Source organism: Haliotis asinina, chromosome 16, assembly GCF_037392515.1.
Source record: "Haliotis asinina isolate JCU_RB_2024 chromosome 16, JCU_Hal_asi_v2, whole genome shotgun sequence".
Classification (NCBI taxonomy): Eukaryota; Metazoa; Mollusca; class Gastropoda; order Lepetellida; family Haliotidae; genus Haliotis; species Haliotis asinina.
The window spans coordinates 8,732,696-8,784,106 of NC_090295.1; the positions used below are offsets into that span (position 1 = coordinate 8,732,696).

At 37.3% G+C, this 51,411-nt stretch overlaps 1 protein-coding gene across 1 annotated transcript; it reads left to right on the forward strand.

Annotated features, from left to right (window-relative positions):
• The first annotated feature begins 8,103 nt into the window (after nt 1-8,103).
• Nucleotides 8,104-43,072, forward strand: LOC137268158 (lysophospholipid acyltransferase 5-like). The gene is made up of 13 exons (XM_067802686.1): nt 8,104-8,302; nt 25,953-26,060; nt 26,984-27,090; nt 28,042-28,179; nt 28,878-28,985; nt 30,281-30,351; nt 31,542-31,650; nt 32,851-32,937; nt 33,824-33,990; nt 37,793-37,940; nt 38,132-38,290; nt 38,973-39,097; nt 39,823-43,072. Exons 1-13 carry the CDS (start codon nt 8,215-8,217, stop codon nt 39,845-39,847), a joined length of 1,440 nt encoding a protein of 479 aa, XP_067658787.1. The 5' UTR covers nt 8,104-8,214; the 3' UTR covers nt 39,848-43,072.
• Nucleotides 43,073-51,411: the final 8,339 nt, after the last annotated feature.

Consider the following 51,411-nt stretch of genomic DNA (forward strand, 5'->3'; position numbering starts at 1 on the left):
CTCAGCCAGAGACCATGCACCGATTTATGGTCTCTGCCTCAGCTTGCTCTGCTGGAAGTACTGGTGATCAGCGCATATGTTCGTCTTAAGCAGAGCTGCTTCCCTTAGAGTACGGTTCGAATCACGAGTGGAAACGATTTCTTGGTGTATTAGTACTGCACTAGTACCCGAACTGGTGGATTTGATAAAAGTGGTAAAAGTCTGAGCATAATTTCGTGTTTTCCCGACACATTCAGCTGTACGTCGTACCCTGCCTTACTCGTGAATGACGGTTAATAGTATTTGTCAGATCTTGATCAGTGATTCATTAAGCCCTTTAAGTTTTTCCATGTGTGTTGTTTAACCCAGCACTCGGCATGTTTTACTGCTGTCATTTACGAACAGGCTTGACTTAAGGAGTTTAGGCCATGGCCACCAATGATGACACATGCATCGATCCTTGCACCTAAAATGGATAATCAAGCCAACAAGCCACATCCATTTGTCGCCCCATGTATGTTTAGTGTCAGTTATGTGACGTTGGTCTGTAAATAGTCGAATATGGGTGAATGTTGTCTTATGAGTCACCAGTAATGTTGCAGCTATTCGCGCCAAGAATGTAATATGGACCAGACAATTCAGTGACTGACATCGATCTCCGCAACTGGGCTACGATGTATTAGTCTGTCGTTCAGACCTTGAACCAAATATGTCCAAGACAGCCCATGCAAAAGTGGCATATAGATTCCCTTAGCTTGGAAATGAAGAAAGTCTCAGGGCTCCATTTTATTATATTTTTTTACTGTGAACTATTTTCAGTAAAGTATATTCATTTCAGAGACTAGTTGTTAGTCTAGCGATGAATTAACCCAGCGAAACTTATCAACCAATCTCAACAGTCGCCTTTCACAAGTACAGGCAGTTCAAACAACTACTAACGGGGCTTTTAGCCAATTATTAAAGGCATAGCTCGCTAAGAGACGGAGTATTACCGAAATTCCGAACAGGAGCATTTGTGAATGATTTGTGCTTGTGGACGACAATTTGATATTTTTGAAGGGTGAGGTGTCCTTGGATCTGTTTTACGAATATATTTGTTCCAGAAAAAGTGGATAAGGCTTTTAATTAAGAAACAGACACCCCCAAGGACACCAGCCGAGTTCCCATTCTTTCTGACCAATTTCTCAAGCATATGATTAAGGTTTCTGCTCGTCTTGACAAAGTCGAAACAATATCGTTTGGATAAGATGTAAAGCCTCGGGTAAATCCATCAATCTGATATCAGAAATGACCATCACATAGCCATTTCCTCTCAAGTGATACACTTAGTTTAACTTGACATAAAGATGATCAGCGATAGTGCTTCATACTGAGATTGTTGCATGAAGATTTATAGTGAAAGAAGCGCATCCCACAAGACTGTTACCCGAGCGATGACTTTTCAGTCTTCAACTTTCACTGTATGTCTAGCAATATTCCATTAACTCTAGTGTGTCTCACAGTGCGTAAACCACATTATTTCCCCCATTGCTTAGCCCTCTGTGCAATGATATTTAAACCCTGAATGAAGTAAGTCTAAAATACACACATGGGTAAATGGTTTATGCTTGAAGCTGACCCAGAAAGGCTCTTGCAACGTTGTGTGGGTGGAGGAGACCTTGGTTCATTACTTCTGATGTCTGATTGGCTAACGTAATATTACATGACAATGTGACTTTGCAAGGAAAACAGGTTCTTATATTGCTCGTAAATGCTAGTTTGGCATGCTTCGTCACTTGTGTGTGGAAGGCAAAATTGGGCGATAGCCTTCTGGAAATCGGAGCAAAAGGGAAAAGATTCCTCTATCTATCACCAACATGAGGCATTCACCGGCCATATTTTACGATGGAATGCATTCACCCCATCCTCCAACTGCCCTTTTCACCATCTTTATGCATACGCCGCCCATGTTTCACTAACATAATGCATTCACTACCCCATGTTTCACTAACATAATGCATTCACCGCCCATGTTTAACTAACATAATGCATTCACTACTCCATGTTTCACTAACATAATGCATTCATTACCCCATGTTTCACTAACATAATGCATTCACTACTCCATGTTTCACTAACATAATGCATTCACTACTCCATGTTTCACTAACATAATCCATTCACTACCCCATGTTTCACTAACATAATGCATTCATTACCCCATGTTTCACTAACATATGCATTCACTACCCCATGTTTCACTAACATAATGCATTCATTACTCCATGTTTCACTAACATAATGCATTCACTACCCCAAGTTTCACTAACATAATGCATTCACTACTTCATGTTTCACTAACATAATGCATTCACTACTCCATGTTTCACTAACATATGCATTCACTACCCCATGTTTCACTAACATAATGCATTCGCCACCCCATGAACCACTAACATAATGCATTCACTACCCCATGTTTCACTAACATAATGCATTCACTACTCCTTGTTTCACTAACATAATGCATTCGCCACCCCATGTTTCACTAATATAATGCATTCGCTACCCCATGTTTCACTAACATAATGCATTCACTACCCCATGTTTCACTAACATATGCATTCACTACTCCATGTTTCACTAACATAATGCATTCACTACCCCATGTTTCACCAACATAATGCATTCACTACTCCATGTTTCACTAACATAATGCATTCACTACTCCATGTTTCACTAGCACAATGCATTCACTACTCCATGTTTCACTAACATAATGCATTCACTACTCCATGTTTCACTAACATATGCATTCGCCACCCCATGAACCACTAACATAATGCATTCGCCACCCCATGTTTCACTAATATAATGCATTCGCTACCCCATGTTTCACTAACATAATGCATTCACTACTCCATGTTTCACTAACATATGCATTCACTACCCCATGTTTCACTAACATAATGCATTCACTACTCCATGTCTCACTAACATAATGCATTCACTACCCCATGTTTCACTAACATAATGCATTCACTACTCCATGTTTCACTAACATAATGCATTCACTACCCCATGTTTCACCAACATAATGCATTCACTACTCCATGTTTCACTAACATAATGCATTCACTACTCCATGTTTCACTAGCATAATGCATTCACTACTCCATGTTTCACTAACATAATGCATTCACTACTCCATGTTTCACTAACATATGCATTCGCCACCCCATGAACCACTAACATAATGCATTCGCCACCCCATGTTTCACTAACATAATGCATTCACTACTCCATGTTTCACTAACATAATGCATTCACTACCCCAAGTTTCACTAACATAATGCATTCACTACTCCATGTTTCACTAACATAATGCATTCACTACTCCATGTTTCACTAACATATGCATTCACTACCCCATGTTTCACTAACATAATGCATTCGCCACCCCATGAACCACTAACATAATCCATTCACTACCCCAAGTTTCACTAACATAATGCATTCACTACTCCATGTTTCACTAACATAATGCATTCGCCACCCCATGTTTCACTAATATAATGCATTCGCTACCCCATGTTTCACTAACATAATGCATTCACTACCCCATGTTTCACTAACATATGCATTCACTACTCCATGTTTCACCAACATAATGCATTCACTACCCCATGTTTCACCAACATAATGCATTCACTACTCCATGTTTCACTAACATAATGCATTCACTACTCCATGTTTCACTAGCATAATGCATTCACTACTCCATGTTTCACTAACATAATGCATTCACTACTCCATGTTTCACTAACATATGCATTCGCCACCCCATGAACCACTAACATAATGCATTCGCCACCCCATGTTTCACTAATATAATGCATTCGCTACCCCATGTTTCACTAACATAATGCATTCACTACTCCATGTTTCACTAACATATGCATTCACTACCCCATGTTTCACTAACATAATGCATTCACTACTCCATGTCTCACTAACATAATGCATTCACTACCCCATGTTTCACTAACATAATGCATTCACTACTCCATGTTTCACTAACATAATGCATTCACTACTCCATGTTTCACTAACATAATGCATTCGCCACCCCATGAACCACTAACATAATGCATTCGCCACCCCATGTTTCACTAATATAATGCATTCGCTACCCCATGTTTCACTAACATAATGCATTCACTACCCCATGTTTCACTAACATAATGCATTCACTACTCCATGTTTCACTAACATAATGCATTCACTACTCCATGTTTCACTAACATATGCATTCACTACCCCATGTTTCACTAACATAATGCATTCGCCACCCCATGAACCACTAACATAATGCATTCACTACCCCATGTTTCACTAACATAATGCATTCACTACTCCATGTTTCACTAACATAATGCATTCGCCACCCCATGAACCACTAACATAATGCATTCACTACCCCTTGTGTCACTAACATAATGCATTCACTACCCCATGTTTCACTAACATAATGCATTCACCGCCCATGTTTAACTAACATAATGCATTCACTACTCCATGTTTCACTAACATATGCATTCACTACCCCATGTTTCACTAACATAATGCATTCACTACCCCATGTTTCACTAACATAATGCATTCACTACTCCATGTTTCACCAACATAATGCATTCGCCACCCCATGAACCACTAACATAATGCATTCGCCACCCCATGTTTCACTAATATAATGCATTCGCTACCCCATGTTTCACTAACATAATGCATTCACTACCCCATGTTTCACTAACATAATGCATTCACTACTCCATGTTTCACTAACATAATGCATTCACTACTCCATGTTTCACTAAAATATGCATTCACTACCCCATGTTTCACTAACATAATGCATTCGCCACCCCATGAACCACTAACATAATGCATTCACTACTCCATGTTTCACTAACATAATGCATTCACTACTCCATGTTTCACTAACATAATGCATTCGCCACCCCATGAACCACTAACATAATGCATTCACTACCCCTTGTGTCACTAATATAATGCATTCGCTACCCCATGTTTCACTAACATAATGCATTCACTACCCCATGTTTCACTAACATATGCATTCACTACCCCATGTTTCACTAACATAATGCATTCGCCACCCCATGTTTCACTAACATAACACATTAGCCGCTCCATATCCGTCTATACATTATCGTCCATCCAGTCTCCATTTTCCATTTAGACATTTCATATCTACCCCCGCTTTTCTTCAAATCGACACTCATGCACATAACGTGTTAAGTTTTCATTTCGGTTTCGGTTTTTATGGTGTCTCAAGGTTTATAATTATATACAAAAAGATGCATATATACTTCTATGTTCCCCGACAATCGGTCGCATACGTACCAAAGCTTTGCATACCGGTTCCTTTATTCGAAAAGTCGATCTCTTTGTGAATGTACTTTTATATAGACACCATTGAAAAGGCATGCAGGCGAGTCAAGATAACATCGACATACCTTTCGGATAAATGTGTCCTTCGCCCCTACTCTATAAATAGACATGTATTTACCTCGTACATGGTTGGTAAAGCTCAGTGTGCATTGTTATCGCCTAGCAATGACCTAAATCAACCTAGGAGCGTTTGGACATTGTCAAGTCATGCATTTCCTGCAAGTGAGGCAAAGTCCGTTTATTAATTTAACTTATATCCTTACTAAAGAAGCCCATTGTACTGACTTTGGGTCGAACACATGTGTCACACAACATGTAACACATGCGCGGTCGCATGTTGCCTTCACAGGTTGCAACGGACTTGGCGAAGACAGATGTATATATTGCAAAGGATTACGTATAATAAACGATTTGAGAGCCAGTATGAAATAGCAGATGAGATAATATTTTTGAATGCGCATCGTAATTTGAGAGGTAAATTATAATTTTATGCGAAACGGGTTGGTAGCATCTTAAAATCGGAGTGATAAAGGCAATTCTACGACCAATACAGGTTCTTGGGAACCGTACACAGGCTGTACTACGACTACACGTCTAAAATCAGGGCATGGGGTGGATGCAAAATGACGATTGATCTTGCTACGCGTTGTCGACGATAAACCTGAAAACATCAATAGTGATAGACTGAACTATTACGTTTACAGGTTATGCTTATGACTCTTGCATAAGACCATAATTGATGAACGGCTCTCACATATATACATTCGACTTCGTGACCTGCTCAAAGTTCACACCAAGTTCATCACTGATAAAAGCACGGAAATAAACTATCAGTCTTCATGTGTTACGTGACGGCAGTGAAACAGTTCACTGAAAATAAGTAAATAACATTCGCGTCTTTATCTTTGCAACATAAAGAGAATATTCTTGCATGAAAGATGATATAATTGTCTGTCTGGACTTATCTGTCTATTTCTACCTTCTCAAAACAGTGTTGAACATTGGACAAATGGTGTAACGCTGTGGGTGCGTATGGGGTTGGGGGTGAGGGGGTGAGGGGGTGGGGGGCTAGATTGAGTTGTAGGAACCATTATACATATGTTGTGCAGAAAATAAGACGTAAATATAAACGCAATATTATATAAATAATAGTAATAGTAAATACAAGATATATTGAACTCGCGTCCATTCTTAAGGGGCGACAATTTCGTCGTGACATCCCATGTTAACAGGAGTCACAATCGCATTAAAAAAAAACCGTGACGCATGGATCCAGGGTATTTAATACAGCAGGATGCAGAATTCACTGGACAAGACGGTATAAAACAGCGGGGGCGGCGGGGTGACGTAGTGGTTAAAGCGTTCACTCATCACGCCTAAACCCCGGGTTCGATCCCCTGCACAGGCTCAATGTGTGAAGCCCATTCTGGTGTTCCCCGCCATGATATTGCTCAAATATAGCTAAATGCGGCGTAAAACTACACCCACAATATCTACATTGTATAGTTTCTACAAGGTTGAAATACACTAATGAAAAGAACCCATGTTGTTTGATTTAAGGACGGGGCAAGGAATAAGATAATCACCGTTTTATTAGCCGGTCAGGTGAAAAGCATGGTTAAATGTCATCAAGCACTGACATGTTCGGGATTGCTCATTATCTCAACCACTTGTTTTCAAGGTTCCTGATAATGTTATTGGAGCGACCCCTCCATAGTCGGTACATTATGCGCCGTTAAACAGTGAGTGAGTGAGTATGGCTTTAAGTTGTTTTGAGTAAAATTCCAGCAAAATCACAGCGGGGGCACGAGAAATGGGCTTCACACATTGTACCCATGTGGGGGATTCGAACCCTGGTCGTCGGCGTGACGAGCCGAGGCTTTAACCATTAGGCAAGCTGTTCTCCCCACTTCACTTCTCCTCACTAATAATAAGTTAAACATGTATAACAGCGATTTGTTATCAGACTCAGTTAAAAATGAAAAACTAAAATTAAATAATTTTTGCTTTTGTTCCGTATTTGTAATATCTGTAAGTAATCTTAACGTCTTGGCACCATGTTGGTATTTTATACATATTCCCTGCGATAATACAGCACGAAAATGCTAAGTTGCTAAGACAACATCACTGACACATATTGACAGGGGACATATTTGCACATAAATTATTAATTGTCTATCTGAGCCAGACGACTTTTCATGAGTACATTTTTCAACATGACGACAATATGCAGCGTCACGGGCGGAAATAATACGCTATGTCATCTGCATGTCAGGTTTCGCAATAAGAGTTTGTTTTGTATTTGTTTTACTTGAAGCCGATTGTAAAAGAAAACTTCACATACTGAAGGCAACAAAATTAATAATATCTGAACGCCAGATTTGATAACTTTGATCAAAATTAATTTGGGGACCGCATGTGGTATAAACAAAATTAATATTACGATTTATGTATTACGTTTATCTTTGAGTGTTATGATTATAAAATATGACAGAATAATTTATTTCCCTTTATATATTGATAAATTTGAAGCATTAAGAGTCTAATCTGTAACAGGATTTCTGAAACGATGATAAATGCAAATTCCGCTTATACACCTTTTCCAGCGCCTTCCTCTTACAATGAATGCTCCCTAATACCAATGTCGTTCTCAGAAATTATCGCTCCCTTGAGGTCATGCGCGGTCACATCAGGCAGTTCGTTGCAACGTAAATTTTAGAATCCACATGTTGTTTGGCTTTGATACATAACACGTCATAAACAAACGGTAATGAGGGTAGAATGGTTGTGGCGGCAGTTGTAAGTTTTATCGCCACTTGGATTGGTGCGTCGGACAATGCGATAAGACTTCTGCTGTCCTTGTTTGCAGGTAAAGAGCATTTGTGTGAAGAACGCTGATACTAACATGATTTTCTATGTGTTTGTTTATTATTAGGAAACATGGGTTTGCTTACCAACAATTGTCTGATATCTTTGTTTGGTCAGTGATACATCATAATCGTCTACACGGGTGTGGTTTTACTGATTCGTGGATTAGTATCCATGGGCTGATAAAATGACTTAGTATCTCATTCACAAACACTTGTGTATTTCTACTCTTATCATTCATTACAGATGAGTCATTTTGCATTATCTAAGGATGTGCTTGGTACTTTTGAGTTTGTCCAATATCAAAGTAATTCTTAAATGGGTCTTACAACTACATCACCTAACTATACAGTTAAGTGAGCTCAGTTGTGCTTAAGAATGACCCAAAAGGTGACCAGATTATTGAAGGTGAAATTCTTTCCTGGGAACATTTAAGACATTTTGTTGTGGTTCGGTAGTAATTGTCATTCAGTAACTCTCAAGATCACATATACTAAGAGGTGTGGTTTCTGGTGTATAACTGGAAGAGAACCAAACGGAACATAATTGTCTCATCAGTTTCTGTATGCAAACATTCAGTGAAACAAAAGTAGGAAGTAAGATCTGAATGTAAAATATTTGTGTACGATTTTAACTTTTGTATGTTTGTGAGAAACAGAAAACAGATTTCAGATGGCGTGTATCCATTTTGACGATACAAACTAAGTTCCATATCACTCATCCTTTAATCTTGTTAATGCATATAGGGGCCGTGGTAGAAGCATGTTCATCTTTCATCACCCTATTATGGTCATTATCTGTATTCTGGAACATAAGTCGGTAACAGAAATAATGATGCCAATAGTGTGTTTGTAGAAGCAAGTATATCTGTTTGGGAGTCATTGTTACTACGATTTCAGTGTATTATCTTTTGTGTGAATCATATCATTGTGACCCTTCCATAGAATTTGGTCTACGTATATCTGTATTAGCTGGACTTTCCTGGATTAAATTGAATGTTACCAGACTCATTCCATGGATTGAGAGTCACTGACAGGTATTTGGTTTTCACTCAATTCATCGTTTCATCTTTGGGTATATATACCTCATATTGGACAAAGCGTATGTATTTCATGCATCTGCTATTATCCCAGTACCTAGGTATTCTGACCTTTTATTCAGTCAAAAAGATGACAGATTTTAAAGCATAGAAATCATTGAAAATACGATCAAAATTCACCTTTCCTATGTTCACCAATTTGTCCTTGTTTGAAAAGAAAATAATGAAATATGATTTTGTTACTGCCTCTTAACTTTTTCATTTGTATTGATAAGTTCATTATTGAACTTATTCTTCATAATTAAGAAAACTGATCATATTTAACAGCATACAAAATATCATGGTTTGGTCAGTGTGTTAACTTTTTAGTTAATTTGTTTTTGTCTTAGTGAACATGTTTGAGTCATAAATCATCAGGAATAAAATCAAACCAGGCATTTATGTTTTCAGGTATAAAGCAGATATTGAGTCTACTTGTTGATGTTTTCAAGTATTCATGAAAAATAACCACAAATATGCTTGGTAACAGATGATGTACTGGGTTTTCCGTTATTAGGATAATTGTGAGGGAGATTTAGTAGTGTCTATGGTTATTGATTTTGAGAATTAGTTACCTGTTTTTAACTGTTGAATTTTCATTCATCGAAAAGATGTGACTGTAATATACCTGACATGGATTTAGAATATGGCAACTTCTCCCAAAGCCATATTACTCTGGGAATCAGTGGTTGTTGTGAAAGCTGAGACTGAAACAAGGGGCAGTTGTTCAAAGCGATCTTAGCGTTAAGGTGACCGTATCTCCCATACTATAACACTGGCTTAAGGTAGTCTTAGCACTAAGTTCTTTGTTTCTGCCAGTCACTATTACTGTCTGATATTAAACCTGTCTAAAACACTGAAGCTATTTCTTAAACATTTACTGCACTGGTGTGCATGTTGAGACAATACTGCTATGGTATAAACTGCACCTTGTTAACTTACTAGTAATACATATTAAAAAGTAGCCTGTGGTTACACTTTCCACATTATCCAGTGATTTAACACAACCAATATTTTTCAGTCAGATCAAGCAATACATTATCACGACACATGTAATGTACGTTAGTCATTTATAATATCTTTCTACCTCTAACTCCAAGTTGAATGCCTGTGTCTAGTAAAATTTGGATCAGTCAAGTAAGCTGTTAATGATGCCATAACAGGCCATATGATGATATGACTATATGATAACATGACCAAGAAAGTCAGTCTAAATAAAGTAAGTCTCAGTATTATTCGTTACACTCCTCTACTGAGTTGAACAAAGCTTAGTTAGTGGTGGCATCAGGTAACCTTTGACACTGACACAGCTTATGGAATTGCATGACTGGACATTTGCACATAGCTTTTTAACTTTTACCATGAAAAGTTTGTACCTGAACGATTCTGAATGCTATTTTGCATACAATCCCTTCCAGGTGATGCATAAGGAGTATGCTACAGCACTGTCAACAGTGAGTGAACAGCTATTGAAAATACCATATTTGTCAATATTCAAGGATGACAGCTTGCAGAATTATTGGCTAATGGCAACTATGTCACAAGAAAGCCCTATGTGTATATGCTGAACATCAAATATCTGTGTTATATGCTGATTTTCATTGGTTGAGGAATCAGTGACCGGAGAAATTTTATCCCACCAAGCTATAAGCTGTTGTCTAATTAGTTGAATCCATTTGTCCGTCTCACTTTTGGACTCTCATAGGTCTCTCAAAGGTTACCTGACGCGACCTGCTACTAGGTTTGTTAGACTCATTGTAGGCGTGTAATGAGTAATACTGACACTAAGTGTACTTAGACTGACATGAAAGTATGCTGTGAGCCATGTATAGATGCTCTAGGCTCAAACATATTGTGGTGTAAATACAAAAAAAGTATTCATTCACTAGGACATATTGAAATATGAATACAATATGTTATTAGCTGAGATGTAGCCATGATTCACTGCTGCCTGGGTTGTATTCATGAGATAGGACTAGGAGAGACTCATTATGTATTGTCAGAGTTGTGGATTTCACTGAGCATTAAAAGTACAGGGTGTATTTTCACTTGAAGCAGAAACTGCATGTTTGGAATTGTAAGCTTTTCAGGTATTAAATACTCATCAAATAAAATATGTGTTTGTATTATGAATACAGTAAACAGAAAGATTTCTGTGCTTAAATCCAATTTAATTAAATTTTTCAACCAGTCTTGAGCCCACACACCCAATTCCTTTTGCAATGCAAAGTCCACCCTAATTATAAGCTGCAAGGTTTTCATGATTGATATATAAGAATGTTTGTGTAGATTACTAAATTTACTTATTATTTGATGTCTTGTAATATATACCAAGAGGGCATGTCTCATGTCTTGTAGCTGTATCCTAACTATCACTTATTTAATCACATTATCATAATTGATTGGCAAATTTGTGAACAGAAAATATAAATAGCCATCCATTTGTGGGCAATAATGATATTTGCCATATTGCTGCTGGAAAGCTACCATTCTGTCTGCATATTACAAATTGAATTATCTCATGCAGTGTCCAGACACACAACTGAGGCTGTAGCCATATGGGAAGGGGGATAATATAAGTATTGGAAAGTGAGATTAGCACTTGGATGTCAAAGTGACTAATTTTGATGATATTATTTGTACAATTCATTTGTTTTGTGAACATATTTTGGGGTTTTATTTCAGCAAGTAAGTTATACATGAATGAGATATATCAATATTATTTTGACTACATGATGTGTCATGTTTATCCCTGTCTGGCAAATATGGTAATCGTCTGTGGCATTCTGATTTATTATTCTGCAATCAAGAAGGCATTGCAAGTGTTATGATAATTGTTTCTGATTGGTTATGTATATATTAGTCATCATTAATTTGATATGAACCCAAAACACTTGATAAAGTATATCTTTGTCTTTGATTTGCTCACATCTTAAAATGTATCATTCTTACCACTTGTATGGTAGAGTGGATAGAACATCTGTTTGGAGAGCAGTAGGGATGATTTTGCCCCCTTTTCTGCACCATACCCAAATGCATTCTGAGTTGGTAATTGTTGTTACGATGCCTGGTGCTCAACAAAGAGGAGAATAAAGGACTAGTCAGTCCTCTTTATAGTGTATTGAGTTTAATGTCCATGTTATATTACCTCATGGCATCTAAGAGGGCCAGCACTGGAACATGATCTTAAACCCCATTTTGCCTCATTTGTAGTTTTTGTAATTGTGACCTAACAGAAATCAATACCCTTATTGCGTATATCATTGCTCATGTTGTTGATCATTTGCTTGTCTGGTCCAAACTGTATTATTTACAGACTGCAGTCATATAGCTGGAATATTGTGTGTCCAAACAATCAGTTATAGCATCTGAATATAATAATACAATCCTAACATGTATTGTTGTAATCATGTCATACTCATCATACTGATATTTAACCATCCAGAAGACAAGATGTAATATCGGTCTGATAAATATATCATGGGAACCGTAATTATTGCTGTGTAAAATGGATTTATTTTCAAGTTAATGTCCTTGTTCTGTTTGTGTGTCCTCCAGTCCAGAGTACAATGACTTGTAGCATTGTTTTTTCTATGTTATAGAATAATAATGATTGCAAGGTCAAAGGAAATGATAACATGAGACATGGTAGTGGTGGCTATCGTGTCCTGTCCAGCTGGTATAGATAGGTCAATTCTGCCAAAATATGACATGCATGTCTGGCTTGATTCTAAAACCACTGGAACAACCCAGTGAAAAACAATATCAAGTATGCTGTAGCATCTTTTCAGTTTTAAAAAGGAACTAAATTTGTAGATTTCAATTAATTTTAGGGTGTACTGGCTTGAATGCCAGACGATATTAGATCTTTCAAATTAATAATAATAATAAATGCCTGTAGTAAGCAATAATAGTCTGTGACTTTTCAATACAAGTTGATTTCAGTGTTAGAATGTAGGGTGAATGTATCAATGGTGAGTGTCAGTAGATCACAAAACTTTGTTCACAGGGAATTAGACTGTCAATGTTATCTCCTGTTTTTGTACACATCATGTCATGGATTAGACAAGGAAATACTAATCAATTATAATCATAACAACTCACAAATACTTTCATTGTCATCTAGTCCCCTATCCGTATGCACCAGCTGGTATTTCTACTGAAAGTCCACAAAGACAGACACAGGCATGTTTTCATTGATATCAGTTCATGCACTAGGTTCTATAATAAGCTGCTTTTAAGTTGTTCTGTTTGGTTAACTCAGTTAATGACACCATAATATATATATATATATTATGCTAATATCTATGGAAATGTTGTCAAGAGCAGTTTTCGAGTTAGTAGGCTCAGTCACCAAATGAAAGCATAATTTCACCCCAGATACATTGTCAGTTATGTTTGATAGCATGAGGACAGCTGTTTCTGCAGGGTGTCAAGTAACAACAGTATTGTGGGTGTATTGATTGTAGTGCACAAAACGGTATGCAACAAATGTGTTCTGAGAAATATTGGGAATACTTCCTTCTGTGCCCCTTCTGAGTCCTGCCATGACTTGTCTCACCTTATTTTTGTACACTGCTAGTTTGTTAGAAGCTAAAGTTAACTTTTATTTCATCTTCTAAGCTCAAGCGATTTAATCCATTTTTTTACAAATTACAATCTTCTGTCAATGATTCTGAATACAATTGTTACTTGTTGACAGACAGACACTCAGACAAAGACTGATAACATAAACTTTATATGCTACTCCATACTGATGTGATATAAACAGTGTAACCATTTGTCACCAAAGGTGAATTTCTTTTTTGTATATTTCACTATAGACCTTCAGTACATTCTTTATTTTAGCCTCATTCAGCCTTATCAAAGCAAGATATTGTGATGAATTACTGTTTTCTTTGAATTTTTCTTGTCATGAATATGAAGATCAGTTTTTATTTTGTGTGGTTTTCTCAGTTTTATTGACAGCCAGTAACGTGTTTGTATTTCTTATAAAGAACTTTGAAATTGGATTTGGATGCTATTTCCAATGCCATGTCATTCACACTGTGTTTGTTTAAGAATGCCCTGAGCTATGAATATGATGCCTTTGTAAGAGTACTAAGACCACTTGCTCAGCCCATAAGTTTACCTCATTGGTGGATGTTATGTTGCATCTCTCAGTAACTCACACTGCCTGTCAGGTCACTTCTAGCACTCTAGCTGCAGGTCTGGTTTCATATATTATGGCATCAAACTTCTTCTGAAAGGTCCATGTAGAATATTGGCTTTCAGTAACCCTTGCTTGTCGTACGAAGCTCGCTGACTTTGTTGACACATGTCATCAGTAACCAATTGTACTGATCGATGCTTATGATGTTGATCACTTGTTTGTCTGGTGTAGGCTTATTTATAGATCACCACAAATTAGCTGGAATATTGCTGAATGCAGTGGCAACTAAACTCACTTATGAAATTTGAAAATCCCACAAGACAATATCTGGCTTCTGCTTGCATGAAATCAATCTGGAAGGTGTATACCTTTTGGAACCAGTTTTGGCTGCCTGGACAAGTAATGCTTTCCATCTTCTTTTGGGAACCAATGGGGTGTGTGTGAAGTTGCCAGAAGACCCTTTAACAAAATGTTTTGAACCTTTGTTAATAGGCAGGTCACTGACCAGTGTGTCAGAATAAGGTCTTTACATGATATTCTCGGATGTATTTTTGTACTACCACCGAACATTATGTCATAAGAAACCTTAGAATTTGAATGTCAAGTATATTTAAGTATTGTCAACAGGAAAAATGGAAGTGATATCACCAGAGGGATATGACGTTACTTATGTTTGTAACACAACTGCAAAAGGCATCACTCAGTCATCTCAGAAAATTATCTCTGAACCAGAAAGCAAGTCATGACATGTTAGAATGCCACAAAAAATGAAAGGTCATCAAATTCTTGTCATAGAGATGAAATTGTCATCATGAAATGCAGCAACTGGAAAATCTAGAACTAAATATCAGGCAAAAATACTTCAGTTTTCTCAGATTGTACATGCATATTTCAAGTTCACTGTAGCCAGCTTTGTGGTAAATGCAGATGTTTATACTGCTCTCACTGATGTCTACTGGCTGTGATGTTATAGAGGTGGGTGATTCAGTGGAATTAGTTGTATGGGATTCAGATATATATTATATATTGGAGAAATGATTTCTGTAATCAAGAAGAGACCACATGACAGCCTTTAGAAATGCATGCTGGCCCTGTTACCAGTTCGATAATTTACAATATTGACCTGAGTTACTAAAAATAGCCCAGAAACCCCAGGACTAGGATATCCCTGAATTTTCTGTTGTGCTTGTATTTATTATAAAACAGAAAGGTTATTAGTTTAAACTATGTCAGTTTCTGGTTTATGGACTAGGGAGAAACAACATTCACCTCTACATCATCTGTATATACAGCTATGAGGTGTTAGGTATTATTCTTAGAATCACATATGATAATATACGTTTGATATTTTGTAGATTAGAAGAAAAGTACTCTACTTGATATTGTTATTGTGGATGAGATCAGCTCTTCATTGATTAATGCTACTGTTAATGGCTCTATATATGTGGCAGTTTATACATCTGTTACCAGAGTGCTGTCAGGTGTTAACTTTATTACAGTAGCATGGCTGGCTGAATGGCAGGTGTCCGGGAACACCATGCTTTGTACTGATGAAAGCCTGATACTTTTTCAGTGGAGACTCCAAAAGACTGTGTGCAGCTGAATAATGTGTACTGTACAAGACTGTCTGTGTTTGGTTCCAATGAAAATGGTGAAACCTATCCTACCATGGTATTAGTGGAATATTGCTGAAAGCGTCCTAAACCCCACCTCACTCCTTTCAAAATGGGCTTGTTGTTATCATTAAGATCCAAGGTTTATTCTGAGAGTTTCAGAGGGTATGAGTGTACCACTTCATTTTCAGATCTCATTTGTAGAAATACACAGGTTGTTTGTAATTGGCTGAAGGTATAAAAAATGAAAACATTATAGATTTGACTTTGAAATCTGGAAATGTCATTTATCATTTTCATATTGCTGGAAACACTAGTTATAATAGTGCTTTTGTTACCTCTTTTAAATGGATTTATCTTGTATTGTTATAAGTGTGAATAGTTATTGTATGGATGAAAATAGCTTCTTGGTCCCAATCCGCAAAGCCTTCCTAATGTTATGAGCTATCATTGTTGTATAGTTTGTCAAAGACTTTCAGATTACATATTACTATGAACCCTTAGTTAGTGTTCCCCCTAGGGTTCAGAAAGGGCAGGGTAAATTCATGGAAAAGGGCACTTCATAACCTCAAAGGGCATGTTGGTGAGGATTATTGAAAAAACAACAAAATGTATAAGAAGTCAAATTGTCTTATAATTTCAGTTCTAAAGTTCGTTTTAACTCATCTCAGTATTTTAAGATTAGAATTTGAAAAAAGCATTTCAAATCTTCAAAATACACAGTCATCATAGTAAACGACTGCGATTGAGGCGAAAAAGGGCAGGGTGCAAAAGTCAAAAGGCAGGGCGCTGTGCCCACCTAAATGTGCATGGGGGAACACTGCCCTTAGTGGATTGGCCCCTGACCATTACATTAAGACAAGTATCAACAGACTCACAGTCACATATCTGCTTTACAAAATTAAATATAACATGTTCAGAGAAAAGAAGAATCACTATATCATATGTGAGTGACAGGTATTGTGGTTTAAGGAAAAAATAAATGGGTTGGCACATTTACACAACTTACATATATCACCTGAGATGATGAAGGTCAGAAATATCTTCAGTAACCCATGCTTGTTGTGAAAGGTGGGTAAATGGGATCAGGTAGTCAGACCTGAATATTGGCAAGGGCAGCGTAAAACTAAACTCACACACTCATTCCATAATTATCAGAAGCTGACAAGAAGATATTCCAGCTGGTACCATACCCTCATGTAAACTGTTCAATACAAACTTCATTCTCAGCTGTTATTTGTTTCTAATGTATGTTTAAAAATGCAATGTTATTTCTTGAAATATCTAAATATAGGTGTACATACCAAGTGGTATACATATATCGTTTTCGATCGCTAACGATGTAGAGGTTTCCAACGGTATTGATGGTAACTGTGAGAATCGAATCTGCAACATAGGACTTATTTGTTTCATGAAAAGATTGGTGTACAGGAATACTAGAGAACATATCATGTTCATGTGATAGCTTACATTAAGTAACTGGTGACCTGATCTCTCACCTGGAGTCTACATCAGTAAACATGACTGAAATTAACAATTGTTTCTCACTGTTAAAGTGCTAGGCCAGGTTTAACTCACCTGAATAGCAGTAGCCTTGTGGGTGTGGGTGTGTTGAACTAGTGTGTTCAGCAGATAAAATGCCTTCACCAAGTGTCTAGTTTGTGACTTTTGTCAATCTTAACCGGTTAACCTGATCTGTAATTTCGTTTCAATTCATTATCTCTCTGAGGTATGTTAGAGGCTGATTGTAAGATACATGTAAATATTTTGATACATGTTAATATCAGCTGCTGCTGTTGATAATAATTTATCCTTGTCCAGATTCTATTTCACAGACTATGTGAACTGTCTTTCAGGAGGTTAGTGATGATCGGGGTACATAGTTTTTATACAAGGGTAAAATGTCACGTCACCATGACAAAGTGATGTCATGAGCAATGCCATGATGCCACAGTTCTTCTGTGACGTTGCGTTCTACATCCAGAGATGGCAGGTAGCCAGCCCAGGTTTGAAAGTAGATTCCTTGGTACTTAACAGAATATTATATTTGTGACCATAACATACTATGTTTGGCCCTGTCATCTCTCTCCTATCAGCTTTATCAGAATGTAACATGATATAACTGTCATCTAAACTGATACTACCTTCCCTCGGGGATGAAACCCAAGTACTATCTGTCACAAGTTAGCAACCAGTGCTGGGAAACAAATTCCTATAATTTCATTGATATGGCTCACACTCATGTACCTTTGTTATGTTATGTGTCTCTTTGGATTAAAACAAATGTGACAATGGTCCTTTAGTAACTATTAAGAAATCACAGTTTTCAGGCCTAAAACTATGTTCCAATTACCCGACATTCCCTTGAATTTGGGTGCTGACCCTATTTTTTTAAGTGATAAGAATAAAATGAGCTTTCAAGATGTTTTGGTTTCACTTGAAAATCGTCCGGATAGCGAGATGCCCGGTTAACTGGAGCAAACAAGCAAAATGTGAATATTAAATGAAAGCAAATAATTATCATGTACGTATATCAATAAATCAACAGTCAAGAGTAATAAGAGTGAATCATCATAACACGTAAGTGTACCAATAATACATGGAAGGCGGAACATAGGTTACCATTTGTCAGGTTGTCTCGAACGTAATCATGTAGCATGTGAAGCCTCAGGTGGTAAGTTAGATGAAAAACGTAAATCGATGAGAAAAAGTCTCTATTTTGCCAATTGCATGTTCTTTTTTTTTAATTTTAAATGCTCTAAAAACATATGACATCGCGTCGAACTTATGCTGTTTGCAGAAATTAATCCGGACAGGATCAGATGACTTAGACTTAATCATGATTTAGATCATGTGGCAGGCTATTTTTAACTTGCATCACGACAGATAGTAGGGGCTGATTTATAAGTGTTAGATACAGTACAGTTTAGTTTACCTTAATCCTACTTAACATGTGTTTTCATTACTAATAAGATGTTTCCACACCTGCCAAATCCTAAAGAACAACCTGAGTGACACGTGTCCCTAGTGCACCCGTCCAGATGACTGGATCATTTTTCAATGGAAATCTATAAGAATGGTTTGAAAATTCGCCGTCCGGGTCCTGAAGCGCGGGGTCTGGTTAAGCGAGTACAATTAATGAACATAAGTTTCGTTTCACATAAAAATCGTCCGGAAGGCAGGGTTTCCAGATATGTGGGGTTCGAGTAAAGAGGGTTCGACTATGTGTTATTAGTTGTATTTTACTTCTAAAATTTTTTTTAAAAAACCCTATGAATCTTACCTACTTACCCTAAATTCTACAGAGGTGTAATTAGAACCGCAACATTTTTTAATTTGGCCTCATTTGTGAGTTTTGTTGTCGTCTTTTTAGCATGTTTTGGTTGTATTGTTGCTTTTGGAATCAAGACAAGGTTTTCTGCAACCCATTCTATTGTAGTTTTGTCATGATTGCTCTCTGCAATGATCATTTGTACTATGTACTGTTTGATATTTAGTAACTATCATCATATGTACAAAGTTAAAATCAAGTTAAAATCAACATATGTCCATCCTGTAGATGTTAGAAAGTTATCTTTCAGATACTAAGGTTTAAATCCAAGTTAAGTATCTGGGAATAACCACAATAGTATTGGCTGTCATAAATATGATCAGATTTGTGGTGTGTATGAGTAGGTGAAAAAGATCATGTAGGAAACTTTAAGTATTGAGGGTTAAACATTTACTATAACTATTAATTCAACATGTCATTATATTTGAGTTTGCAGATTGAGAGATTTGTCTCCCTGTTCTGCTAGTCTGACCAAGCCGTGTGCCCATTTAAAAGCAACTCATTTTATAGACATCTGTGTCTAAATGTCCAGACACATCAGTCTGATATGATCAAGTGCCAAGTAAACTGTGTGTAAACCACATGTCATAATCTTAAATTAGAGCCATCAAGATTGGCTACAGTGGTGATTGGTTTGGTCAGGTAATTCCTTGAGAGGCTTATGCTGGTGTGGGAACTACTTATTGGAAGCAGGATGGGAAAATCTAGACATTGTTAACTTGTAGAGCACAAGCACCCACCAAGCTGTGTGATCAAAGTAACAGAGCATTACCTGCAGATTTCCTTCGGTAGAAATCACTGTCATCTTTTGGATCGAGGCAGTGATTGAGGTAAAAATCAGTGACATTAGGGAATTCTGACTGAGATATGGCATCCTCATGCCACTTCTCAACCTATCATGTTTCTTTTCCACCTCCCAACACCTGCTTCCCCTCCCTGACCTTGATTACCTTTTCCCCAACCTGTGAAGGTTTGGGTTAGAATACTGGGCCGGGATTTTCGAAGCTCTCTTAGTGCTAAGATTGTCAAAAGTCCCATACATTAACATTTCGACTATCTTAGCACTAAGAGAGTTTTGAAAATCTAGGCCCTGGCCTTTAGACACCCATACTAATTTCATATGAGGCTACTAACGGGATCAGGTTGTTAGGTTCACGGACTTGGTTTACACATGTTGATGGCAATTGCACAGATTGATGTTCATGCTGTTGATCACTGAATTGTCTGGTCCATACTTGATTATTTACAAACCACCACCATATAGCTGGAGTATTGCCGAGTGTGGCATAAAACAAAACTCACTCACTCACCTTTACCCCATCCCCTCCCACTTTCCAGCCTGTTCCCACCTGTCCATCTCCTGGCTTCCCAAACCCTCCAGTGATCATGCTCCCTGGCTTCCTACCAAAACATACTTCTCCATTGCCTGGTTTTCCCTTCCACTCCCACTTCCCCCCTTTATTACATCTTATGGCATTAGCCTACCAGGAATCTATTGATCACATCTTTGTTGACCCATTAACTCATTTTAGCCATCTAAAGATGGAATGCCCATTTATGTTGTGGAAGCCCAAAATTTACACCCAATCAGGACATGCTTTCCAAGTATTAGGTGTACTTTTAAGGAGGCTATTTCAGTCGTTGCTACATCTGAGGTCTAAGATGATACTTTGTACGTAAAAGAAAAAAATGACAGTGTGAGTATTTGTTCAGTTCTGCTAGCAGTATGCTCTTCTTATGCAACCAATAAACTCAGCTGTGAAAGGACTTGACCAGATCCCGTCATACTGACTTATTTAGAAGTGATAGTTTCCACATTGTCAGCATATCTCTAACTATATGTTTTGTATTTTGTGAATGGCTTTTATATGTTGAGTTGAGAAGAATTGGAAATTAAATGATTCTTTGTTGTCTAGAGTAACTTACCTTTTCAACTCCCAGTATACCTTAAATTATGATGATATCAAGATTCCTTAATATCATATAATACTGTTAACTTCTATCCTTCATTTCCAACCCTTGGATGTTCAGGCAGGTTTCTACCTGCACCTAATTCCAGTAAAAGCAAGAAGTCAACAGAGGGAGTTATGTCCATGAATGTCTGGTATTACATATCCTTGTGAATTGTTGGTGTCTGCTATCGCAGTTGTAAACATGTCACTGAGGTGCAGGACACAGTAATATCCTAAACACAAGCCATCATACAAGAACTACAATATCCATGTCATGCAACCTCTGGAGTGAGCACAGAAATGCAAGAATGTATGACATCCTAAAACCAATGATATATTGTTGTGAGATCTTGTATAATATTATATGTATTATGACCACCGCTTAACTACTTGAATTTGGTCTTCAGTGTAACAGTGACTAATTCCACTGCTCAGCCATCTAGAAATCAAATCTAAATATGAATGATGTACAGGCTAGCAACCAGTTATCGCCATATTTTAGCGGTCTTTCACGATTTCCCCCGTAGTTCCTCAACCAAATGAAATAAAAGTTTTCATGGTGATAGATTAGCTATTTACCGATGTATCTTGCTTGTGTACAGTCACCAATCGTGTTTTTCTATTGCGCGACCAACAGGAAGTGCGGAAGTACATACTGTGCTTTCCAAACAACTAACACTAACAGGAACAGTTATTGCCACTTTCGAATAGTTCACGTTATTTTGAATGTGCATGAATGCTAATATGAGCTGATTTTGTAAATGTTTTATTCACCTCATTGAATTGTTTCTAACTGTCATATCGAACTGAAATTTTGTTTGTGGATATGTGGAAAAGGAAACCAAAATGTAAATCACGCCAGATTATTTAAGTGTTAAGCATGCAGCTTAACTGATATTCCGATCTTGGACCAACAGATCTATTTTCTCTTTATATTAACTTGTATTGACTGTTGGTGAATTTCGCAGACTAAACACTACGTATTCCAAAAGATTGGTAGGCGTTTGTAAAATAAATAAAAGCAATACAGTAGATATTATAATTTATGTTTATAATTTTTTTATCTACTACATGTTATTAAAACATGTAACTAAAACAAATAAAAGATCTTAAGTGGTTCATTGTGTTTTGTTGTGGTTGATGTTATTACAAAGTTTCAATGAAATAACCGGATGATTGTTTTGGAATTTGTTTTAGTCTGAGTCTTCTGAAACAATATGCAAATCTAGTAAGTAATTTTAATTAAAGTTCACACAACGCAAGTACATCGCAAATTCAACTGACAAGGACAGAAATCTGTGCAGATTAGCAGATGTCGGATGTCAGTAAGAAGAAGAAAAAGATTTACAAAAACATGGACATGTTCAAGAGGAGTTGTATTTATCTTTTATGTGAAATTTTATACAAAACTATATAGGAAAATGTTGCTTTGTAACTAGAAACATATGTTGGTGTAACTTTTTAAGACTTTTTTTAAAAAGTTACAGCCCCACCCTATCGATCACATGACATTCCCCCGACCTTGCTCTTACAATTTTAGAGAAAAACAAACTTGTATCTATTGGTTTGAATATTTGTTTACTAACCATGGAAAGGTTTTAGGGTAGCCAACATCTATCTCAAAATTCCTGTTGGAAAAACATTGAAATTGACACGATCAGATCTGCGCATGCGCTATATTGAGAAAGTGGCGCTAACTGGTACACGGCGATGACTGGTTGCTATGCAGTATAGGGTAGCAGAGTATAAAGCCCAGTTTGTTATTTGACATCCTTTTCAGTAGATCTGTGTTAGTATATGGAAATATGTTAGGAAGCAGACGTCCATGGTTCACTAGACTGAAATTTGTTGACGCTGTCTTCAGAAATATATGTAGCAGCTACTTATTATTTTGCAAATGCTCTGAACAAAGGTGTTAATCTCTTTTTTGTAGTTATGTGGAAGTTCTAAGCACTTGTGTCAAATTCAGCCACCTTTTTACACAATAACGAGCAGGAAACACCCAGAACAGATGTAAAGATCCATGTTTTGATAACTGCAAGACTGGGGGGGGGTGGGGTGGGGTGGGGGGGGTTCAGATGAATGGGAAGATGTTTCTGATGTGTTACCTTGTGCTGAGGTGTCCTTGCATGACATGCTCAGTATGGATTGAAACGGTTTAAATGTTGCATGGTTTTGAACACTGACACCTTGCAATGTATAATTATTGTAGCGAAGTTTGGGTTGAATTAATCTCACTTTGGTAAGGAAAATATCAGAATTACTCCTGAAGCAGGGATTGGGAAAGGCAGGGGCCATAGGCCATTTTGCACATTAGAATGAAAAATCGCCCCTTAATATTTGGAAGTTTACTACTGACACAAGGGCAGTGGCCCATTCTAAATTCAGAAAATGGTTAATAATTCTGAAAATGGGCCATTGCCAATGTTCTCTTTCCCAATCCCTGCTGAAGTGGTATGTTTCATGTTTAACAGACTTACTTTTAGCCTCTGAATATATTTCATTTTGATAGTAACAAATAATTCCATTTAAATTGAAAAAGAGCTCTAGTGTGATGGGAAATTCAGAACCTGAGGTCATCAAGACTTGTTTCATTTAGGGAATTTGTGTGAAAGGCTAGACAGCAGGAAACTAGAAAAAAGGAGAAAATATACAGTTTAGGGACTATAAGACAGACTGCTTGCTTAACAGCCCTATGATTAACATTTCATATTTGTTTTGTGACATAGGTTGTGTACCTCAAAGTGATCACAGTGCTCTGATGATTGTAACATAGGTTTGTGATAGCTGCAGTGCTAAGATAACTTTGTGAAACTGGGCCCTGATAATTATCACTGATTACCAATGATTATGTGTCACCATTTTCATTTTATCTTGGATCAGTAAGGGCTAGGAGTTGTCAGTTTGACCAGTTATTGAGTTAACAACAGTGATTTTCTGCATGGGTGACATTAACTAAACAGAAAAATGACAATGTTAATCAACTAGTGGACATATGTTTATGTTCAAATGTTGACTGATTGTCATCAGTATTGCTCGAATTTGTGTTTCTATTTATTGCTGACCAACCTGTTTTGATGTCTGATCCATAATCAGGGAATGTTATGAATATATGAAATATTGGTTTGAGATGTTTTGATCATCCTCTTGAAATGAATACTACCCGTGCTAACAGATGCAAGATAGATTCTGAGGTGTCAAATCAACAAGTCATGACACTGCAGGTTTCCTGTATGTATCTGATTATATCCGCATGGCAAGGATAACTAACCACTGGATACGGATTAGCAGCTCATACTGGATGTAGATAAACACGTACATCATGCAAGTCATTTTATGTCACTCTATTCAAATTTTTTGGTACATATTATAAATTTAAAGCAAGTCATATTTGTTTGCCTGTTTGTGGAATATTTTAGTGTCAAGCTGGCTTTGACCTGTGGTAATATACTTTTTGTTTAAAGGAAGCATTCTCTTCCCTCAGAGGTTACTTGTCACATCTTCCTATGAACCTCTGTTCTCATACGGCCATATTTCGTGGTTCTCATAAAATTCCCTAGCGACAAAAAATAGCAGTAGATGTATCTCCCTTTCTTTCTGTCCAATCAGAACACATGTTTCATTGACTTAGATTCAACTTGACAAATGCAAGCAATGTGGAGAAACAAAATGACATGACTGAGTTCTGTCTTGAAGAAACATTTGAGTATCGCGCTCGGGAAGAGGTTCTAGTTTTCATGATGCATCCGGAAATTACCGAGATCTTTCGAACAATCACTTTTGAAACAAGGCCACTGATTGCACTACTAAATCTGATTGCCTCCAATCACGAGTCTTGAACACCTGCACCATGAAAGGGTTGGATTAGAACAGAGGTTACGTAGGAAGATGTGACAAGTAACCACTGTGGAAAGAGAATGTAAAGGAAGGGGCACATTTATTTTTATGCTAAAATAATGAAGTCACTCTTTTAATGAATGCAATTTTACCCATGCTTTGCAGTTTCGAAATATGCTAGAAGTACATTTTGGCGTCTTAATAATATGGTTTGTTATTTGAATGTGATTTAAAAATATACATATATTTGTGCCTGTTTATTAACTAGTGATCTCAAATGAAAATGTAAGTCCACACCCCTGAAATTTGAATGATTGCCCTCTTAACCTCTAAAATCTACAAACCAGTAAAGGCCTGAGTATGAATATTGGCCTTCACTAACCCATGCTTGTAAGAGCTGACTAACAGGATTGGGTGGCCAGGCTAGCTGACTCTGTTCATGTCATAGGTTCCCAATTACGCAGATGGATGCTCATGTTGTTGATCACTGGATTTTCTGATCCAGACTCGATTATTTAAAGACCATCGCCATGTAGCTGGAATATTGCTGAGTGTGGCCTAAAACTAAACGCTCTCACTCTAAAATCTATGGCTTTTCACATTTTGATGTTGGTTGGGGAGAGTGAGGTAGGCCAGGGTTCAGTGACAGCACCTTCTTGTACCTTAACAAAGTTACTTATATTTTCAGGCTACCCGTTAGCCTTCCTGTATCGGCGCTGGATCATCCTTCATCCTGCTCCAGTCAAACACATCTTCTTCACTGTCTGTGGCCTTGTTCTCTGTTACTTCAATTTTGGTGAGTATTGGAGATGCTAGTAGTGTACATATTCATCCATCTTGAGATGTGTTGCCATTGTCAGTGGCAGTGGATAAGTCAGGTATCAATAATCAACACTGATGCCAGTTTTTGATCATCATCAAGTTTTGAAAGTGTTAATAAGATGACAAAACAACAATAATCATGTACTTCTGGTATTAGAGTTTGACAGAAGGCTTCTTGTTTGAGGACACCTATATCCATTCAGAACATGAGGACACCTATATCCATTCAGAACATGATCCGAGCTTAAAATCATGCAAACATCAGTGCTACAACCAACCTTTAACCATTTGCAATACCTGATTAACTTCTTGGTAAACTTATGCTAACCCTTGGATCCATACTGTTCTCACAATTTCATATTATCTACCCTTGATTTCCTTTTGCCGATGTAATCGACTACACTGCTTGGTCTAACACACCAATCAGAATTCAAGTTTAATCATCTCATAAATCAGTCTCAGCCCCTTTTCGGTTGGCAACCACAACAGTTTCCTTTTACCAAATCATGGACGGGTCCCCAGAAGTTAAGCTAATGTAGGTTTACCTCCCAAAAGAGCCGGGTACAAATGAAGGATGATTTCACTGAAGACCCTTAATCACACCGACCCTTCTCGCACATAAAGCTGGTCAATATATGAAAGCATTGGAAAATTATCCCTTAATCTCACAAATCTCACAAAACTTGACTCTCCTTGATTATACTGTGAGAGCAGCAGTGTTACTGAGCTTGTTTACAGAACTATAGCTTCTTCTTTTGTTTACAGTTGTACATGAAACTCCATCCAGTCTGTACTAAACCTCGACCATAACTGAAGAATTCATGTGGTCCTTAAGCATCATGGACATGCAGTGTATGTGTGTGTGTGAGTTTTGAGATATGGAGGTTTTGTTTGCAGGTGATGCTGTCTCTCACTCACTTGTCAATATCCTGGTTGACTATGTCATTCTCTGCCTCATCCCGGGAACAGCGCTGTCTGTGGCCTTGGCGTTTATTTTTAACACAGTGAGTAGATGTCACGTCAGTGATTATGGGGAAATGGATTAACATTAGATCAAAATTTCCCCATAGTTTCAATCAAATATTTGCACAAGTAGAAACGTTTTGTCAAGTGTGGTTCCATTGTGTGTCAAGACAAAAAGATGAGAGGTTATTACCATTGTATTTATCTGAAAAATCCTTAAAATGTGGCCCCTCATGGAGATTCTAGGATAAGGATAAGTAAGTAAGGATAAGGGTAGGGTATTATGCAATAAATGATTTTCCTGTTTCCAGTGTTCACTCAGTGAAGTAGACCCGTGAAGGCCCCAGGGTAGAATAGGCCTTCAGCAACCAAGGCTTGCCATAAAAGGCGACCATGCTTGTCGTAGGAGGCGACTAACAGGATTGAGTGGTCAGGCTCGCTGACTTGGGTGACACATGTCATCGGTTCCCAATAGCGCAGATCAATGCTCATGTTGTTGATCACTGGATTGTCTGGTCCAGACTTGATTATTTATAGACCCCTGCCATATAGCTGGAATATTTCTGAGTGTAGCGTAAAACTAAACTCACTAACTCACTCAGTGTAGTAATTATCATAGAGCATTTGCAAAGTCTGCAGTACATGTCATACCAAAAGATGCTGAAAGAAGTACTTGTTTGTACCTTGACTGGCACTCTGTCATTGGGGGGGATAAGACTGATTCCACAGTATACTGTGTGCCTGAGTGGGAATCCATGTTTCACTGTAACAAGATTACACAATAGGCTAGCACTTGTGGACACTCGTGCAAACAGGCAATCTCACACATATTGCTATCTAAGTGCAATAATTTGTAATGCGATGTAGAGTCCATTCAAATGGCATCACCAATTTTGTTTACACCTTGGATATAAGTTGAACTCAGTACTATGGAGCAACTTCATTGTATTGTAAAAACCATTTTATTGCAATACTTGTTTCTATGGTTACAGTTTTACCTGATGGCTGGGTATTACAAGGTTGAGACAGATGACTACCAGATCATGTGGACCATGCCCCACTGTGTGCTGACACTCCGCCTTACAAGTATTATATTTGATGTGTATGATGGACGCAGGAAACAGAACAAGGTGAGGCTATCTCTGTGTCATTGTGGCTCCCTTGCACGCATTTTCTGCAGATTTACCTTGACAATCCTTAGCTTGGAACACAATGTCAATTTCCATGGAGTTTTTGTTATGATTTCAATTTTGGATTTTCATTTAAATGCTGTAAGGGCGGTTGGTGGAGCCCAGCTGTTAAAGCATTTGCTCATGATGCCAAAGATCTGGGTTTGATTCCCCATTTGGGTACAGTGTGTGAAGCCCTTTTCGAGTGTCCCTTGCCATTACTGGAATATTGAAAAAAAAACAGGCTAAATCTAAACTCACTGACTCGGAGTTGGACCTGGACTCTGAAGCATAACATTTACTACAGAAAAATCACAGGTCCACCAGTTCTGGGCTTAAAAAGAAATTGTGGATACACACTGTAGTTAAAATGTCCAAAAAATCTCAAAGATGGTTTGATGATTTCATATTCTTTCACGTGCTTACCAGGAGAAAAGTTGCTTGAATTGTAAAGTTTCCATTGAGTAGGATAATACCAGGAAGTATGACTTGCTGCACATGGTGTGTATTTGTCAATGTGTCAAGAAAACCTTCGTCCCATGCTAATGTTGTCAACCTCACAGTCACAGATAATGCATGTGGGCAGTTTTAGTTCAATTGGTACAAAAGGTAGCTTTATGTGTGTTGTTATTGACAAATGAAACATGTTGATGTTTCAGGTGGAATTGACACCTGACCAAGCACAGACAGCGTTGGAAAAAACACCATCATTGTTAGAAATTTTTGGTCATTGTTACTATTTTGGAGGATTCCTCATAGGACCACAAGTAAGTCAGTAATCATAAGTGTGGGAAATTTACCCACACAGGGTTGAATGATTGTGTTTAAGAACTATCTGATACTTCCAGGTGCATTTTACGATCTCTGCTCCATATGAAACTTTAAGTTATCATGAGTGGTTATCTGAAACCCCACATTTTGTAGTGAAGAGTTACTTCCCTTACATATGCTTGAAATATTTGTTGATATGGGCATATTTGTTGCCAGTCAAAGTAAACTTAGTCACAGCAGTATTTGTTACACTCCAATACTGAGTCTAACAAACCCTAGTAGGAGCATGGAATAACCAACTTGACACTGAGAATTTAGGAGTATCAGTCCCGGGTCAGTCCCGGGTCATTGTCCCTGTTTTAATGTATTTTCAGTTAAAAATATTAGCAGCTAGCACGGTGTGGTCTTCTACGAGGGGTGTCCCATAAGTGGTTGGCCTAACTATATTCGTGATGTCGATTTTTGCAAAAAATTCCATTTTATTTTGAAGGAATCCTTAGCAAAGTCATATCCAGAATTTCAGATATGCGGTTAATGTGGTTAACGATATATTTGTCATTTGGTCATTTGGTACCTCTTGGATGATAGCATGCGCTCAGAATACTATGGTATAAAATATGTTCAGTATAGTATGGATGTCTTCATGTCATTATCACCATTCAAAGATTTGGATTGCTTGATCTATATTTAGACGAGGCCGTTTTTAAAAAACACCCCAAATTTAATCTGTCAAAAACATTTTTTTCAGGCATTTGGCACTTTTTACAATATATTGAGAGCTGACACTTTGGTGATCATTCAGTATTTTGTTTTAACCCATGGCGTTATGCATGAATAAGTGAAAACATTAAAATAAGTTATGTCCTTTGGAATACGTTATCTGAGAGTGGGGGTGGGTAGTGTCTCCAAAACAAGCAAGCTGTCAGTAGGCATAATGGGGGGAGGGGGGGAGTCACTTTAACAAGCAATTGTAGTTTCAAATTGCATTTTGATGCACTTTAATATCTACGTTTGGACTAGAGGACTTCTGCTTATCTCAAACACACAAAATGTTTCTTTCATATTTTGTTCCCTGAAGTTAGTGATGCATTTATTGCCAATTTTGCGTTTTTTGGGGGGTACCAAGATAAAAAGTCAAACAAAACTTGGATCGTTGGGCTGGAACCTGGCAAAAACTGTTGCTTTAGCTTGACGGATAATATGTAGAAAAAAACAATAAAAACAGTTGCATTTTAATAATTGTCCAGGTGAGACACCCCTTGTAAGGTTGTTCATCTTGAATTTGTTTCAGTTTTCTATGCGGAGGTACCTCGACTTCATAGACGGTGCTTTTCAAAAAACAAAAGGGGAGCCTCCCGATAGGTAGGCAAATGTTCATTTTCTCTCACCAGGCTTATGGTTTAGCATTAAGGCACAAAGAAAGGAACATTATGGAAGATTTTATGTAATGGTCTATTACACTTACATTTAGTCAACTTTTTATTTGATGTTTTGATCATTTTACAGTAATGACATTTAATGTTCTGCAATTGTCTCCTTTTGACAATGAATTGCGTTTAAGCTTGGGCATGTCAAAAGAAGAAAACAGCAAAAATATATTTTCCAGATTATATTTAATTCTCCTTGTTTATTTCAATCCTGCTTGATATGTTAAGATAATAATACCCAGATGTGCACTAGTTTGGATTTTGTAGTGAAGCTGATTAGAAGGTAGTTCTACACAGTGTCTGTTTTCTCTAATGTATGACAAGGTATTGTTGATCGGCTGGTGTGGCACAGTATAGGATGTCTTTCTTGCTGTTGAATGTAGACATCACTGCAGTCCGTTGTAACTTTACTTGTGATCTGTCAAAAATGATACTTCTCTGTGTCTGGCATCAATGACGGGTATTTAGTAGAACTGAACATGTCTGACCTCAAGGTCTCTACGATATAATTTAAGTGATATGATTTTTGTCTCAAGCATGTTTTTGCCTCTGTAGATCAGTTACCATTACAGTTTAATTAAACAACAGAAATTAACAATTGACACATATATTAAAACTATAGTATACATACCCCAACCTTTGAAATTACCATCATGATGACTTGCACAGGTGGATAGGAGTAGTGTCCTCCCTCTTGTGTTAATATGTAGCTGACAGTTATCACATCCTTTGCAATCTTTAAGAATTTATTCTCCAAGCCATCTTTCCCACCTTTCTGTTGCCGATCTACACATAAAACCACTAACACATTATTATCTGCCACCTTTGTATGTAGGAGTATTTCAGCTTTTTGCAATCTTGAATGTGATGCGCATGAAAGCAGTACCCATAGTCCCAAGGTTTGGGTAAAGTATCTAACGGTGAGGATAAGGAAGTTCATGTCAGTTTCGCACAGGCGATAGTAACCACCTTCTCAATCATTATCCCATTAATAAGTACCGGTTAAACAAAACGTTATTGAATCTCTGTTTGCCAGCTTGAAAACAGCCATATATGAAAAGTTGCTGTTGAGTGAAGACATGCACCCCATTATGCTTTTTCAGCGTGTATCCATTTCTGTTTCAGCGTGTACCCTGGAGTAAAGAGACTGCTACTAGGCCTGGTGTATATAGTTATTTTTCAGACTGGCAATCTGCTAGTACCAGATGATTATTTATTATCTCTAGACTTTGAGGTAAGTTCTTCTTGTTTCCACAACTTCTTTTTCTCATATCCAAATAAATGTTTCATGTTTGCAAAATTATGAAATTAAACAGATCTCTTGAAATGAATGAACAAATACATGTTGGTTTATGTCGCTGCAGCAATTTTCCATCGATTTGTGGATACTGTGATACACTGGCTTGTTATTTCCTGATGTGTTTGAGTGTTGTCATTATTAGTTACCAATAAAGATCCGAGTTAGAATTGGTCTCCAGTAACCCATGCTTGTTTTTAAGGACAACTAGCAAGATTGGATTGTCTGACTTGCTGATTTGGTTGACACATGTTATCATATCCCAGTTGTGTAGATCCATTCTCATTATGTTGATCACTGGATTGTCTGATGTGTACTCAATTATTTACTGACGACCATCATATAGCTGGAATATTGTTGAGTGCAGCGTAAAACAACAAACCAAACAGCAAAATATTATCAGTCACCTTGGTAAAGAAATTATCATAAGGCCATACTGAATAGCTGATAGATAGAGATAATATGCCATTAAATCTCCACTATACCCTTGATGCATCTACGGCTCAGCCCAATAATTTTATTATCTCCCTTGGCTGACTGTTTATCCAGTGAAGTGTCTATGCTGGGAAGTTGTAGGTACCAATCACAACTCACTTTTGCTTCTTAAATTAGTAACACAACTTAAACATGGCAACACAATTCATGCAGAGGAACTCTGAAAGAGGTAGGAGTTCATGCATATACTTTTTTGAAGTTTCGGACCTTATAATTTATTTGTATGATTTCCCGACACTGTGCTTGTTGACACTGGCAGCCTCGGTTATAATGGCGGCATAGCTGATAGGCTATTTTGAGAATGTAGAGCCAACAAAGGGAGGTAATAAAATTATCTGTACATAGATAGATGCGTCCATGGTATAGTGGAGATATATCGGAACGTATACCCTGGAGATATCAAGAATGATAAGTGTGCAAAGTTGGCATGAAAGAAAGCATGCTCAGCATTGCTTGGCACTCTTGATATTAGTGATTTTATGTTGAATTGATTGTGTTTTCTATTCATATATTGCAAATATGTGAGTGGTATTATCATTATCATTATGCATTAGTGATTTTTGTTGAATTAATTGTGTTTTCTGTACATATATCTGTGAATATTTGAGTGGTATTATCATCTTTCCTGGCTTTCTGTTTCAGAATGTTAATTTTCTCGCCAGATGTGCCTATGTTTTGATATGGGGGAAGCTTGTTCTCATGAAGTATGTTGGTTCATGGTTATTAGCTGTAAGTAATATTTCCTGTATTTCACAATAAACTTCAACAATAAGCTGAACATGATGTATATACTGATACATGTCCCTGCATTATGATGTACTGGATTTTGGTCCCCAACTTCATGTTTCAAAGAAAAGATGTGCTAACTTGAGAATGTATCACATGGGGCAGTAATTTTCCTGACCTTAACCAAGCAAAGGATAGAGAGTTTTGACCAATTTAAAAGTCATGTTAATTTAAAGAAGTTGTATATCCATAAAAATTGGTTGAAAAACATGTACAAATGGTATTAAAGTGCAAGACTGTTCACTGCGTATTGACAAGTAGAAGCATCACAAACAATTGTTTTGTTGTGTCATCATCAGTGGTGACGTCATTCAAATCATATTGTGACGTAAAGTTAGAATGACGTCACAAATGAGCAACTCCAGACGCTACCATGGGAACCAGCTGAAACAGCCAGCTGATGACACTTCACTGCTGTAGCAGTACTTGATGCAAATGAGTGCAGACAGGAAAACCCTTTGGTTTACTCTTTTGTTTACAGTGACGATAAACATCATGTGTTGGCCAATTTCCGGGTGTTATTGAGTATTTGAAGCACGGGAATATTTCATTTAAAACGTCCAGCTGAGACCGTCGGTTCCAAATGCATTCCTGTGCTTCAAATACTCAATAACACCCAGAAATTGGCCAACACATGATGTTTATCTCCTAATTCAACATTTGATAATGATTCAGTTTATAATATGGAAGGATTGCTTTAGTGTTGCCAAGAATATGTTGCAGTTCACAACCCTTTATTCTGTTTGTAAGAATAGAGACAAACTGTGTTGAACACAACGTACACTGAATTGTTTTCATGATGTATTTCAAGATGTTTTTATGTTTTCAGGAAGGCAGCATTATAATATCTGGTTTGAGCTACAATGGGAAAGATGAAAATGGGATTGCCAAGTGGGACGGATGTACCAATGTTAATCTGAGCAAGCTGGAGAGTGCTGTCACATTCCACCATGTGATACAGTCCTTCAATATCAACACTAACATGTGGATGTCCAAGTAAGTCCTCAGGTTAACCTGCTTCTCTGGACAAATATCATGTCACAAACTAGTGTCCCACAGCTATGAATGGTCATGTTAGGGGAGTGCTGCAGAAAATTACAGTCAAATTCCATTCAAATGCAGGCCTCTTGAATATTATGCGTAACTGAAAGTACCTGTGGGTCCCAACCTTTTTTTCTTTCATCATAGACATATCTATGTCCCGAATGCATTGATAAGTTGAATTTATTACTGTTTGAATCACTAGTATTTGACTGTACTGGTATCACTTGTATTTAACAATGTTGAGACATCAACTGTGTTTTTACGTTGGTTTTCAGTTTCGGGTAGCGTAGTGGTTAAAGTATTTGCTGGTCACACTGAAGACCTGAGTTTGATTCCCCATATGGGTACAGTGTGGGAAGCTCATTTCTGGTGTGTCTCCTCCACACACACACCCAGTGACCCACCCCACCCCCTCTGTGATATTCTTGGAATATTGCTCTAAAAGCAGCGTAAAACTAAACTCATTCACTCACTCAGATTGGCAAGCATCCAGTGCAACCAAAGTATGTTCTAATTAAAGTTTATAGGCATCAAATACTGGGTAGCATTTGCAAGTTGGAAAAAGCAACATGTTTATCGCCAAATTTATTCACTAATGAGAAATTCCTCAAAATAGGTTCTGATTGGTTAAGATAAGCCTTCCGTAGATACTATCATTGAATACAATAATAGAATGATCCATTCTGGGTTGATAAGCCCCGCCCACTTCGTTTCTTGACGATAGGGGGGGCAACCTCTGACTAATAACAATGGCGTCACCGCCGTCAAAACGTAAGAATGGCGTTGATGACTTCTGCTTGTGGTACTTTTGTATTCGTCGTGTGTGGATGATATTTAAAGCGGAAAGTTACACATATTTTATTTTTAATACATCATAGCTGACAGACTGTAATTAGCGAGTGAAAATGAGTTACATGCCCGATGAAAAATCGTCTCGGCCAGTGGCTGAGTGTAGGAAGCATATTTTCTTTCGAAATGATTAATCTATCTGGCAATTCAGGAAGAAATCTTCTTCAGCTACCCTAAAAAAATCAGTCACAGCGGAAATGACGTCATCATTATTTGCAAAATGGCGACCGGCGAGTTCCTTTTTCATTTTGGGGAACAGGTGGAAGTCAGAAGGAGCCAAATCAGGTGAATAAGGAGGATGGTCAATGAGTTCAAAGCCACAATCGCAGATTGTTGACATGGCCACCACCGATTTGTGAACAGGCGCATTGTCTTGGTGGAAGAGGACACCTTTAGTGATCATCCCTCGTCGTTTGGCTTTGATTGCTTCTCGCAACTGGTTCAGTAGATCAGCATAGTATCTGCTGTTGATAGTTTGACCTTTTTCAAGATAATCAATGAGCAGAATACCCCTGGAATCCCAAACGACTGATGCCATCACCTTTCCAGCTGAAGGAACAGACTTGGCTTTCTTCGGAGCTGGTGAATCAGGATGCTTCCACTGTTTTGACTGTAGTTTTGTTTCTTGTTGAAAGTGATGTATCCAGGTCTCATTCATGGTTACAAATCGTGCCACAAAATCATCGGGATCTGCTTCAAAGCGACGCAAATTGTCAAGGGACGTCTGGAACCTGACACGTTTCTGTTCTGCTGTCAAGAGCTTTGGCACCCATCTTGCAGAAACTTTAGTCATTCCTAATTCGTTGGTGATAATATGCTCAACCCTCTCATGAGAGATGCCCACTACACTAGCAATATGTCGAGTAGTCAATCGTCGATCATCCATCAACATATCGAGCACTCGTTTGATGTTTTCTGGAGTGGTTTCTGTTGAAGGCCTTCCTGAGCGTGGGTCATCATCAAGGCTTTGTCTGCCACGCTTAAATTCTGCAGCCCACTTCTTTACTGTGGAAAATGAAGGAGCATCATCCCCTAGAGTGGAGACCATGTCAGCATGTATCTGTGTTGGGGACATCCCTTTCTTTTGCAAGTACTTGATGACTGCCCTGTATTCAGTTTTGTCCATTTCTGATGATTTCAGAGGGTAGGTTTACCAAAAGAGCTGTAGTTGAGATAAAACTATTAGTACGTTTGTAGTTCTTGTGTCTATGATTCACTAAATGATTGTCCTCATTGGTGGCAAACACCTGTCTCTACCTGGTGGGGAAAAAACACTCAGGCTGAGAACTTTTCAGCCAACCCTCGTAACTTTAGGAAAATATCCTAAAGCATTCGCATCCTGCAAACCAGTGTGCAATTTAATATGAAGCTAATTTACCAAATAACCATGCACCAAAAAACCTTGAACAATTTGTCCATCTTAATAAACAACACTTTGGCTCAGTGATGAAACAGTGGTAACCTCCTCAAAAGATGGTGATTTCTAAGAAGCATTACATCAAATCTGGACTAAATGTATGTTTCAATATTCATTCCAGTTACATGAATAGTCAACTAAGATTTTGTAAGTTATTCTGTTTCAAGACTGAATAATGCCAGACCAGGGTGTGGCCAAAACGTAGCATTTGCTAAGTTAGTGCCAAGCTATTGCTCTGCCATGACATATCTATAGTGTTGTCTAATTATGCCTGGTTCTGCTTTGAAACCACTTGAATCTAATATGTCAGTCAGTCAGGAATTATTGTTAATATTTGGTTATATTATTATTTATTTTACTACCTTTCTACGTACGTTTACTAAAGGTTGTAAGATCCTTAAAAGATATCTTGCTGTCAATTTTAATGACTGTAATATTCCTAAAGTGTACCAATGTACCTCTCCTGCATGAACAAATTTATGTTGTAACAAAAATTAAAGACAAATAATATTCTCTTAGTTAAGAAATACAATTTTATTTAATTCCCTTCAATATTCTAGAAAGTCACCATTCTTCTGGCATAGTTTTCGTCTCGATCCACATCTCTTTTTGGAAATTCCGAAATATTTAAGGCATGGTTTTATAGACACCCAATGCTTTTCATATTTTGGATATTGCGTGATAGGCATCTGCTTACACTGTCCCTTTGAATTAAAAATATTACTCCTAAAATATTTTGAGCTATTGACGGATAGTGTACTGCACAGTAGCCCTTCAGATTGTGCTTTTGAAACTTGACAACATCATAAAATAAGTGACAAATTTAAGAATATGTAAGATCGAAGTCAACCATATCCATCACATTGTTCTTTAATGTAACAAAGTGTGCCGTTTTGGTCTTCCTTAACCGAAATCAGATCGCTGTCAGATTTGTTTACATTGTGTCACGGCCTTCTCGCCTGTCTCGTTTCAGCTTTATGGTCTACCAAATTAATGCCCAGTGTTGACTAAAGCGTTATGCAAAAACAATTTTGTAGTTACAAAATTTATCCATGTTTATAACACTTGCGAAGCCTAAAACTGCTACTTGTTGTCATCCAAATAGTAATGGTTTTACACATGTGCGAAAGTGTGGAAATTCATGCAAATTCTCAACTTCGAGCAGGTGTAGGTTTCGAGAACGATGTTGCCAACAATTAACTGATCGTGAGGCCTATCGCGTTGCTTGATCCACCTTAATTTTGTTTGTCTTCACCAAAATGGTTTTGTTGAAGGTGCTCATTAAATCGCAGTAATGTATAACAGATACTGTGAGTGTGAATGGCATAATTTGAAGCACATCGCTTCGAAGGCTTAGTTTGACCCCGGAAATAAGTCTAACAAATCCACAATGCACACCCGGCCTGCTGATTGGCCGAAATTGACGCATGCGCCAGCTTTGATTGACAGACTGGATCGGTCTATTACAGAAGTACCTTTGTGTTTCAGATACATATTCAAGCGGATGAGGTTTCTGGGCAACAAGTTTGTGTCTCAGGGTGTGACTCTGCTGTACTTGGCTGTCTGGCATGGACTTCACACTGGCTACTACATGTGTTTCATGCTGGAGTTCTTCATGACCAATGCACAGAATCAGGTAATGGTGCCATTGGTGCCAGCAGGAATTGGCCAACTTAGATAAATGTCTTGAAAGACCTTTTGGTGATGCAGTGTCATGCCATGCTATAAGAGTTATTAACTGTCTTCATCAGCATCACTTGAATGTTTAGTTTCTGACATATTTAGCAAACCCAGTTTTTTGTATGAGGTGTGTTCTTTTTGTTACAGCTTGGGAGTCTGATTGATGCGATCCCCAAGCTGAAGGACTTTGTGCAACAGCCAAGCATCAAAATTGTTCTGTGGGGCATCAGCAAAATCATCACCACCTTCTCTCTGTCTTACGCCCTTGTTGGCTTTGGCCTTCTCACTATACCCAAATGGACTAAGGTAAGCATATGTACATTTTTGGGATATTTTTTGTCCCTGTCTTTGATTTCTTGGATTTGGTAGAACTTTATTGCTACGACAAGTCCACATTTACAACCTGGGTAGCAACCTCATGAAGTTGTACACTGAACCAAACCTGGTACCTTCTGTAGATCTGAAGATTTGGGCACAACACATTTGACTGGGAATTGTTCACTGGTAAAAGCATTCAGTTTCACATGAAAAGTGATCTCAGCATCCACACACTTTAGTTGACTGAAGCTTTATATTACTCAAACTTATGAAAAAGGAAGTATAGAATATCATGGAATGCTTGCTTCCTTAGAGAGAAATTCAAATGTTACATGCAGTGTAACCATGGAGGTTTATTATTGTTCTCTTTAGATATGTCATTGTTTTTAAAGAATACATCATGTGACAAAGCAGAGGTCAGGGTAATGCTGAGGGCACACAGCTCTTACTCAGGATTCACCTATCCTGGGGGAAGCTGTGATATTGATGAAATACTGGTCAATGAAAAGGGGGAGGTTTTTAAGTAAATAGCAACAACATTGCATAACATTTGGCATGACATGCTTACGGTATGGCTATGGGTGAGTGTATTTTAGGCTGTTACTTCTTATTGAAATTTATTTTGACATTTCAAAAATAGTTGTCACAACTATCAAAATGTCTTTGGCAGGTCTATGCATCAATATACTACATTGGTCATGTTGTCTTCCTTGGATGGCCTGTTGTCTACTTTTTGCTCAAGAAATTTGTATTGCCACGGAAACGAGCTGTTAATGGAATCCAGAATACTCACACGTAAGTTCTGGGATTGGCAGTGTGTTGTTAAATGTAACCTTCCAACAAATGGCAGTAGGGTGACTGAAAGAGTTACTTTCAAAATCTTTGAGTGACTTCTGCATGTTACTTTGTAAAGATCATGCTGTAATCGTATGTTTGCTTGTTAAAAGAGGTGATATATGGATTTCATGACTTGGTTGATGGTGCCTCATATTGTGATGAGAGAGTAGGACTTTGCTCATGATATCAGTCACTGGATTTTCCAGGTTTGATTATTTCAGGGTGTCACACGGAAGCTTGAATATGGCCCAGTGCAAAATTTAACGTTCAGAGAAATTAATTAACTGCAAATATTTTTAAGTTGGCAGTAATATTCTGTTCAGCTACAGAAAATGGATGATATGTCTGTATACTGTCATCATATAAAGCATGGAAGATCTGGGTTAGAATAGCTCTTCAACAACCTATGTTTGTCGTAAAAGGCGATTAACAGTATCAGGTGGTCTAACTTGCTGATTAGGTTGACACATGTTCCAAATGTGTAGATTAATGCTCATGCTGTTGATCACTGGATTGACTGGTTCTGACCTTATTATTTAGAGTCTTTTACCATATGGCTTGAATATTGTTGTGTGTGATGTTAAGCAACAAACAATTCATTCAACCCAACTGTCACTATATCAAAACACTCGCGCAACTTTTTGACATGAGTGTAGTCTCAGCTATGTCTCTTTTTGTTGCAGGTCTGAGGAAAAGAAAGACACCTAGGCTGGTTTGCTGTGATGTTTTTGTACAAATAATCTTGTAGCATAGAGAGAGTGTTAGTGTTTGCTTGAGGTGAGACTGAGTCACTTTTTAAGACATTCCCACTGTGTTCTTATCACAGTCATATCGATATGAGGATGTCATTCAGTAGTGAAATAAGTTTCATAGAATTTGAACGATTTGGTTGTGGGAATTCCATTTAAGCAAATCATTTTGGCATGTCTGATTAAGATTTTCAAAATGTTATTCCTCCCATGAATAATTGTGTATATAATACCCTATTTTCAGGACGAGTGATAAACATTAGTTCACAATGCAACTTTTTGAATTATCTAAAATGAATGACGTTTTGCTTTGTTATGTTTTGTCGAGTTAGATCAGATGACAAAATGCCCTTTGATTACACTAAAATGCACGAAAAATTATTATGAGAGTTGAGTTTAGTCTTCAAGAGTTTGCACAGATTGTGATAAAATTATGGAGCAAACAAGAAATTCCATATGATCAAAGAATTTTATAGGATCTCAAGACCAGTTTGCATAAGGTTGTTGTAGCATTACGCTTTTCTGAAACCTAAAATGGTTAAAATGGTTATGTTCAAGAGCAGCCTGATAAGAGCACTATTACTTTAGTGTGCACCACTAGAGGCCCATTATAGCACTAACAGAGATAAAAGTTGGCAAAACCCTGCTAGCCCAAGTTCTAATTTTAAAGGTATCCCAAAGACTAGAAGAGATTCCAGCTTTTGAGTCATTTCCATATTCGTTATCACCTTTTGGGCTAGTGGGTGTTTCATGTTTGATTCCAGTCTGGAAACTTTGGTATTCCTTTAGTAAATTTTGCCAAGTGCCTCTGCTTTGATATCAGATAATGGAACCAAATTGTTAGTTGGTAAGGTGAACTAAGTGTTTGTGTGTGTTAAAGTGGTTAAATGCATGTGTGCAGGGTGTGTGTTGGAAAGTGTGAGTGTTCACTGACATTTGTATCTATATATTTCTGTGTGTGTATGTATGCTTGGTTGTATTGTGGTCAGTATCTTCATGCAATGCTTGATAATTTTCCATATCACAAGCACGTGGAGGGACCATGGTCCGCGGAGAAACTTGTACATATGGGACAGCTAGGATGAAAACATGATAGCAATCCTTTTGTAACATTACCATTTCATGAAATAAATATAATGGATGTGTTTCTAACATGTGAGCATTAAATATCAGCACAATAGTGTTTGCCATGGTAATGATATTTATAAGCAAATGGTCACTATAGTGCTCAGGTGGGGTGTTATACTTTGTGTTAGAATGGAAGCATGGCCGTGATCTAGACAGCCCTGTAAAGTATGATTTTGTCTGTCATAGTAAAATGCAAGTATTATAAACATTTGTTGGTCCTTATTGGTAAGTTTGTTGGGGTAGCCTGGTAAAAGCATCTCTTGTTACATCCAAGGCCAGGGTTAGTGTGAGTAAAAGGTATGAAGTTCACATTTTTCCGCTGTCCCCCACAAAATTACAGCAGTGATTTTGCTCAAAGTAGTGTAAAACTGTGATTGGTCATTGTTATCAGTTAACTAGCAGTGAGGGTAGAGGAGTGAAATTTTTTCAAACTGAAAATTATTGGTCTCATACCAATGTGTTTACTAATACAGGGCACTAGTTGTGAATTGTTGAAACTTATAACCATGGTAGCTGACAGGGAAAACTGAATGTGTATACAGTGATTACGAAAACAAACAAACCTTTCATGCAGACATTATTGGAATCGAAGGATATTATTCTCGGGGATGTAAGGATAGCCGTGAGGTTTAGAGTGAGTGAGTGATTAGTTTTGAGTCCTTTTTGGCAATATTCCAGCAATATCACGGCAAGGGACACCAGAAATGGGCTTCACACATGATGAAACTTGTAAGGCTAGATCAGGGTTTGCATTCTGATTTTGATACAGTCCACAAAGCCTAATGTTATGGTGCCAAGTGTACATTTTGCTCAGATCTCACATTATTTCAAATTAGGGCTCCTGGGAAGGACCCAAAATATGCTGGACAAATGGTGTCAGTAAAAAGGCCTTGGAAATAATTTGTCTATCCAGGCTAGCTATTCACGAAACATTCGTAATTACAAGCTTTTTAAACATTTCTTATCACATTGGTTACAATCAAAGTTAAGAATTCTTAGGCTACAAGTGTGAATAAAGGCGTAGCACTGGTAAAATTAAGCAAGAAAATTTCTGAAAACTACCTTGTTTACCATCATGCAGATGACACCTGTATCAAATCATCAGTTTAGGCAATAAGAATATAAATTCATTTCTAAACTGGTTATTTGACCTGATGACAATGTTTCTAGAACACGGGCATGTTTCCATAGCTTGAGTGAAGTGTGCTTGATGACCACTACATAATCACACACGTGTGTCTTGTGCCAGCAGTTTTGTACAATGCTTCAGTATAGATGATAGTTGTTGTTTTGAAGTTTCTACCTATTACAAGGTACAGATCATGATTTGTACATATGGGTGATCTACAGTTGACGAGTGAATATGTTTGGGAGATAGTTGTTGTTTTTTGTGAGAAAATTTATTTAAGAAATGTTAGATGCATTTTTACCTGTTGGTTGATTATTTAATTTTATATGGTTACCTTGGTGATTGTATATCTGTGGTCACTACCAGATTGGCACAACTTGTGTTCGAATTTGAATTATAGTGGCTCGATACCTTTTTAAAATTCTGACCCATCACTCGCTCCGCCAGCATATGTTCTTATCACAATGCTTACAGCTTGCTGCAATGGAAAAACGTTTTGCAAACAAAGAATGAAGTGAGGCACTACCCGAGTTCTGTACTCACAGAGTAGAACAGTCAGTAGAGACAGCATCAGCTAGAGTAGCTATGATAGTTATGCACGTATATGGCAATATATATGACATATTCTCAGTTCTCAGTTTAACCTGTAGTACATAGTATATAGTAGAGACATTTATGTAATCAGTGGTAGTTGATTCTTGCAATTTTTTTATTGTACAATTATTGGTTGATGGGTCAAAATTTTTGCACCTAGATAGACAGGACACTGACACTGACATGCTGACACTGCTTTCATCCCTGTTGTCTGATGTTGCATCTGGAGGCATTTATGGTGTAGCTGATGTTTTTCTAACACAACTTGTGTAGTGTCAGTTAACTATTTTGGAGAACCACCCGCAATGCAAAAATTAATGAGGTCATGCAAAATGGAATTAGGTGGGAAAATATATGCAGTAAGTTTGGGCTGGACTGTAGCAGTTACGTCTCTGCAGAACAATTTAGTTGTCTTGGTTTGTATTGGTTGAAGGGTGTATTTCATGTTTTCATTGACTGTTCAAAGTTAGATGAGAATGTTTAAACTTAAGTAAAATCTTCAAAAAAAATATTGTTTTGAAGATTAAAAAAAACTATCACCAGATCGGGGTCTGAAGTGTTGTGAAGGAAGTGGCGATAAAACAATGGAATAGAAAGGATTTGTCCGTCTGCTTTTACACCTATTTAGTCCAGATTTGTGACTTGTTTTGTCCACCTACCAACTAAAAAACAAATTGTTTTGAAGACTTTTGCAGACATTTGGCACTCCTTTACAATTTAGTCATGATCACCAGACCACTAACTGCAATAGCAGTGTAAATCTGTGTGATAAATACCTTCAGATTTGGGAAGTGAGGATGGAACTTTAACCTTCATTAAAATTTGCCTCCCAAGTTGAGAAGAAAGGCTAAGGTGCCAATGCTTATCAAGTGGTCTTGAATGAGAATCAGATCAGATTTAACACTGTACGTCCAAACAGTAACCAGGAATTCAAGGGGACTAATATGTTAGGTCATCTTCAGTTGTCAAGGGAAGTAGGTCTCCATTCAATTATGATTAAAAACCCATGACCAATTCACTGTCATAGCTTTGTATTTAAGGTGACATCACTATCTCAAAGTCACTTTGGAATGATTTTCAACATGTGGTTTTTGCATGTGTGAGCAGTTTGATGGGTATGTTCCCAGTTGTGTTACTTCAACAGGACTCAGAAAGTAGGTGGGTCATTAGAGTGGTATTTGTAAGAGAATGGAGATCCTATACTTTAGACAGTAAAGAATGCAGTTAAACGTACAAGCACTTCCCTTCTGGTATAAACTGTCATCAAAAGCTTTTTGTTATATTGACTCATTTCCTCCTGTATATTGAATTACCACAGACAAACAGCCATGTTCAACTGACTGGCCATAGTACATGCAACTAATGATGTCAAACTGTGGGCTTCGTGAAACTGGGACCAATGGGTCCTGCACTTGGTCATGGTTGTGTAGAAGTTCCTGGGTTCAAGAGAATACATTAATATATCTAATGGATCTCAGTGACATGAAATATGTGATACCTTTGTATTAACTAAACATGCTCTTATATTCGGGCCCCACAACCTGAAATTTCCTTTTTTGACATACTCTACCACTGAATGACAAGAACTGGATCCATCTGCAAACTGCATAGTTCCTTGTATGTCTGACCTGATAGATGATTTGTATTGAGAAACGACTCGTCCATTCCTTTGGGGAATTTGCATGAAAACATTTGAGTTTGATTTGTGTCAATTACCAAAGCAACATTGATTGTGTGATTTCATAGCCTGGACAACTTGCTTTCCACATCAGATAAACTGGGATCAAAATTTTCAAGTTCATCTTTCCTATTGAGATTCCAGAAAAGTATTATATTTTTGTGAAAGCATGCCATGACAGTTCTTGTTAATATATGTCTGAATATTAGCTATGTGTTAGGGGGGCTAATTTCCCATGCCTTCTCACTTAAATTAGATGTTGTTAACTGAAGCTGTTCATCTGAAATGAAATATATTAATTTTGCTAATCATATGCACTTGGTACTGGCTTAACATTATTAGATTATTTAGATGATTTTCCATATAATATATTGCTTTTCTAAGCCTTTTGAAAATGAAGGACACCTGTAAAACTTTCTAAAGGCATATTCTTTAGTCTTATCAACATACATTCATGGTGGGAGGTAGAAGGTTAACAGTTTTGTTTACCAGAACCAAATTCAAGCTTCTTTTGTCAGTGAATTCAACATATCTTTGGTGTGTTTAGTTTAATGTGTTGTGTTCAAATAGCATTCAGTATGTTTAATTTCGAGTGCTGTTATCATGTGTTCCATGTTGTCTGTCATTTACCTCTGTTCAGCCTTGCCATTTTCATCTTGGTCCGATGCTTTGTTTTCCTGTCATATTTCATTTTGGAAGCTTACTTCATCTGCTGTGTATAATACTTTACTGATAAGAATGTATATAAGAACTCTAGTTCACAATTGTAGTAAATTCAGATTATTTACTTGCTCTTATACCTCGCTTCATGAAGATCTGGGGCTACCTCTATATCATGTAAGGTGAAATGAGCTTTTGGACTTCAAAATTCATAGTGCACAATCTCAATTTTATATATAGTAGAAATATAGTAAGGAGTTCTGATAATACAGTAATGAATTGTCTCATTTTATAATGAATTGCCTTGGTTGACTTTGCCATTTCCACCCAGTTGGGTATAGAAACAATGCATCCTTCATTTCATTTGGATTGTCACAGTTCAGTGTTCCTTTTGTGAACATGATCTTCTATCAAGGTGACCCCACATATTCACACAGAGGTGTTATGTCTAGTTTTAAGTTGAATTTAAGTGACAGTTTTCAGTGGAAATTTTCTGACAAAAATGTTAAATTATTTTTCAAAATATTATTTCCAGGGTACTTTCCTTTTTACAGTACAGTAATGAGAAACAGGAAACAAAATTTTAACACTCCACTCTTCGTAAGAAATAGTGAATAATATGTATACCCTTTTTTGTCTTAAAAATACCTAATCACCTATATTTCAACCTCTGCTTAGCAATCATAATTCTGTGATAGTGTACCTAAGATGATTTCATTCATTAGATAGTTTGGTCTGGAAGTTCAAAATTGTCCTTCCTATCATTTTTTATGACCAGCAATATAGAACTTTACCCAAGAAATGTAGACAAACTAATGAGAAAAGAATGGCCAAATCTACTCATGAGAAGCTGCATAGGCCAGCTTTATTTTATTACTTAAGTCAGAATTAACACCATCATACTTTTGCAAAATTGAAATTGGCTGTCTACTGTGCTTCATTTTGAAAAAAATGTTGAATGCAAACAAATGGAATGTGAATCCATGAAAACATCTTTTTCTGTCATTTTCAATAAATATAATAGTCTGAACATTGATGTTTCAGTCTCCAGTCAAAGAGGCCTCATCTTAAACAGTGTTGTCCCATCAGGATGAATTTATGATCCAATATCAGTAGAATGTTTTGCCTTGTCTTACTTTGACACATACAGTGTCTGAATTTCCTGCAGGGTGCCAACTTTACACTTGCCACAGGCTCCAGTGCAAGGAACCAAGCACTTCTAAGTCAACTCCTTGGCAGAGCTACATCCTTTAGTCTGTCAGAACAAATCTTCATCCAACTATTTACTGTTATTTTTTCTTAGTTTTTCATTTTTTCTAGACCTTTTTGTCTTAGTATTTGTGGCCTTGACAGGTAAATCATAGTACAATCCCTCCAGTTTCCTTTCAGTCTACTTATATCGCCTCCTACAGAAACAGATAACATTCAAGTACAATACAGTACAGTGTTTCACAGGATTCAGTGAACATGTACAGTAAATCACAGGAAAATATAGGCAAAACATGGAACAGGAAATTCTGTGAAATAAGTTGAACCATGGTACAGTGGATGACATGATACAAACATAAACATGGTCCAGAGAATACTGTGATACAAGGAAAAACATGGTACAGTGGATCACATGGCTGAAGCAAAACGGTAGGGTCATGAGGCTTCATATGACTTGATGCGTATATTTTAATTGTTGCTTATATTTTTGGTGTACGTATTTCCAGTTTGTAAGCAGGTTCTGGACTTACAGATCTTTGAAACCGTTTTGTTGCTTCTTCATATCAACTACATATCATGAAACAGAATGCAGATGTGTAATGCATCTTGTCTGTTCCCTACTGCATTATGCGATGCTACAAAACAATGATACATGATACACTATTCTAGGTACCTTGCTACTGTTCAAGAAATAGCACATTCTGTTGACCTCACTGTACCATGTTTTACAACAGCACTGAAACCATGGAATCAAAACACTGACCTTGTTTCATAATGTAGGAATTTTCTATATATTCTATTGTAAATTATAGTTAATTTTGCTGGGAGAATATCTATATTGCATTTGCATTACAATTCCATTTATCAATGATATTGTATTACGTATTAATATGATGAATATATTTTTGCAATATATTTTTGAATAAAATGTCATTGAGACAAACAAAAGCGTGCTTGGTGCCCTACAAAAAAACCTAATTATTCTTTTCATTGTTCCAAATATTTTCTTTTCTTTTACCATTGTAAAGTGAAGTTTGAAATGTTCTGAGTATTCAATGATCAGTTTTCCTATTAGTCAGGTGTACCCACTGTGAATAAATTCTTGAAGTAACCTGTCTGTTTGTTGTTTTATTAAATCCCTCCAGGTTAAATGCAAACTGACTGCAAGCAGTAGTTCAGTATGACACAAGTTACTGTTCTGTGGAAGAAATTGAAAGGAAAGGGAGTCCTACAACTCCCCATGTTACTGAATATGATGGATAACGTTGAAAGGAAACATCTCCGTTCGCTAACATGAGACTCAAGAAGATCTGAGGTAGAATAGGTCTTCAGCAACCCATGCTTGCCACAAATGGCGACTATGCTTCATTGCTTGTCATAGGAGGCAACTAATGGGATTGGGTGGTCAGGCTAGCTGATTTGGTTGACAGGTCTTCAGTTCTCAGTTGCACAGATCAATGCTCATGCTGTTGATCACTGGAATTTCTGGCTCATACTCAACTGTTTACAGACCGCCACCTTATACCTGAGTGCTGCATAAAACTAAACTCACTGACAACATGAAAAGTCTAAGTTCTATTGAAATAAACACAACCAACATAACTTTTTCTAGATTTTATTATATACACAATAAATAAACCCTTTCTGCAATTCAGACCATCCATGACACATCAACAAAATCAGCAATGGCAATGACTTGTTAACAAACATCCTGATACTGGCCATTAGGATCCACTGGACCACACAGGGATGGAAGAGAGAGAAAAAGGGAATTCTGTCGTTTCATCTTTACAGTCTCTCAGCAAGAAACATCTCATGTCATAAAAGAATCTAAGACAAAAGTGGTAGCACAAATGGGATATCCAGCTATTGTAACTGAATGCGTTGGTGACACGGGTGATGTATATTTATATATTTAATAGTAACTATTGGTACACCAGAATCAGGGTACTATGACAGAGGAGGCAACACTGAAAAAAACCCAAAGGCACTGAAGTGCAGAACCTGAAGGGTGACCTAAGAATTTGTACAAGGCCCATTTTAGGGTCAGTACTGTTTAAATATCAAGACGGCTTGTTAAATAACGATCATACAAACATACTTTCAAACATGCACTTGTTCAATATCTCCAGAATAATCAGTGACAGTTTGGATGTACTGTTAGCTGTCTTGCTAACTTGCCTCTTGTTGCACATCATGCTTATTATTTGTACATGCAGCTTCTGATCAATGCTTTAATGATGCATTGTTGAAGATACCTACCACTGTACTCTGTACTGGAGAAAATAAATATTTTTTTCAAATATAAGGATCCAAATGATTATTTGGTTTCTGAAAAAAGTTTTGATGTCAAGTGTTGATCCTGAAATCTATTAACGGACTTCACAATGTGCCAATGTTTTTTTACTACCGGCTTGTGTGTGTTCACAAATCTCTTGAAGCAATAATCCCAACTGATACATAATGAAATGGAGCTTGTAACATATCACTGAATTACAGAAAAGCACTTGATCTTTTCTGCAGTGTTCATTGTATGATATAAAAGCAAACATTCCCAACAATTGTTTTTACTAAATGAAAAACAATGTCACAAAAATCTTCTAACTTGAATGCAAAAAGCAAAAAAAGAAAGTAGGTAAACTTATTCTATCAAGCTTGCACCTTTTGAACTTACCTGAGTAGTGAAAATGGCATTGCCTGGGTGTAAAACAATTTTGTATGATGGCACAAAGCATTAAAAATATTGGTGGGTGAGTTCATACTGTCTGAAAAAAATATTGTCAGATGCTGGCAATGAAACTGAGAGAATATCATTAATATTTCAACAGTATCACTGTGGACTGTAATTAATTGTAAATAAGCAAGTGAATGAGTTGGTTTAATCTTTAACTCTGTTCCTGGAATATAATGACATGTACATTTGAAATGAAAGCAAAGACGGATGTGAAGTGGGCTCCGACATTTATCAGTTTTATGAAACCAGTGAGCATGGATATGGTGCTAACAAACCTACAAACATAACTGGGATAAACTGGGATTTGAACCCACAACCTTGGGTTTCAGATGTGCCAAAGGGACACAACTCTGCAGTGTGTAACAACATATCTATATACTGTAAAACCAACCAACCAACAAACATGTCTATGTACATGCAACTGTCAAACAATTCCTGACACAGATAATGGAATGTTATACCTCTACACAGTCAGCATGTGCTGATAATGATGAAGGTGTTGGTATGAACACACAATGCCATTTAGAAAGTGGTCAAATGTAACACATGTTACATTTGGGATTACACTTTCTTAGTAAAATACAGATTCTCGTATTTTTGTCCCATCTGGGACAAGAACCCACACCCTCAGAGTCAGTCACCTAATCACCAAGGACCCATTTCACAAAGCTACTGTAGTGCTATGACTGTCATACCTCTGATACTGTAACATTGACTTATACCAGTTGTAGTACTACATTAGCTTTGTGAAGTGGGGCCCAGCACACAAAGTCACATAGGCAGATTCCAGCGAGGGATGCAGGGGTGCACATTCCCGCTTTTGTCCTGAAAGTTGATTAAATTATCTTTGAAACTCTCATGAAATAAAGTATGCACACCACCTTTCTCAAGATGTTTCCACCCCTCAGTCAGCCACCCAACCTGCTGAGCCACCAGGCCTATGCAAACACTACAATAACCTATGAAGGGAAACAACTGCATTATTTGGTTAATTAGAAAAAAATATCTTGGACAAATATTATGCTATGTAATGTTCAAACACCGCAGGCACACAATAAAAGTATATCAAAATCATAAAAAAACCAGGATTATGATCCTGACAAAGGGACCGAGATCAATATGTTCTGATGATGAACCAACAGAGGAAAAACATAAGTTCCATGACACAGAAATGTTTCAGAAGTCAATGTATGGACAAGAAACTGATCTCTGTTGACGAATTATAGACTGACAAACTGCAGTTCCAGATCCCACCTTCTGTACTCATATCATAATTCACATGGACATTTAAAAAGATTTTCACTTAATACGTATCTGAACGCAGATACAGTATTGGAAATAAGTAGATGCACATATAATACAAATAATATGGTAACACAAAATCAGTTAGGGAATGGTATGGTATATATTATTTAAAGGTTTTCACACAGATTTATTTTTTTCATAAGTCAACATGAAATATAGCAATGAGACCATGTTTGCACACACATACACATTTTAAATATGTCAACATGAGTAGGCTTGATGTTCTCTGGTTCAGTGTATGATTCCTATCACTCCCAGAAAATGGACTGTTCCACCAATAACTGGGCTTTCCCATATGTGTCAGCAAGCAGCTATTGTATCAACTTGAATGAACAAGACTAAATCTTATTCCATTACAACCTATGTACATGATACTTAAACAGTGTTTAACAACGGGCAAATTCCAAGCCAAAATTTGTAATGGTTCTTTTGTACAAAAGTCATTTCCCTTTGGTCCATTCATAACTTACATCTTATCTCTGGACAACTGTCAAACATTGCTTTGAAGTAATTAAACCAACACCAAAGCAGTTTTTCTGTCGGAAGTAATAGATAGAAACATGATTTACAGAAAATAGACAAATCATATTATCTACTCATCAATCAATCTTTTATTCAATACTCAAAGGCCACAGGCCTATAGTACAATATATAGCAGCAGTATAAAGAAGAATCTTACAAATGTATAAAGCATTATATAATATTATGTTTTTATAAGTATATTTACACAAAGACTGAAAGATACATATCAACAGAACTGGCTTGGAAACCCCCATAGATAAATTAATTTTACATCAAAATGCAGTAACCATGATATGATTCACAATGTTGCTATGTTTGTATATCATGTGATGAAACTCAGAAAAGAAGTATCGCTACTGAGCACCGTCTGAACGTCACAGTTATACAAAAACATAACAGTCTAAGTAAACTTAGTCCCAGTGTGTTTTGTTACACTCCACCACTGAGTCTAACAAAACCTAGTAGAAGGTCGCGTCAGGTAACCTTTGAGCGACCAATGACCGTCCAATCAAATGAGAAATGGTTAAATAGATTTAAACAATCAGACAACGGCTACTATTTAGG

What these genes read in the sequence shown, in the direction of transcription:
- LOC137268158 (XM_067802686.1), top strand. Translation starts at nt 8,215, where the DNA reads ATGGTTGTGGCGGCAGTTGTAAGTTTTATCGCCACTTGGATTGGTGCG. An exon ending in TGGCGTTTATTTTTAACACA is followed by an intron (nt 27,091 to 28,041) that starts GTGAGTAGATGT and finishes CTATGGTTACAG; the next exon opens with TTTTACCTGATGGCTGGGTA. An exon ending in GGAATCCAGAATACTCACAC is followed by an intron (nt 39,098 to 39,822) that starts GTAAGTTCTGGG and finishes TTTTTGTTGCAG; the next exon opens with GTCTGAGGAAAAGAAAGACA.